Source organism: Diadema setosum, chromosome 6 (genome assembly GCF_964275005.1).
Source record: "Diadema setosum chromosome 6, eeDiaSeto1, whole genome shotgun sequence".
In the NCBI taxonomy this organism is placed as follows: Eukaryota; Metazoa; Echinodermata; class Echinoidea; order Diadematoida; family Diadematidae; genus Diadema; species Diadema setosum.
Genome location: NC_092690.1, coordinates 15374844 through 15446932, shown reverse-complemented (window position 1 = coordinate 15446932; position 72089 = coordinate 15374844). Strand labels below are relative to the sequence as shown.

Here is a 72089-nt window from a genome sequence, read left to right as displayed (position 1 = left end):
CGAATCGCCTGCGACGACCGGCTGCCTTTATAAAAAAAGGGTGATGAAACAAAAGTCGGCTATGGATTCTTGGTCTGGAATTGAATGCTTATCAATGCTCCATAACACATGTGTTCTTTTCCGGAGAGAAGCAATATGCAATCGAGGGCTTACAGATATAAAGGAGTTAACGTCACTGGTGACGAAAAAAAGGCGGCAAGCTTAACGAAATTCCTTTAATTACGAGATATGCTTTCCTTATGATTTACATTGATACAACAATTTTGTTAAAATTAGATGCGTTTCAATGTGCTTTAAGATGAATAACCTTCAAATGAATTGCTCTTTTGATTACAAAAGCTTTGCTTTCGATTGCTCAAATACTTATATTGCTCAAATACTTATATATTGCTCAATTATACGGGGTGATGAAATTTTTGCAGTCAACGACATCCCGAAATCAGTTATCCAACATAAGTGCGGAATATAATGCTTATCAATCCCTCATAAGACATGCGTTCTTTTCCGGTTAGATGCAATATGCAATCGAGGGCTTACACGCATAAACGAGTTAAACGTCAGTGGAGACGAAAAGAGGCTTGAAGGGTGACGAAATTGCTTAATTCTACGCATGTGCTTTCCTCATGATTTACATTGATACAACCATTCCGTTAAAATTAATGCATCTCAATGTGATTTGCGATGAACAACCTTCAAGTGACTTACTGTTTTGATTACAGAGCTGAAATCAATCAGACAGTTATGAAGAAATTTTGACGCGAAAAAGCGGCAGTTGACCAAAAAGCGTGATGACGTGTTAGTACGACATTGGTTATCAATGCTCCATAACACATGCGTTCTTTTCAGGAGAGAAGCAATATTGAATCAAGGGCTTACCTACTCATGAGGCGACGTTAATACTCTTGGCCAGAATTCGATCGTCAGGACAGGATGACACTTGTACACTGATATCCTCCATATCTATTATTTTTTTGCATGGATTACTTGTGAAATTTCTCTTTCGTTTTGTTGCTTGGATTTTCCAAAACAAAACTCGAGATGCAATCGAGAGCTTACATACATGAAAGATTTAAACGTTAACATTCTAACTTTAGTGTTAACTTTACGATGAATAACCTTCAAGTGACTTCCTGTTTTTATTACAGAACTGAAATCTATCACACAGTTGTAAAAAATGTTTACGCAAAAAACCGGCAGTTGCCTATAAAAGGTTGTCGAAGTGTTAACACGACACGTTTAGCTTAGCTTAGTTAAGGCCCGGTCCCACTGGCCGACGGACACAAAGCGTATGCAGAAAGGACACAGCGGACGAGCAAAATTTCGGGGATGGCTTCATCCGCTTTCATCCGCTCCAGAAATTGACAAAATTGGCGAAAATTGGCGGTAACAGAACGGAAATAGAACGGACGTGGGTAGTATGTAGCGGGGATGTTAAACGGATGTTCATCGGAAGCCTAGCGGATGAAAGCGGATGGAAGGGGATGACAGCTCCGAAGGGGTTACCGGAGATAATTGCGAAACGGACGCATAGCAGAAAAAGTTGATGCAGAGTGGATGCAGAGCAGATGCAGAGCAGATGCAGAGGGGATGGTTTCGAAATGCTTTATATACGAGATGCCTACGCTTACATCCTTTCTATTAACGTGCTATTAACGATGTAAAGACGTTCCACGTACCATATCTTTCCTCCCTCTTTCCGTTTTTAGCTGCAGCGGATGTGAGTTGCGAGGATGCCCAGAGGATGCAGAGAGGATGCAGCGGACGTTTAAGGGATGCCGCACGGACATACAACGTTTGTTGCTCGTATGTCGCGGATTTACATCGTACACAGCGGAAAGTTCATCCGTTCTAAAAGTTTTAAGCAGCTTAAAACTTTTTGCGCGGATGAAATCACAGTGGACGGATGCTCGATGGATAGAGCGGATGAAACACGTATGCAATGGGTACACAGCGGATTCGTAGCGTTTTCCAACGGATGGCAAGATTTTTTGTACGCTTTACATCCTCTTTGCATCCATAAGTGCAGTGGGACCGGGCCTTTAGGCGTCACTTTTTTATGACAGTATAAGTAATATATCAAACTCTCTTGATACCACTTTGCTCTGCTTTCAAGTTCCATGAGTTTCAATGCGTCCATACCAAAGAGTTTCGTTAATTGAGACGTGTTGCTTTGCATTTATCAGGTCTCAAATACTTAAACCATAAAGGGTGATAAAAAACAGTCGGAAGGGTGACAAAATTGATGCAGTCAACAATATCCCCCAAAAAGCTATCGATCTTTGGTTTGGACTTGACTGCTTATCAATGCTCCACAACACATGCGTTCTTTTTCCGGAGAGAAGCAATACGCAATCATACATAACAAAAATTGAACGTCAATGGTGACGAAAAAAAGGCGGCAAGGGTGACGAAATCGCTTGATTCCGTCATAGGCCCTTGTCATATTTTACATTTATAAATCAATTTCGTTAAAATTGAATGCACCCTTTATGTTTAAGTATTGGAGACCTCAAATGCAAAGCACATGTTTCAAGTTATGAAAATCTCTGGGGTGGACGCAGCAAAAGGCATGAAACTTGAAAGCACCACAAAGTCGTATTAATAGAGTTTTATATCTTATTAACTTTTACTGTTATACCAAAGTGATGCCCTAAGCTAACCAAATCGTGTCGTATTAACCTTTTATGTTCAACTGCCTGACATATGCTTTAATCACACTTGCGTGTTTTTTTTTAGTCAATCTTGATTTACAACTGTCCAATAGATTTGAGTTCTTTAATCAAAACAGCAAGCCCCTATTTGCAGCAAGCAACGATTTTTTACATTTGTGGTTGACGAAATCGCGGATCGAGAAGAGGACGCATCCCCTTCTGGTGCCCCCTCTCTATATTTTGTTAACGCAACAGGAATAAACATAAGAAAAGTGGGAGGGGGGGGGGTCTCGCCGGCCTTTGATTTAGTAAAGGCGACTCCCCTTTGCGGAAGTCCTGGATCCGCCCCTGTGGCGCGTTATTACAATTGCAGTAAATTTCTAAATTTTGACATTTGTCGTCGACGTGTTATGACATTAGTGGTTACTCCAATTTTGACATTTGTCGTCGACGTGTTATGACATTAGTGGTCATTATGACATTTGTCGTCGACGTGCTATCTTTTTTTTCCGTAAAGTGAGTAGGACTAAATCTATATAAGTCTTATTTATAAAGAAACTGCCGACAGCCATGAAAGACTCAGAAACCGATGACATTTACAATTGTATGCCAGTTGATATTAAAAAGAGGGACCTGCATTATATAAAATAAAACGTTTTCTGAAATGAGACTTTACAGTGGATGCGATATTGGAAAATAATGACAAGTTATGCCTTAGAGTACAATGTAGAGTCAGATGTAACTATGCAGAGTGCCTAACAGTGGCGCCACAGAACACTGTAGTGCCACTTAGGCTCGTTTGATAACCATTGGGAACCAATCGAGTGTACCTCCCACAGACAGACCAAATCCAGGTATACAAGGATGAGTGGAACAATTAAAAATAAAGGGTAAGAATTTTTCTGCGATTCACATGTATAGGCCGAGATCATCCTCGAGGGCCCCACCAAGACCATTTAACTACTGCAATACACATACATAAAATTGTGGCTTCAAAACTTCGGCACTCTGTATCATAATGCACGTTACAGTGACACTTTTAGAATGGCTGACATTTGAAATGCAGTCAATGAACTCACATCATTTTAATTACAATTAAGGAGATATTCTGGCTAAAGAAAATTTGTGAGAGTGTATGCGGGTGCATCATTGTGGGTCTACATAAATACTGTTGTGTGAATGACATGATTCCGGATAAGTGTTATACAAAACAGGGGACCTGGCATCCCTATTATATTGCTATTGAATAGGGGTGTGTGAATGAATTAAGTTAGTAAAGCCTAGGTCGCATATCCACCTGACCCGATACGAATTTGTGGATCGCCTTGGAGTCGGCACGTTGTGGTAATCGGCCAACCTTCATTGCTAATAACGTTTTTCGAATAAGATATCGGTTGGCTACTGTTAAAACACTCTCTGTACGGGCGCCGTACCAGCCCCGTGAATGATTTGTTAAGGCCCCTTCACCTGGGCAAGGTATGCAATATAACCACATACTTGGTGTAAAGGGGGAGTTCAGTATTTTTTGGGTGGAAGGGTGTTCTGGCTGAAAACAATATCAAATTGACACCCGAATTTCACTCCCAAACGCATTAGATTTGAAAATTAACGATTACTTATAAATTAATTGAAATTTTATTTTTTTTTTTATTTCTTTTTCTCTGATACATTCTACCCATGTATCGTCTAGATAGAACTTGGGAAGACCTACTAAAATTAGGAAGATGTCAGTATGAAAGACGGAAACTTGAAGCCACACATTGTTCTTGTCATTTTCCCCTTTCTCCTTTTTATGACATTTATGCAACATCCTGTACGGATATACAATTTACTTGACATATTGATGGTGCTGTTCATCCTGTCGGTCTCATGGGCCTTTTTTGCCTAGACCCCGTTTACAGTGCAGGGCTGGGCCGAGCCCGGGCTGAGCCCAGGCTGAGCTCGGCCTCAGTTGCGGTTCTCGGCCCCGCAATTCTGTCCGTTTACAGTGGAGGGCTCGGCCCGGGCTTTTAATTAAAACCTTTCGATATTTTATCGAAGTGGCGCTCAGCTTGTAAACAAACGATTATTACTAGGAGCGCGCCGGTCGCAATTTGGTACAGCATTTGGCCCAGTTTGCGTTTACAGTGAGAAAAGGCCAGGCCGAGCCCGGGCCGAGACTACCTCCAGAGCTTGGGCAAATGCACGGCCGCTTTTGGTACCGCATTTGGCCTTTTGTGCATTTACAGTGAAAGGAAGGCCGGGCTCGGCCCGGGCCGAGCCCCGCCTTTTCTCTCACTGTTAACGGGCACTAGTGTCGGTTTCGTGGGCTTTGTTTGTGTAGTGTAGTGTCTGTCTCGTGAGCATTCTTTGTCGGTCTCTTGAGCCTTTTTTTTTTTTTTGTGTAGTGTCGAGGTCATGGGCTTTGTTTGCCTATAGTGTCAAACTCATGGGCTGTATGACTCGTGGGCTAGCTGTATAACTCGTGGGCTGCATGACTCATGGACCTATTTTCAATGTCGGTCTCGTGGGCCGTATGACTCGTGGGTGTCAGTCTCGTGGGATGACCCCCACACATGTATATGAATACGAATATTATTATTATTATTATTTCACTAGATACCTCAAACTTTTTTTTTTATGCTGTCCACAAAATTGATTACAGATGGAAAGACGGACAGACAACCCGAAAACATAATGCTTCCGAAGACACTTCGTGGCGGGGCATAAAAATAACGCTTAAATTTGACGAATCTTCAACCCAGACATTTTAACTTGAGATTAGAGTAGATGTGTCAAGCTGTTCTCACATGTTATGACTGACTTTTGAGTGGTTTGTAAGCTCAAGGTTCGTGAATTTGTCAGAATTAGCGTCTTTCCAGCAGAAATGATATCCTAACCTTTGCCCACGTACTTCAAAAGTTGATACCAAAGACTGGAATTGGGTGCTTTCATTCCAAAGGAGAATAAATGATATATTATGCTATACTCAAGCTTGAGTATTTTCCTATAATCATTGACATATGGCAAGAACGTATTTCCAATGAAAGTAAGTAAAATTTAATGTAAAGCTATCAAATCCCTTTCAACTTTATTAGAGTATTAGATTTTGGCAGAATCATTGTCAAGTATTTTGAATCTTTTGAGGGGAACGTCGGAAAATTGCATCTTATTTAAAACATCTGGAAATGATACTGCACATAATAGCGATTTAACTGATATTTCGGCATCCTAATGGACTCATGTTGTGGCATATTAATATTATGTTATAGCATATTTAACAATATACAGAAGAAAACATAGATATCTATGTCTTCTTTTGTATATAGTTTTGCTATTCAATGTACATAATTATGTTCATCCATATCATTCAGGGCCCCATGGAAGACTACGACTTATCGGTGAATGGGCTACCCTGACAAAAGATTAGAAATAAATACATAGATTAGACAATGTCGGTTGCATTTAAGAGATTCAGGTTTTCCATAAAGTCTCGTTTTGACATATCAGTTACACTGCCTTTCTGAAAATGAGTTGTCCGTCTATTAGCTTCAATCATCAGACTGCTTTTGTTATCCTGGATTTACTAGAAGATGATGTAATTCGAGTTTGCAAATACGTAAGTTACTGACATACTGTGGAGTTCTGTCAAGCTAAAGGACTTAAAGCTAACACAACGTTCTCAGAAGGGCTCAAAATTCACCTTCCACCATTTGGAATTTGCTTGCAATACATCGAACGGGTATACCGAGAAACTTACTTATCTGACGTCATAAATGTTGATATGATATGTTCAACGATAAAAGCTCTCACATACACACCTCCACCAAGCGGTTCATTTCCAGGAATGAATATCGCGCTAAAGTCTCTACCTTACATTATTTCTCCGCCTTGAGAGCGCGCTCCATCCGGGTATGCGCATCCCAAATAAGCACAATGTCTGTTGGCACTGTTTCCCAATGATAAAGAAACCTCCAAGTATTGAAAGAAATTTAAAGACGCTTATCCGGATCACTACCCAAATTGTTATTTGTGCAATTTGTTGACAAACCTGTACTTTTCTTTTCTACAGATATTTTGCGACAGACAAACAAATAGACAGATGAATAAATCAATGCCGACAAATCCATACCCTGCGCGACGGAGGTAATCAACAGACAACAAATCTCCACTCACATTGTCCCCAACCGACCCTTGATCAAACCGTAGCCCACACAGTAAATAAAAAAACCACTACACACACACACACGTTTCTCAACCCCTGTGTTTGGATACTGATGTTAGTGAAACACAGTAATCTTATTCTATATTCCAAGATAGCATAGCACAGCCAATGATATGCTGTCAGGAAATAATAATAATATAAATAATAATGATATGAATATGAATAAATGACACTTATATAGCGCAAGAACACTACGTAATACTAAAGTAACAGGAAAGAGTTGATTTTTCTCTCTGTTTTAATTCAATTCAATATGCAGACAAACGTGTTTTGGAATTAAAACAATCATAGCAATTGCGATATAGTAAACAATGTACAGTACTACAGCATCTATGTATTCGTACTGGAAAAAAAAAAAAAGACCACACACACATAAAATACATGTTATGGCTACTTTCATACAAGACCTAACAATTTTTTTAAAGCTTTATATTTGTATTTTCCCAGCTCCTATCATCAACAGTGACATGGATACAGACTTGTTTTCCGTCAGCTACTTCAGTCGGGTCGTTTGATTGGATACACTGCATATATAAGTCATTGATAAAGTCTGAAAATCTCTAGATATATGGCTTAAACGAATAGAAATTTAATTTGGTGAATTCCTGCTGTGCTTTTGTGCGGCCAGACCAGATAGGAGCAACTTGAAATTCATAAGTAGTAGATGAATGTAGTAATTCTTTCACTTCTCCATTTTACAGACGAGTTTCTTCTTGCAGGGTAATTAGTTAGTCTGACTACTCAAATTCCTAAAAAGGAAACAAAAACCAAGAAACTAGTAACATATTGACATATGTTGCAAGTATGTACGCATGTGCAGGCTCATATACACAAAATAAATAAAAATCAAACTTCACATGCTTTACAAATGACTATTTGAAACTACAGCTTAAAAAAAAAACAAATTTTTTTTTATTTGCTTGTTAACTTGCATGTTTCGACGCAAGAATTGTTAATTTGCGTTAACATAGTACAATCAACAAAAACATTAAAACATGTAGAACATTTTGATGGAATCAACCGTATTGCGTTTACATGATAATGGAATAAATAATACATTGCACATGACACGTTTGGAAATTGTGAGAACAAAGTGATGTGATTGTGATGTCTGATTGAAATCAGACATGATAATGGAATTTACAAGATAATGGAATAAATAATACATTGCACATGACACGTTTGGAAATTGTGAGAACAAAGTGATGTGATTGTGATGTCTGATTGAAATATACTACTCATGTATTTTTGGAAGAGGCGACTCATTTCGTGTTTTTTAAATATTTGTACGGCCCTTATCTTGGATTTTGATAGGGCTATTGAAAAATGGAAATAGTGGACCAAACGGGGGGGGGGGGGGGAGAGAAGTTTGGGAGACGGATATCTGCCACCTCACACGAGGGAGCTTTCACATTTTTAGAATTGAAATTCAATTATCTGGTGCACACTTTGGGTGGAATATTTAAAAAAAATTTACAGCAAAATATTACATTGTCCTTTGTTTTGTTTCAGAAAGTGGAAAAAAAAAGAGGGAATATTTCATCACTGTTGCTTGATATTTTCATTTACAGAACAAGTGATTAGAAAGTGTAATATCAAAGCGAAGAAAGATGGATCCTCTCTCCAACGCGCGGGAGTTCTAGTATGGTATTCTTAAAATTTGAATAAAACGATAACAAACTGATTTCGTTAATTTTGAATGTGAAGAGGTTTGAAATACTATATCCGCCCCCTCCGTCTACCGTATTAAGCGGGGGAGGGGGAGGGGGAGGGTGGCGTTCGAACCCTCGAACCCCTCCCATTAGTAGTTGCAGGTCTGATTGCAGGAGATTTTCAAAGAAAATCCTCGCTCTTGGGTACACATATGGGTAATGAAAATCATGCTACTTTCATTGTGTGAAAACGTGCAAGTTGCGCTCAGTTCAGATTAAGGTACATTCTATGTATTAAGATAATCAAATTACTAGTGTAGCAGTGATTGACATGATAAGATGAAATCGACATGATCTTGGTTTTGAAAATTGTTGATTGCCATATCCAAGTAACCTAAAGAAAAACAGTAGAAAATTTACAAACATATTTTGGACATATTCATACATTCTCTTTTCCCAACATCAGGTGATTATAGGTCAACGCAATCCTCCAGTAGATCATCAGTGTCTTTAATTGTGAAAAAAAAAAATCATGTCACCACCAATTCCGACTTTGGTGTGATGGAAGCAACGCATGCCCCATCTCAATCTAATACTGCTACTGGAGTCACGATCAATCTCGTCCAAGATTTTGGAACATCTAGTGCTGACTTTAATTTGCGGAATTGTGAAACATCTAGTGCTGATCTTAATTTGCAGAATTTGAGTATCTGCAGCGACCCTTCAAATTTCATTCCACACATCATCTACATAAACTGACATAAACTATGTAAAGGAAAATAAGGCGCAATCGTATGTTTAGTGGCTCATAACAATTTGAAGAGACATAGAGTTGTCTCAACAGTTGCCACGGCCACTGCGAAAGAAAACTAGAAAGGTACTGAATATGTCGCTGCTGCATGAATGAAAAAAAAATCATGGAATACGAATAAGCAACAAGCAACAGTCAACAGTGTTAGAAGTAAAATAATTCATTACGGACAATATATACATTTCATTGTGGGGAGTATACATTGACTTGGTACTTGGCTTCTGCAAAGGTAATTAGTTAATTATTATCACTTGCTTCTTAAGACTGATTGATTCTAGAAAATCAATCCCGACTGTAAATTTTTTATAGAGTGTATGTTTTTATATATCTCATACATATTATATATATATAAACTCCTCAAAAAAGTTTGGAAATCTGACTTCAGTTGTAAATTTCTCCAGTTAGTAAGCACTATACAATACATGCTTGATGTCAATGGGAAGAATATTAAATTTTCTTTGAAATGATATCCTACTCATTATGATTACGCTGTCTGGTAAAGGGCTGTATTCAAAAGTGTCTGATAAGGTCTGCATTGAAAAGTTGCAAAATGAACAAGAACGGTCCTTGTGAATGAGAATGGTCGTGAAGAGTAAATAGAGAACATGTTCTTTTGTGTTATGTCTTTTGTTCTCAACTGGTCAGCCATGAAGGCAAGTTTCGATAGACATCTGCATTCAAGTTTTCAGTGGTGCCTTGCCAGGCAATTTTGATAGCTCATCAAGTTTTATGGTTGTATATCATGCCACGTGTAAGCAACGTTCAAAAAACCCGCGCCATAGGGCAAACTGAAGTCGGTATGCTTCAAAAAGATGTGGCAAAGAGACTAGGTGTGAGCCCTGGCACCATCACCAAATGGAAACAAAAATTTCGAGCAACAGGAGATGTCAAGGACAGACCGAGGAGTGGACGTCCGAAGATCGCAACGGAGCAGCAAGACCGTTACATCAGGGCACTTGCTTTTCTGGATCGCAGGCGAACGTCACAGCGTATCAACCGATGTTTTCTGAGAAGATAAAAATACAAGGTTGTCCGATCAAACTGTAGGAAACCGCATCCACGCTGCCCAGCTCCGAGCAAGAAAGCCTGCCAAGAAACCAACCATGACTGTCCAACAGAAGCAGGCGCGCCTTCGTTGGTGCCGCGATCATCTCCCCTGGAACAGACGTGAATGGCAGATGGTGATGTTCAGCGACGAGTCACGCTTCTGCCTGCGGAAAGTTGATGGGCGAACTAGGGTGTGGCGTAGACGGGGTGAACGTTTTGATGATCGCTGCTGCATCAAGCGCGTCACACCATTCGGAGGAGGGAGTGTGATGGCGTGGGGAGGGATATCCATCGCAGGAAGGACAGAGATTGTGGTCATCGACGGCAACCTCACCGCTAAGCGATATAGAGACGAAATTCTCCAGCCGACTGCTGTCCCGTATCTACGGAGTATGGGTGACGACGCAATCCTTCAAGATGACAACGCAAGACCACAGCGAAACTTGAGCGAAACTTTCTCGAGAGAGAAGACATCACTAGAATGAATTGGCCTGCATGCAGCCCCGACCTCAAACCCATAGAACATCTTCGGGATCAACTTTCCCGGGGGAAAGGGAAGAGGGTCACAAATGCAACGACATTGGCAGGACTCCGTCAAATACTGGTTGACGAGTGGAACGCCATTCCTCAGCAGCGAATCATGAAGCTAAAATCAACAGCATGAGGACACGGTGCCAGGTGGTGGTGCAAGCACTTGGGTCGTCCACCAGATACTGAGCCCCGATCATGTTCATCAACAATATAAAGACAAAGTAAACATAAAGTAAAGACAAAATCAAGACTATGCCATTTCACTTCTGTATGTCTTTGTTGTGGTTAATGTAGCGAGGTTCTGTGAGATGAAATGGTTTGAGTCATGATCGTTTGTGTGTGTGTGTGTATGTTTATCTGTTTTGTTGAACGCATACATGTTTCACTCCATAAAAATGCTGAGTTACAGTAAATGAACACTAAAGAAACAATGGGGAACTCACTCATCACGAGGAAACTGCATTAGGGACGTCAAAAATTGGGCCATTTTGCAGCTTTTAAATTCTGACTTTACCTCATATTTGTGAGCACTGCACCTCCATGTGAACGATAATAGCTGATAATCATAACAAGTATGGTATCATTTTAAAGAGAATTAAACAATCTTTTGTGGTACTAAGCACAAATAAATAATTTCTAAGGAAAAATGAGAAATGATCGATCAAACTCAGATTTCCAAACTTTTTTATGAGGAGTTTATGTGTATTAGATTTATTTGCCTTTAAAAAAATAAGAGGGCTTTTGTGAGATTGTACGGGATTCCTCGTCCCGTCCCATAGCATACTGATACGTGATGGATCATAACAAAAGTCATAATGTCGGGAAAATACATATTTTGATATTTTAAAAGACATAAATCTGTTTAGATTGGTATATAATTTGCCCTAATTTACAACATGGAAATATTTCTAAAAAGAAATTTAAAGTTAGACAAGGCAAGTGCCATAACGTGTCTCGTTTGTTGACCCTTGCTTGTGACCTTTGACCTTGTGGTGATCATCCACTTCCCAAGGGACATCTACCATCCAATTTTAGTCACAAATGGAGTCATGGATCAAAGATTATGACCCATAATAGAAACGTGCCATAAAAACTTAACATTGGACTCTAAAAGTTCGTTGACCCCTGACTGTGAGCTTTGACCTTGAGGTGACCTTCATATATGGTAAAATGTGAAACTTTGTATGACCCCTCTTCCCTCGAAGTTTGATTGCAATTGAAGCCCAGAGTAAAGAGTTATTGAAGTTTTTGTAGCGTTACGGACAGACGACGGACGGACGGACGGACGGACGGACAGACAGACCCGGCGGGTAATCCCTTAGTCTCCCCACACCTCCGGCGGGCTCGACAAAAACTGTAAATGTTATATTGGCTAGGTTGGCTTTACGTGCATTTTCGTCATTTGAAGACCTCCGACTTTCTACGGGAAACGTAATGACGTACCCACATTTCCATGGTGTGTTTCTTTCATTCCTGGCAACTTGGTTCAATGTTTTCTTGACGTAGTGAATTTTCCATTAATCCACCTTGTTGATGGCGATAGGCAAGCATATGTATTACCGAACTGAAGTGGAAGTCTCCCGTGTTCTCACGCTAGCAGTGTCTAGGAAGTGGTGTTTGAAGTTCTTCTTCCGTTTCATATTCCTACTACCGTGAAGAATATACGCACGACGATCACACTGCTGAACGCGAATAAAACCAATATTTTATGCCCTTTTGAAGCATCTCTTGGCCTGACTCTTGCTGAGCTAGGTCAAAGTCACAAATAGCTATGTCAGGATCAGACATTTGCACCAACTCGGCTTTAAGCAGCGTTGCTTATCTTCTGACCTTCAGAATGATTGCAGACAAGATAAGAGGGATGACCCACCATGCAGTTGTGATGACGTATCCAATCCATACCACGAAATGATCTACGCCCCAACCTGCGGATAAAATGTATGATAAGCTTCACGTCTCTCACAACACTGGACGAGTTTCATTCAATATTGGAATCTCTGTCATTGCAGGAACACTTGAAGAAGGTCCTACATGTTGGCTCCTATATAAATTCTGCAGTCTGATTTGATTTAAATGTCCGGTATGTACATCACTGTTTTTTTTTTCTTTTGTCCGGTAAATTAATGAGAATAGCTACTGAGAATTTGCGTAGGTATGAGGAAAGTTCCAATGGAAAAACGAATTTGTGTTGGATGTTTTAGAAATTATTGATTAAATACATTCTATCAAACTTTCTCGTTCTTGCAAATGAGCGGAATATAGAGGTTACCATGAAGCTTGTATTCATTTTAGAATAATCATCTACAATTGGAACGCAATAAAGATATAATAAAACTGCGGTGTTTTGGCCATTTTCGTATATTGCTCTTGTGTCACATCAATCAATCAATATTTTATAACGTATTTTTGCATGTCCTCAGTATCTGATATACGTTTCCACTAACTGCTCTTGTAACTGTTTAGACTCAGGCTTGTAGGTTCTTCACTAAAATGTGTGTAATGAAAAACAAAAAAGATATTTTTAAGATGTAATTTTCAGATTGACATTCATTCCGTGTCAGGGACCGCGCTATATTGTTTATGTTTTTACAATATCAGCTCTTAGTGGCAAAGTGTGAAAATTGACAAACTAACAACCCCGATTAGGAGAATCAGTATTAAGATTACGTTATGTGTAAGTGTTAAATTCTTGACTGTTCCGTAAAATTGCATATCCTTTAATGCCGCCCTCCGTCTCGCAAAGAAAAAAAAATCACATACACACACAAAAAAAAAAAAAACAGAAGCAGAAAGCAAAAAAAAAAAAAAAAATCCCGACACCACCAAAGATCCCATCCGCATCCCATGCCATCGCCTGCCAGCGATCATGCTCCCTTTTCCAATTGTCTACCATATTCAGAAGCAAAGGAAAGAAGAGGGCGGATCCTCACAGGTAAGAGTTTATCATGAGGCAGACTGAGGGTATGTTTATCATCTTATCTGTAAGTGATAAATTCTTACCTGTGTCTTTAAGTGACAGAATAGCACAGATCCCCACAGGTTGTTGAAAGAGTGTGGTGGCCTGAAACTGGCTGGAGCCGAACTCCAGCCAGAGATTGACGGGCCAGGCGGGAGGTTGCGGGACACAATACACATAGGGACGTGGAACCGAAAGAGGCTTAATGCGTACATCAGTCAAATAACATAAAATTAAAATGCCTGCTTGATTTGGCCTACTGATCTAATGAGTCCAAGAGGTACTATAAGGGACGTTGTGCACGTGAACGTTAAGCGTTTCTTTGCCGGCAGACTTGATACACTTCATTAACCACCTTGGGAAGGTGCCCTTGGAGGCAGCCTGGTGAGTTGCAATGCGGTTGCAATGCGGTGGTCAGAGTTCCCCAAAGAGTGCTGATAAAAATGGACGTGCTGCTTCAACGCCAGCACGGGGCACCAAACATTTTTCTCTTTACGCGTGAGGAGGAAAAATGGCCGGAAAACTTCGAGGGGCCCGAAGATTTTCTTTTTTAATGCCAGGAAGGCGGCCTTGGGCATCTTCCCAGCGCTAATGATTGGATCTAGTGACAAAGCACGTTGACCGAAGGAGGCAGCTTTGAGAAATACAGTCTTGACTATACGGGGGAGCGATCCTGAAAGCTGACATGCATAGAGGCAATTATGGCAGACCTATAATACCCTCGAATAGTTGACATAATGGCATCATATTGAACAGTGGTGATGAAGAACTCTGCTAGCCCCTATAGGGGCAGAACATGGACTAAGCGGAACGGGAGCACCATTCAAGGTAACCTGCGAGTGTAGAGCCAAAAGTATAAGTCTGTTCGATTCTCCGTGAAAACATGCTGCTGAACTGGCAGCTCTTTCAGAAACTCCTGTCGCCGGAAAGCGGCAAAATAGTGCGATGCATACGACTTGGATCTGTGTGTGGGAAAAGGGAGGTAGACTGATGTAGAAGATCCGGAAATACTTGGAGGAGTTTCAAGGGAATGCCTGTGCCTGATTCCCCGAGTCTAGCTGAGCAATGTGTGTGTAACCATACCATCCAATCTAATGGTGTAAGTTCTGATTCAGCCAGGTAACGTTTAATAAAGGTACAAAATTAAATCAATTCATCTGGACTTACTGTTTTAATTCCGTTTCACGTCCGATCCTGGACGCTTCATCAGCTTGTCCACTGACGAGGCAAAGGAGAAAGAGTAGGAACATCTCCGGGAAGCACTTCGCGCGTGTGGTTACCACAGATGGAGCATCGAGAAAGCGATCCGCCCACGCAAACATCAACATCGTGATTATCAAACACGCCCAACTGAGCAGCGCCGGAGGATGCCAGTGTCTCGGTGCCCTACGTCAGCGGACTTTCTGAAAAAAATCTAACGGATTCTTTCAGGCTACCGGATTCCTGTCTACTTCAAACCGGCTCACACACAGAAACTGGTCCATCCAAAGATAAGGTACCGAAGGAAAAGAATAGCAACGTGGTCTACGCCATACAGTGTCAAGGAGAGGGTTGCCAAGAGAACTATTATACGTCTGTTGAGAATGAGAAGGGCGTTAAGTTGTCTTGAACACTATGGGTTTTGTGACAACTTAACGCCCTTATCATTCTCAACAGACGTATATTGGCGAAACCAAGCAACCGCTACATAAGCGCTTATATCAACATCGAAGACCAGGTACACTGGGCAACGATTCGGCTGTCTTCTCCCACCTGAAGACCTTCAAACACAACTTCAACGACAAGATGTGCGCATTTTAGACAAGGAGCCTCGGTGGTTTGAGAGGGGGTCCGGGAAGCCGTCTATGTGAACTCCGAAAACCTCTCTCTTAATAAGGGTGGGGGGCTGCGACACAACCTCTCCCGGGTGGACAGCTCTGTCATCCGGAGAATTCCTCGTTGACACTTCGAACAATAACGTCGGTAGTGCGTCTGCGCCGATTGGCAACGACGCCTTCCCGCCACCAAATCAGACGAGCTGATGAAGCGTCCAGGATCGGACATGAAACCGTTCTCGAAATTAAAACAGTAAGTCCAGATGAATTGATTTAATTTTGTACCTTTACCGTCGTATCTAGTAAGAGGCAAAACACTCAGCCCCTCAGATAGTACATAAAATGGAGGTCCCTTGTGTGAGAGAGTCACAACTCATGTACGTAAAAGATCCCGCTCCATTCAATCAGAAAAGAACAGCTAGGGTGCATAGCGAAGTGAAATGGTCTCTCATGGTCTGACATCCAACTGGACCAGCTAGTGCAGGTGAATGTACGCTATCCAGCCATCTCATATATAAAATAATAATAATAATAATAATGATTTTTAAAAAGCTTTGTCTACCTGTTAGGGCAGAGAAGAGCACAGATAGAGCTACGCAGAACACGGGACGTTAAGTGACGGTCGCAAAAGGAGAGAGCAAGCATTACCGCTAAGAGGTAACAGTGGTTGGGTAGGTCCACTGGGGTGGTACTGGGGTGTAGGACACGTCAGTGGGCTTTTTCTTTCTTTGTTTCGCGAGACAGAGTGCGGCATTAAAAGACAATACTATTTGAAGGATGCTGATCACATGCAAAACTGACGAGGGTAGATTTAAAATGACTTACCTTTGCTCATTATTGCACGAAGTCCCTCCGCAGCGTATGTTTGTGGTAGTGCAATAGATATCCAGTAGAGTGGATAAGGAATGGCTTGAACAGGCCAGATTATTCCTGCAAGAAATGTAAACAGTGTTTACATAATTAAGACATAAACACCAACACTATTCCCGCCTACTATGCATGCAAGTATGCCCTACTTACTTGCCTTCTAAGTTATCTTCTACCCGTGAACCTGTAACAGGTTTCCAGAGTCTTACTCACATAATTTCCTTCGTGCTAGTTACAAGAAGTCAACAACACCAGGCAAGTAATCACTACAGTTTCAGCTACTACGGTTGGGAAGCGATGTGAATCACAAATTATTTACCACTAAGAAGCATGATGGGGTAAAAAGAACCCAAGGCAGCCTGCACAGCTCCTGCCTCCGTGTCACAGATAGACGAGATGAGTAGGCCGAATGACATACCACACAATCCTTGTAGAATACACATCAGCACGATCAAGAAAACATTACCTTCGTTGGGAATCTGGAACGATAGTAGAGGAAAAAAAGATCGAACATTGGCTAACGTGACGTTTACAGATCGTCAGCAAATCATTTATTTAGAATAAAACATTCTGGAGAAATCCAAAGGAATAAAGGAAGTATATAACACAAACATCTTTGATCAGATGACAAGCACGTTAACTGTTAACTGTATACAGGCATTACGGTATGTGGGTCTCCAGTAGTCGCACCCGGTGCATCAAAAGATGTGTGAAAATGTTGACTGATTAAAAAAGGTTATTATTCCTGCCGACTTTGTATCTTATTTATCATAGAAATTTCCCGTCCGCACAGCAACAATTGATACATTTCATTGATGCATTTCAGCACGATTTACAGAATCGGGGAAAAACGATGATATGAAATTTGAATCGAAATTATCGTGGTACTCACAAGCCCGCCAGTACTCCATACTGTCGTAATGCAACGAGGCACAACCCAAAAGTAACGAGGGGATATTTTCGAGAAATGACAGCTAGTACATACCAGACGACTTCATAAATACTATGAAAGTGCTTTTGTTTTGTTTTTTATCTTACTCCATTGTCTTTGCAAGCATAAAAGTATGATTTTTATATCAAATTAACCATTTTTACACAACACGCATAGATTAATCATTTGATTCTCTTTTAAGTGTGAGATAATTTTTTCTTTGTTTTCATTGTCAAATTACTATACATCCCCATACGATAGAAAAATGTACACATGTACTGCCAATTAGACAAAGTTCAGCATTTCAGCTTTCAAGACCAGCAGTATTGCTATACACGTGCATATTTGCATAGAATGAAGATGAAAGAGTATCTGTAGCCAATTTGTCATTAAAATGTACCATTTGTCATTAAAATGTATCTTCTAAAAAACTGTTACTCATTTATGCTCTTCAATATTTCATATAGGTGGTTTCTATTTATCTCGCAAAAAAGTTACAAATCTGAAACCCCATCTCAACTAAAAGTATACCATTCCTTTTACATTGAGCATTGAGCATAATTACCATGGTATGTATTATTTTCGAAAGTTAAATATTCATATAGTCAGCCATCGATACCATTTTCATACCAAATATTACAACAGAGTATGTCTGAAATTACACTGATTTTTTTCTTTTTAATAAAGAATAATTATTGCATTCCACATTACCAACAAAAGGTCAATGTGGGTTGATATCCTTCCATTCAAAATTTGATTAGCCTTGAAATTTATTAATTTCTCTCGCATATTTCAAATATTATATGAAAATGATCTCTGCAAATATTTGTTGTACTTTACAGTGTCTTTTATACCGACATTCCTAGAGAACTACATTTTAAAAAATCTATTTCTCTTGCTTTGCACACGCGCACAATGTACACTGTATTTTAAGACGAAGACTAATCACCGAATTAAATAGAACCAGAATAATGATACCAGATAGAACTACCTTGAAGATAAACATGGTGAATAAGAGCACGACTGTGATTTGGACTGCGATGACCAGAAATTGCATGGATACATGAGCGATGGTCACCTCGCCAGTGCCAACACCTGTGATTTGACAGAAAAAAAAAATGTTTGTTAGCAGTATGGTTCTGAAATTTTCAATCTATCTTCAACACAGCAACCTAATGCATTATTGACATAGCATTGGTTACATAGCAGAAAATGGAATCTGTTCATCCACAGATATGTTTATGTACATATGAAACACATTGGCATAAGGCATGGATTCATGTATCTGTAATCAAAAACATGGAAACACGGTTCATTTACAACTATTTTCATGTGCAAGGGAAATATTCTGAGGTGTTAAAATTTTCCATTCCTTCTGTAACAGTTAAAACGACAGTATCAATATTATTGTTATATAAACTATAGCTTCACAAGGGAAATTTCGTCAACAGTCACATTAGGTCGTGAGTGACAGATATAAGGAGAGAGAGAGAGAGGGGGGGGGGTGTAGAAGATCCAGTCTGTTTAACATATCATTAGCGAAAATCATCACCTATTCTTTGTGTTGTCAAAATCTTCCTCTCTTTTTTTATTAGGTGACACGCTACATAGCGTATCACCTATTGTATCTGTACGGAGTCTTCCTTTCTTTTTTTTTTCTTCTTGATTTCTGCCACATTTTGCGGACCCTATATCTTAAACGATCGCCCCGTCACTGTACAGGCATGCCAACCTCGAAACATTGAACTGCACATTACTTGACGATAAGACCATTCTGAAGCAAATAATTTTCACAATAGATATATAATGTACTCTTAAATGAATCTCACAAGGATTGGAACAATCATCCCCCAGCTTTCCAACTGATTCCCACTGGTTAATTACTAGCCATCCCCTTAAACAATGACTTCACTAAATAACATGAAAATTTTCCATCGTCTTATCTTCATATCAATATCTACTGACGATAAGCTTTTTATGATGCTAACTTATATCTCTGACGTCATTTAGGCGCCATTTTGTGTTTTTGAGATAATGTTAAATAATTGATTATATTTTCATATAATGTCACTTCCTTATCATTTTCAGTAGACATAAAAGTTCAGGTCACGTCTTATCTCCTTACGCTATGCTAATCGGACAGGTCATCATGCTCAAAATGCTCAAAATGTTTAAGATAAAAGTTGGTTTGCGTATTGGATTCCTCCAAGTGTGAGTTGATATCCCACGAATGTTCCGTTGCCGGTGTTATAGTATACGGTTTTGCAGACACATGCTGTCCGAGAGTCTGACGATCGGGCAATGTATTTTTTGAGTCATTATCAAGGGTAAAAGTCGGTCATAGCCACAGTACAGCCATTAGAAAACGTAAATATGACGTGAATAACAAATTGGACTATTCAGGGATGACAGAATTATAAATATTGTATCTCTATATCAAAAACGCTGCTGTTATATATCCATCATGACGTCGACATTATCAATATCACACTATTGAAATGAATGTCTACTTCGGGAATGTATATCCTCTTTACTCTTTCAAGACGATTTTGGCTAATTTTGGTGCTCTTTATTCATGATTGGTACCTTCTAAGAGAGGACAGTTAGAAATCAAACAGTGCATTTAACAAAGTATGCTATTATTGATTTAGAAGTAATCACACCCTGTCTATTCCTCAATTTGTGACCCTCTTTTCCACGACCAAGGACAAAATCAAACATGACTCTAAAGTGTTATAAGGGTCATCTTGTCCTTAAATAGTCCTTTTGAGTATGAACCTGGACCCTAATTTACATGACGAGGATGGCTATGTATAAACTTTCCGTTGTTGCAAAATGATCAGTTGGTCAAATTCCACGAGCCTACAAAATTTTACAAAACAAAGGGAAATTGTATGTGTGTGCGTGTGGGTGTGTAATGCTTTACAAACTGATTTCATCATGATTAATATCGGAGTTTAGCCCAACTTGAAATAAAAAAAAGAAACAGTTGTCCTGCCGAATACCTACACGCAATTTCTGTTTGTTTTGTATTGGAGGTTGCAGTGCTGTAAAGTTTTGTAGGCTCGAAGAGTTAAACCATCTGATCATATCATAATTATACTAAGAGTAAGTTGATACATAGGCTCTTGGTTATGCAAAGTGGGGTCAAAGTTCATGCTTAATAAAAAGGCCTATTTTAAGACCAAGATTACCCTTATAACACTTTAGAGTTCTGTTTAATTTGTTTGTGTAGGAATCTCTCCCTTGGTCGCAAAAATGAGAGTTAAAATATTGAGAAATGAAAGGGTGAGATTACTTTTGAATTAATGACACCATACGCTGTTAGCGTGTCACCTACTGAAAAAGAAAGGAAGATTTCGTACGAATACATTAGGTGATGCGCCCATATAGCGTTTCACCTAATAATCGCAGACACCAAACACATATCACTCTACAGTTACCCGTTAGGTACATCCGTTTTGTCAGTTTGTCGTTTTACCATGCGCTTACTGACCTGCTACCCACGTACGGTCCATTAAACCTTCCTTACGCTCCACCACAAAGGTCACGGAAGTCAAACCCACCGCCAAGAAGAAAATAACACTGCATGACATAATCGAAGAACAACAGAAAGCTTGAAATGTGATTCATTCCATAATATCATAATCACACGTTATCATAATTTACATGTTTTTGGCACACTGTACTAAGCCACTTCGTGATTTGTTCATGTGCATTTTCTCAAATGACATGTTTTTTTTTTTCTGTTGGTTATGGCACTTTATTTATTTTCAAAGTTTTAAAATCTCAAGCTTCAAATATGGAACAAGCAACAATTCATGAAACTCTTTGTAAACTTAAAGGTAGTATTCACCTCCGAATGAAACTATTAGAATATACTAAGCATAGGTTCCACGCCCGTATGGTTGGGCGTTCGAAAAATCTTCCTCCCCCACCGAGCAGGGTCTGGTTGAAGAATAAAAAATGATATATAAAAGTGAAAACGTTTTCCAAAAGCTTAAATTAAAGCTTAAAATGTTCATATCAAATTTCTACAAAATCTAAATCCATATATACAAATAACATTGAGAGGTCGATCCCATCCCCCCCCCCCCCTCCCCGCTTCGTTAGAGTCGTGACTCCGAACATGGACCTAATAACGAATGAACTTTCAACAAATCAAACCACTTTGAAGTGCGAGATTCGCCGCCACCTGACTAAGCGCACCTCAGTACAGGTGTCTCGAAAATTATGCTTGCATTGCATGCATCGTCACTGACAAAATAATTCATTCCGGTCTTATTTGGCTGATGCGCCTTTTCAATCGGAAACGTCTTTGAATAAACGCCAATGATGAGCTGGTAGCCAGCGTCACAACATGACTAATTTTGCTAATTTCGTGTCATTCGCTTGGAAATCACAGACTCGCTCACTATCGCTGACACATACGACCTTGCCTTATAGTGAGAGAAACATATCCGCTTCCCTTACTGTCTCTTTTTTACTCTAGAAAATGTGCGGTAAAGATGGAAAATGAGATTACAAATCATCATCAATAGCTAAAAAGTTAGCTTTTTCTTTAAAAGTATCTGCATTTCGCTAATGAAGATATCTGAGCGATGATATACTGATACATACCACAACTGCACATGCATTTTTCTTGATTTACGACAGTTATTTTTGATAACTGCATTTGGTTTATAGTTTGGTTTATAGTTTTCAAAGCTGTCTCCTGTTTTGCTCTGGCTTGTCGTCGGCGTAGATCATAAGATCAAAGCAGGGAAGAATGACTGAAATGTTTTCGTGACACTTTTGACATAGACAGAGGCATGCATAAATTAACGACATGATGAATGTCCATGTATGGTAGGTCCATGCTCCGAATGAAAGGCAGAACGAGATATCTCGAGAGCCAGTTAAAACTCGACCACGACCGTTAGGAGGCTAGGAGGAATTTTTGACCCCTTTTTCTTTATACTCGGATGTTAGAGATTTTCAAATAATTTAATCTGTATATAAGAAAATCACCTAACAATTACATTTCATTTTTGTTTTTTTTTTTTTTTTTTGTGGTAATTACAATAGTTGTTATCGTTTCTCATGATATCTGTCACCACTCAATTCACTTCCATTTTCTTTGTCATGACTGGTGAGCATTATCCAGCTCCATATAGTGCATATCAAGAAAAGTCTATGTTAGGAGGGCTACTGTTTCATAATTGTCAGTAATGGAATGCAATGTTGGTCGTGAGGAAAGGGGATCTCTTCCTCTGTCCATTTATGCATAATTACATTGACAAATGTCATGCATGACTGAGCACATGGACTCTAATGACAACAAGGACAAAATGCACTTTTTCCAAGTTTGAGTGTTATCGCTAAAAGAACACTGAATGGACGAGATCTGTCAATTAAAATGGTCAAATTAACAGGTCAGCCTGCACGACAGCAGGTTTGTGTTTTTAGGGTTTCTTCTAGCTTTTTATTGTCCATAACCTCAACATGGCCACGCTGTTGATAACTTGGTCACTCCCACAAAGGCTTACCCATTATCCGCTTTTCTTTCTTCATATCTAAGCTATGTGTTGAATAAGAACACAGAAAACGGACTTTGTGGGTTGGCCTTTGTGGGAGTGACCAAGTTATTGGACAGGTGGCCATGTGAAAGGTTATGGACCACAAAAGAAACCTAAACACAAACCCTTTACACAAACCTGCAGTCATTCAAGCTGGCCTATTTATTGAGCCACTTTCACTGACAGATCCTATCCATTCAGTGAGACATTCATTGTTCCTTCATGTGACACTCAAACATGGAAAAAGTGCAATTTTTCGTTGTTGTATCTTTAAAGTTCATGTGCTCAGTCATGCATGACATTTGTTAACATCTAACACTGCGCTCTCTATAGCTGACAATCATGAAATAGCAGCCCTAGGAAGTTGGATTACTTTTTTTATACGCACTGTAGACCTAGTACATAGCGAAGACGAACATTCGGAATAAAAGGTGGCAGATATAAAAGGATTTACCCTCTCACACCCTGAATATTTATTTCTTCAGTTTCTTGATTGACAGTTTCAACATTTTCCGTCAAGAGTTTGTACGAGATCATTGAATTGCAATTCTAAAAATGGAAAAGTTCCCCTCCTACCTACCACACCCTCCCCTCGCTTGTGTGCTCCCCCAAATATTGAACATAATCTGCACCCCCATGAAAATATCTCTGCGTGCACAGCAATAAACTCGACCGAGATGTCTGGCACTCCTCTTCATTCATTACTACGAAGCGATCAACCTGAAAGAGGAAATCCACCCAAGATAAAGAAACTCCAAAAGAAAGCGAGAAAAAATGTCTACAGAAGGTTCCAAAAATGACAAAAATCAGATTAGATATAAGGAAGATATGACTTTTTAAAATTTCACATATAAAGTAAAAAGATCATGTCTTGACCAGTCCTTAGGAATATTAAAATGAGCGAGTTGATGATATCATGCCCTCACAAATTTTCATGTAATAATGTAATAACATGAAATTGTTGTTTTCACCTAATACAGGTAAAAGCATATTCCCATAACAAAATATATCAGAGTTAATCTTGTTCTTTTTATATTTTGGGTAGTTTAAGGCAAGTTTTATATTCATACAGCTGAAATATTAGATTCTTATCATTTTTGTAGTTGAAATAAATAAGAAATTGTGAGAACACGACATCATCAACTGATTTTGAATATTCATAACGACTGGTTAAGAAGTGTTTTCCGAAAAACTTTGAAATTCCAGAATGTCATAACTTTCTCATTTCTCATCCAATTTTGATCATTTTGCACTGTTCTGCAGGAACTGTTATCATGTTTTTATGAAAATGATGACATTAAGGAGTGGATTTCCTTTTAAAGAATACACATATCCAAGAAGGAATATGGTTAACTTGGCATATAATATGTACTATCAAGTTCAAAGAGATCCGATATATTTTTTTTTTTGTCTTGGCTGATAAGCTACACACGTGAAGCCAAGCTGTTATAGATAACAAAACTAACTTATTTAACAGTGTTCCCCTCCAAGATCGTACCCTGCTTAAGGAGGGGGTGGGGTGGAGTAGGGAGTGGTATTTTCTTTTCAGTAGAAAGGTCCATTATTTTCAATTTGACCCACCCATAAAAATCCCTGAAATAGGTCTAGCTTGTGTCACAACATCCATACCATGCTTGATCATATCATGATAGCAGAAGTGACCAACTCCTCATAGAACAGAGGGGAGTGCAAATTTTGCAGGATGTTGTTGAGGCATAATATGAATCCCAATCAACTGCATCATCGTTTGTGAGTTCTGTTTCTAGAGGCGGCATACAGTGTATGCTCTAGCAAATTTCTTCTGTCCTGGCCTTATGCAGAGGTTGGGAACATCCCCCCTCCACACACACACACATTTGTTTTGTTTTTCTCTTCCAAAAGAAAATGATAAAATAATGTAACAAACGCAAAAAATCGAACGCAAGAAATCGAAAACAGGCAGAACACAAAATCAGGTAGGGTCGATCGTACTTGTGAATGAAAACTTCTCGTTAAAAACTGTCAAGATAATGTGAAGACCCCCTATACTACTCTCTGTACTGTAATACTCCATAGTATACCCTACTACTTTGTTAACCCTGCTAGCGCTGTATAAAGGCAGACGGGCCATATGTGTGTGTGTGTGTGTTTGTTTGTTTGTTTGTTTTTCTAATTCTGTGAGAATTCGTCGCTTTTTGTATTTTGTGTACTTTTATGGTGTACAGCGTAAATGTCATGACAATATTTTTTTTTCTTTTCATTTGACGCCGTTAATAAATGTTAACAAAGATTGTGCCAATTTCAGCATATCTTACCTTATGATGACACCAGCAGCCATAAAGTCTGTGAAGGTTCTTTCGATATCACCATAGACTGCAGTGAACTGTTGGCAAATTTAGTCAGTTTGGCAATCAGAGAAAAAAAAATGTAGGCCTAGCTATAGTGACGAACAACAACGTTCATAAAATGGTTAACTTTTAAATGCTATTAAGTCTTAGGAAATCCAGTAAAAGAAGCAATGATCTTAGCCTTCCAGACATCACTACTGAGGGGTATGCAAAATATATTCTCTGTGATCACGCAATACTGTAACTGATCATAAATTACATGTGTATCATAAATGTAAAGTACTTTGTAAATTACATACATTATACATATAGGCAAATAGGTGATACATTAAAGTCGTGTTGTACGTAGTTCCTCCATTTGTTATTTCGTATTGTACCACAGACATAATGCTCTTTCGTTCTGCTTACACGTCTTGCAGAACGCTCTGTAAGACCAGGGAGGAGTGGTTTAGAGCCCCCAACCTCCTCCCCAATACAAACACATACACTTTTAACGTATTAATATAAAGGAGGAAACGGAGCTTTAATAGCTGGCAAACTGTGCTCATAATTCAGATGTCAAACTAAGTTAATATAATCAGCAACAAAAGAAGCAGGACCATACGTCGAGATTTTTAGATCCCTCCTGTTGGAATGGTTACTGGTCTTTCGTGTGGTTTTAGGGGGTCTATTGCCACTTGGTCTTCGATCAGATGGTCTACTTCACAGTTCGTCTAACACCACTAACGTTACAGCGAAACTCAATTTCGTCTACTGCCTATTTGGTCTAATCCTCACTTGGTCTAATGCCCAGTTTGTCTAAATATCATTTCGTCTAATGACCAGATGGTCTAATTCTTGCTTCATCTAATATAATTTGGTCTACTGTCAGTTCTTCTAGATTCCATTTAGTCAATATTTATAATTTGGTCTTTGGACATTCCGGCTAATCATTGCGTGGTCCACTGCCCGCTTGGTCTATATTTCACCAAGTCCAATAGGCAGTTAGTCTACTTCCATTTCGTCTAATATCCGGTTAGTCCACCAGCCATTTCGTCCAATTAGCATTTCGTCTAATCACCGTTTAGTCTAATTTTCATTTGGTCTAATTTCCAATGGGACTACTCTCGTTTCGTTTACAGGCAAGATGCAAATGTCACAAAAACGAACCTTGGGAATAACGAATCCTATTCTTTATTTTTAACAAACTTTATTTCATTCGCTGAGAGCAGAACCCTTTAAAGGGGAAGGCTAGTAACTGATCAATGGGAATCAGTGGAAATGCTGGGAGATGATTGTTCCAATCCTTATGGGATTCATTCAAGAGTTCATTGTATATCTATTGTTGTGTGAAAATGATTTGCTTCAGAACGGTCTCATATTCAAGTAATGTGCAGATTAATGCTCTGTCACTGACCAGGGACGCTAACCTGGAAGCATTAAACTGCACATTACTTGAATATGAGACCATTCTGAAGCAAATCATTTTCACACAACAATAGATATACAATGAACTCTTGAATGAATCCCATAAGGATTGGAACAATCATCTCCCAGCATTTCCACTGATTCCCACTGATCAGTTACTAGCCTTCCCCTTTAAATAGCAAACCTTACCTTATTTTTGGATTAACAAACCTGAAGAATGATAAATACTGTAACTATCAAATGCACAAACACGCGCTTGTAGGCCTTTTTTTTTTCTTGCGTCTTCTTACTCTTATAGCTAAAGGTCAATGAAATGCTAAAAAAGCGGGTATTCATATTACATGTCTTTCTGGGACTAAAAATAATAATAATTTGGATAGAGAGAACAAATGGGCTAAGAATTCCATCATGAACTGGCTACAGTCAAATCGACAGTGCAGCGTATTTTGTACCTTTGTCATGTCGATGGAAACTGAAATATGTGACCTGCTGCAGGTTTATTTTATCCAAATGAATGATTTCCACACAGCAGCGCAACACGTTGAAAAGGAGTCATAAATATGCTACGGATGTCATAAACCAAGAAGGTATATGGAAGGCTAGCTCGCCTCGTACCACGTTGCTTAAACAATATCGTTCACTAAGTCCACTTGTCCATTTGTGTATACCATCAATCATGTCAATAGGGTATAGAGATATAGACACTTACATCTACTGGTACTTCTGCAACTGCTGGGTTGATCCCGTTGTCAAGAAGGAGAGAAGAAACAAATTTCTGCAAAGAGGTAGACAAGTAGTTGAATGTGAAGAATACTTGCATTTGTAACAAAAAGTGAATTAAGCTACTTTTCTTGAATGCTCCTGTTTTGAATGTGACTTATATATCTTTAAGACATTTGTCTTCATGATGTGACATATTTGCATACATTGTACATTGCAGATCTTATTACTCACATACAAAATAACATTAAGTGACAGCTACAATCACAGACTATCTGATCTGATCTGACAGGTGTATAACATGTGACATTGTAAAATATATATTGAATTAGTTCCCTACATTATTCATATCCAAATTGACATTGTTCTCCTTGGTGTACACATTATGTATGATTGGAATTGCAGTGGCTCCTGAGCAGAGGTTACCACTGTGAGCTGTTTGGTGTGTTCTGTTGATATGAGACAACCTTTATCACAGAGAACATCTGACCAATCAGGTGATGGCCATGGAAGCACATGTCAAAATGAATGGAAACAAATTACAAAGTAATCAATCTAATGTCACATTAAAATCTAAGAAAACTTTTTAAATCACAAAATGACAAAGACGCATCTGAAAACGACGAAACACACTGGCTGACGCTTGCTTATTTGAAGTTTGAAATTTGAATAGAGATGCATTCATATCGTATATCGATGTTAGACTCACCTCGTAAGCTTCCAAAATTGCTTGCTGTAGTGATAGCGCGATCTGCTGATCTGTATTTGGAGAAGAATGCAAAAGGTAAGTCAAATAATCATACCCTCCGTAATACTCCTGAACTCAGCATGATTCCAAAGATAATCCATGATGGATGTACTGCTTATAAAACTGGTATTAGTATCATAACTGCCACTGCTTTTTAAGTTTGTCCATGTTCTTCTTTCCCCTTTCCTCTTTCTCAGGTTTGTATTTCCGGTTCCTTCCTCTTCCCTTCCATTTTTTTTTTTTAAATCTGCCCGTGCACATTGCTGGTGCCAGAAGATGCTACAATATCATGATCAAAGTTACATTCAAAGTTACATTCTATCCTTGCAAGGGTCGCGCGCTATTCAATCAATCTGAACATACTATCCTCATTCTTAGACGTTTTCACATCAGCCCGATGTTTCGAAATACCGTGCTATTTTCTGCCTTGGGAAATTAACCCGATCACGAAATAGTGCGATATTTGATAATGTGAATACAAATTAGCGTGCTAATTTTATCGCTCTGATCAAGGAGCTTCAAAGCTCCTTGCCCTGGTCGAGGAAATTTCTCGAGTCTAACTCGGGAAATTTCCGAAATAGCGGGATAATCTGCGAACTAGCGCGCTAGTTGATAATGTGAAATCGCCTCTAGGAATTAGCGCGATGTATCCCATCATGCCTAGCGTGTGTGATGGCGATCACGCGGGTAATTTTTTTGAAAGCACGCGCTCTACTGGTATACCCGACACTGTTTTACATGCACATTTCATTAGTTGCAGTTAATTATGACGAGAATTTTTAGGAGCCACTGACATTGACATGATGGAGAGGAAACCAGAATCTCATCTTTGTTTACCCATGCTCGGTGCACTTTCTGTCCCAAAGAAAGGTCGGTGTTGCGGGATAAGCGGAGGACGCACAGTGCATATCCTATTCATCACTTATGTGATACCTGCCAAATCAGACAAGCCCTTGAAGCGCAAGCTCAAACATAAGAACAGAATACTTATCGGAAGCCTCAATGCTTTGTGAATAATTTTCCTTATTCAGTGTTTATTTGATGCCTGTTAAGTAAGGCATGTCCCGAGCACAAGTTCAAGAGGACAAAAACTGCAAGGCTATCATTCTTTGGGAACAAAGGAGGAAACCACTGATTATTCCTCTCTCACTAGAACTGACCCGGAAAGGGGCCGTTGGGGTCACACTAGGTTCCGGGTCAGAAATGACTTGGAATTTGGTCATGAAGAACCGGAATGGGGTCACCCTGACCCAATTCATGACTCTGAATGGGGTCATATCTGACCCAATTCCTTGTCATTTCTCACCCGGAACGGAGTGTGACCCCAACAGACCCTTTCCGGGTCAGTTCTACCCGGATGCTTTTAGAGTGAATTGTTTTGAGGTGCATGACTATGTAGTGTTTCTGGTTACCTTCCAACCAAATCATTACGTCATGAACATTACTGTAAAATCGCAAATTTTTACATCTAATATGAAATTGGATTAAATTCAATTTTAATGTCATGATAAAAGTTCGGTGCATGCATTAACATCATAATGAATTGTTTCTCCTAAAGGACTTGCTTACTCTACATATTAATGCACTGTGACTGTGTATGTGTGTGTGTGTGCGTGTGCGTGTCAGTCTTTGCTTATGCACAAAAGGCATGTATGCAATGCATCTTATTTGATGCATTCAATTCATTTTCTCACCTTATGTATCTGCGCAAGTCGAATTTTGCACTCTCGCAAATAATGCCTCCTCGTCATCCAAGCGTGAATATGATAACATTTCGTTCATGTTTTCGAAAGTGTTAACTTTTTAATGTCGCGCTGTAGATTATGGCATATTGTGAAAAATCTGTGGTTCCAGTGGTCATTGCAGACTCGAGCTTAACTGTGAACTGGTTTATGCACACCAAGACACGCAGAAAAAAAAAATACGAAAAATTGTACCGTTCAAATGACTAAAGCATGGAGTAAAAGCTATTTCGTCCGAAAAATTTAACATTAGTGCCAAACCCGGAGAACACAGTTATACGTTAATGTGCTGAAGATTTTAGATTATCTCTTAAGATAGAGATACTTACATACTTTTTCAGTACTTAAGCATCACTAAAAATGATATTTTCAGAAAACTTAAAGGAAATGCTCCGTACAATATCACCAATCTTTCTTTGATAATTATGTTTCAGACAGTTTTAACTCATCGCCGCAAGAATTAGATTATAATTTTGGGAAGGCCTTGGAGTGGGTCAGGAGCTACCTCATGAACAGGAAGCTATATCTCTACATGATTGTACTTCACAAATGTTAAACATCAAATGTGGGGTTCCACAGGGAAGTTTATTTGGTCCACTCTTTTTTACTGTTTATATAAATGATTTTTGTAGATCATCAAATGTTCTCTCTTTTATTCTTTTTGCGGAGGACTCAAATTGTTGTTTTTTTTTTTCGCACAATAATCCTCTTACCCTTGGAAATACAATAAACTCAGAATTAGAAAAATGTCGCCCAGTGGATAAAAGCAAATAAATCATCTCTCAATCTTCAAAAACAAAATATATGCCTTTAGCAACTCTACTGAGGCACTACCCGTTGATATTGTTTTTGATGGTACTCCACTGGAAAATGTTTCCCATGTTAAATTTCTTGGAATAATAGTCGATAATAAGCTTTCGTGAAGATGTGGCATTGATAGTATATGTAAAACTATTTTACACAATATTGGTACGACTAATAAGCTTGAATTTTTGTTTTCCTCTATCGTCCCTGCTTACATTATATTAATTCCTCATATTGTCATATTCAAATATTGGTATTTTTGATTGGGGAAATACACATCAAACAAAACTACTTCTATTACTAAAGAAATCATTCCGTATCATGTCATACTGCATTTTTGTCTCATACTGTCCCGTTATTTTTTGAACACAAAATATTGAAAATCAGAGATTTGTCTTTGTTCAGTCTAGGACAATTTAGGTATAGTTATAATAAAAAAAATCTTCCTAATATTTGAAACGATGTTCGAAGACTTCATAACAATATAAAAACAGTTCAAACGTTGAACTCTTTCAAAAACAAATTAATGTTGTTTCTATTGAAATCTCATAACATACAACAGAATTAGATTCGTTTTATCATCTCAATTAAGTCATCATTTCTTTAAACATTAAAAATGTATGAATTATTTTTTTCTTATTAGAGAAAAAGAATCCGTCAAACACAAGTCCTCCTCAGATGTTCCTGTTATTGTACCGTATATACCACTGTGTCTAGTCTCTCCTTCTTTTATGTCCGCTCTTCTGCATTCTTATCGGTATAATTGTGTACACAAGTCCTTGCCATATATTCAATCCAGGTTGTATTTTATCATTACTCTTACATCATGGAATCCAGTCTGCTTGCGTCCATGATTGCACGTGCTGTAGTTTTTTTTTTTTGGCTCATATCGGTTTGTAGCTGCGCTAATTCATCATTCGCTGTCTTATGTATTTTCTGACGGTCCTATATCGTACAAGCTTTGCTTTTTCGTGGAAACCTCCATTTCCGTTTCCATCCTTAATTAACTTGTACTATATGCAAATGGATACGTACTATATGCATTTGTATATATCTTTAAAAAAAATATAAATCTAAAACTATTTTTCTTCATTTGTTACTCATTTTCACATGTACTGTGTTAATTTACGGTGTTTTTTGTTATTACAAATTCTGTATGTTCTGCCTATACATTGTATATAGTTTCTGTTTATTTGATGAAAATGAAATAAATTTGAATCTTGAATCTTGAAAACAACAACTTTTATACAGGATTTGCAAAGACATTCCCCTCCTTGGTGAGCTTCATGCAAGCTATCCGTCTGCCAGAAACAACCTTTGTCACAAAGATATGTGTTACATTTTAATATGCAGATAAAGGTTTAGTTCTCTAAAATAAATGTAAATGTATATATAAATCAAATCTAGAAACATATTCATGATTTCAATTTTAGATTACTTTTTGACCTTGTATATTTAGTGATACGGTATACTAATAATAAATCGCCCACTTACTTGTCGCGTCCAGGCCAACTTTGATGGTGCTGCCCTGTAGTGTTGTATTATCCACCAAGCCAAAAAACAACCTGTTCAGATAAAAGAATCAAATACAGTGCGGTGTTGAAGTTGTACGCCACAGAATGTCCTTTGCGCATGAATCATGCTGGCTTGTGGTAGGTCTATGCACAGTAGATAAGGTCAAACCAATTTAACCATTTCGTGTAGCGGGTATTTTGTATTGCATACCCATTACATGATATGCATTTCTTTCTTTTAATTGATTAATTTATTAATTCATTCATCTGTTAGTGGATTAAAAGACAACTGCCATGGCAGCCAAGACCAGTTGAATTGAGATAGTTTTCACACAACATAGCATTAACAATATCACATACAAATTGCTTATAAAAAAAAAACCAACTTACAATACATATCTGAACCGCTCGTGTATGCTCGTGCAAACACTCTGAATCGGTCGTGTATTCTGAATATCGGATTTCTACTATTACTTTTAACATGTGGGTCTATGGAGGTCTATCTACAGGTGCGCGACTTTTAAACATACCCCGAATATGACCTTCATTTCCGGGTGGAACTGCATAGTACAGTATTACTGAACAGAAGCCGATTTCACTTTTAGATCTAAAATTCAGCATTATAAATTCAACTTCAAATTGCTTGAACGTTGTTTTGAAACCTGTTTTGAATTGTGATTCATAACAAACTCCCAGGCCTAAAAAAATAACAGTGAACAAGCCCTGGAGTAACTATCCCATGAGGTTAAAGATTTTTGGGGAGTAAGTGGGAAAACAACGGTGTCTTAGGGATGTAGCAGTCCATGTGGGTGAGCAGTACGAGCTGTCATACTGGCATCCTTTTTGGATTGTGAACACTAGAATCACAGTAGTCACATCATATCAAGGTAGAAATACAGTGTAGAAATATCTTGAATGGTGACTTGCACAAATTAATAAAAATTAAATTCGATATCATGATCCTCTTGATTTGACACTGGCATAGCTACAGCTCAGAAACATTTTGATTGGAAACGGATCTTTCACAAGTTGATTTCGCTTGTGGATCCTGAGCTACGTATGTAATAAATAACTTTTGTGACATTATGCGTTGAGTTGATGTGACATTATGCGTGCGAAATCTGTTGACATTATGCGCAGATGTGACAGTATGCGTAAGAAGAGTATGGCGATATGCGTTCTGTGGTGGATAGTCAACGCATAATGTCCCTCTCTGCGACATTATGCGTCGGTATGACATGCGCCTGTCTTTGTGGACGCAGCCGTAGCGACATGATCACTGATTGGCTGGCTGCTCACTCGTGCCCAACATCGGGACCGGACGCTATTTTGGCTGAGAACCTCAGGTCTTCCCCAGGACGGGAAGTTTTTCGGATTTGAGTATGCGCAGAAGCAAATTTTGCAGGCGGTACGCTCAACCAGCGAAAGTTCCCTGTTATCGCTTGTAACAAGCCCTCTGTTGCTCTAAATCACACCCAGCTCAAAGTGAACCGTCGACGATCAGATAAATTACCAGAATGCGATCTAAATATTGTCAAATTTATGATATGGAGACGCTGTGGAGACAGCATAAAGATATCGAGAAAACTACATGTACTACTTCTGAAGTGTGTAGGTGTAGTTAAAGAGGGGGTGGAAGTGACGCCAATTACATAATCGTGTAGTAGGCCTACATGATTGTTCGTCATCTGTTTAATAAGTGCTTACGGTGGAAATAATCCTGCAATTAAACAAACTGCCTAATCAGCACCGCCATAGTGATTCTGAAGCTAACTGGCGTATTTATAATAGTTGCAATTAGCGTAATATCATACCATCAACTCACCGTTGCTGCAAGTAATGACTGTAGTTGCTTGGAATTTCAATGATTCCCCAATACGCTCCTTCTCCAATGTTCTTGTAAGCTTCTTCCACAGTGTTAACATGTTTCTGACAATTGAAGAAAATTGTATTGAAACTCAACCATTGTCTGTCTTGTGAGGTACAAAGATTATTATTAACATGGAGCAATGTTACAGTGAAGTAACTATTCCGAAGGCGACTTTAAGTACTAGTACACACATTATCTACATACACTCAGCAAAAAAGGGGAAAAACAGAGAAACTAAACATTTTTTCCAGTGCATATTTTACATAGAAGATTTTGATAAAAAATGTTGTGTCTTATATACCATATTAAAGTTTATGTAATTGGCTATCATCAACATCCAACCCAGTGCAGCAGCTAAACCCAACACACATCCAAAGTATGCAGCCTGGCGCCAACCTAGAACACGTGTCCTTCTCAGGACAGGCATGGAAAGATGTTACACGGGTTGGCGTTACTATACTGAACCTGAATGTGAGCTTACACTCACTACAAACCCATAAACTTACAATCCTCCTTCTTCAAGAAACCCACATGGGCGATAACTCCCGACTGAAAATCCGCTGTTACACCTTGATCGCTTATAAGGAGTGTGACATCTATAGAACAGCCACTTTCAACAGGACTCGACTACCTCCCCTCCAGGCGCGGTGGAGCACCCCAATTATCTCGCAGAAATCCATCGGCAGCCGAGCCTCATTTGCATAAAGTAAACAACATGTACTCGCGTAGTTGAGAAAAAGTAAACAACTTCTCAAGCTAATAACAATTTAAGGAAACCTATTTTGGGATTAAAATTGAGTTAGTTTGAATTTGAAAACATGTCCGAATATGCACATATAACATATTAAAGGATTTGACAATAATAAAATGTGAAATTTTAGCGAAAACCTGGCGAGCAAAATTACCAAAAATATGCCTCGAAAATCATCCTAAAATTCACGAAGTGTGATTGCGGAACCAAAGCGCCATTCGAACAAAGTACACCAAAATTTATTTATCTGCTTGCGTTTTAAATGTCATACCGTAATATTCCCGGCCATGGTTGTGTCGGAAAAAAACAGAAGGTGATATCAAAAATGACACGAACGCAAAGCGTACAGGTCGGTCCCATGTATGTATAATCGCGCGACTGTAGCGTTGCATGTCACAGCACACACAACGCTTTGCTGCATGCAACGCGCGCGGCAGCAGCTCAGCAGTCACAGCTAGCGGGTTAACCCGCTCTGAGCAGTCACCGCCGTGCGACACTCGGCAAAATTGACTGCGTCACATGCAAACCAACAATGAGCACGAAATCCTGAATCTCACGTACTGTAACACCACTGATCTCCCCCCTAGAGGGGAGATCAGTGTGTACCACGCATGCCCAATATTACGGGAAAAGAAATGACGTCATTTTCAATTGTTTCGCTGACTACAATTTTCTATTCCAAACCCTGTAGAAACAAGTTGATTTCTCAAAAAGTACAGGTGGAACCAAGCGAAAACTTTCACCATAAATGGATTGAGGCCTGATAAACTTATGTTGCCAATTTCGGACACATTGGAGCCCGGCCATAGTCCAGTCGGAAAAAAACAGAGAGCATGTTTTGCGAGAGGCGATTTTCAAAACGCTTTAATATCTCAAGTTCTAGTGCAGCAAATTTCATAATTTTTTCATCAAAAGGAAGGTTTTTAAAAACTTAGATAGTGTGGGAAGTTTGAGTTTACTAGCGGCACGCATAGCGGCACAAGGAGAAGGTAAAGATTTGACTTTTTCATGCACACAGTTTCGGGCAGCCGTGGATGCCCGTTGGAAATTCAAATAGAACGGGGCGATAATGAGATGCAAATTGGAGTGCTCCACCGCGCCTGCCTCCAGACTCTATTGTGGAATTGGTGTCCATCATCAACGTACTAGTATAGGTGCCTACAAGCTCCCTAAAGCCCGGCTCCTTGTAGATACTATCCCTGCTTTCGACTCAACCGGTATCTTCGCTCCTGCCTTCAACTGTCGTAGCAACAAGACAGTTTTCACTGCGGTTATAGTCTGGAAGGTGGAACCCCCCCCCAAAAAAAAAAAAAAAAACCTCCGATCTTGCATTCGCATTACTCAATGGTAGTAAGTATTGAGTGAGTACCATTGAGTAGTTTGCGATGGGCTGAAGAGCTTACGTCACTATCCTGAATCCTTGAACCATTTGTGCAAGTTCGTGACTCGGGACACGAATTTCATGACCCGGGACACGAACTTGACAACCGAGGACGCAAAATTCGCGTCCTGTGGTCGCAAACTTCGCGACCCAAGTTGCGAATTTCGTGACCACAGGACGCGAATTTTGCGTCCCCGGTCGCCAAATTCGTGTCCCCGGTGGCCAAGTTTGTGTCCCGGGTAATGAAATTCGCGTCCCGGGTCACGAACTTGGCGTCCCAAATCGAGAATTTCGCGACCTGATCGCAAAATTGACGGCGCACATGACCTGTCGTCGAGCGTACTTCGGGCCACCATATGGAACCACCTACCATACAATGCCGTCACTGCACCCCTACCGTTGATACCTTCTAGTTTGCTGCCCTACCAAGTATCAGAAGGCTGCAGCATCCTGTAGGGTCCAAACTGCTGTAAGCCTGACAACTTGATTTTACTTGCATGCATTTGCCATTTTACTGTGGAAAATAGTGACAGCACTTTAAAGCACCGTTAGCCAGTGTCGCCGTCGCACAATCCATCCTAGTTTAGCTTGCTGCAAACTGCTGCAGGGATTATCCATTCAAGGTGTGGTCCATTCTTGGAGTGGTTCAAGACTTATTTAGCTAACAGAAAACAGTTTGTTTCAATTAAAGATAATCATTCAGTTATAAGAGATGTTAAGTGTGGCGTTCCACAGGGAAGTCTTTTAGGGTCGCTGTTATTCATAATTTATATCAATGATTTCTCCTCTGTTTCAGAGCTACTTTCTTTTATACATTTTGCTGATGATACCAGTGTTTTTCTTGCCCATAACGATATCGATGTTCTTGTTCAACAAGTAAATACGGAATTGAAAAAAGTAACCAACTGGGTCAGAGCTAACAAGTTATCTTTGAATGTTCAAAAAACAAAATACATGCTTTTCAGCAATACTGTTGATTCTTTGAATTCAGAAATAGTTCTGAATGATTGTAATTTAGAAAGTGTGTCATATTTTAAATTTCTTGGTATTTTTGTAGATAATAAACTTTCTTGGAAAATACATATTGATCATATCTGCAAAATTATTTCTCGCAATATAGGTGTTATGAATAGACTGAAATTCTATATTCCTGAAAAGACCCTATTAGTGTTATACTCCTCTTTGATACTCCCTTACCTTAATTATGGAATTTTAGCTTGGGGCAATACTCATCAGACACTGCTGAATAGAGTGTTATTATTGCAAAAGAAAGCCCTCCGTATTATTTCTAATTCTCCTACATGTTCACATACACATGCATTGTTTGACTGTTATAAGCTATTAAAAATCAACGAATTATTCTTATTTAACTTAGGTAAATTCATGTATATGTATGATAACAATTTACTCCCACCTATCTTTGGTTCTATGTTTCAAAAAAAAAAAAAATCAGTCATTCCATAATTACCCCATCCGGCGTTCTAACGAGTTTCATTTACCACTTCTTCGAACGATTTTAGCAAAGAATACACTTATTTACTCTGGACCAAATTATTGGAATTCCCTGAATCATGATCTAAAATCTGCTCCATCTACATACTCCTTTAAAAGGAGATTAAAGTCTTTTCTTTTACAATCTTATAATGACGACTCGCAGAATCAGATTAGTTAATAGGCTTACTTTGTTACTCATCCGCAATATCGGCATTGCCGTTCTCTTTATTATTGTAGCTATTGCTCAAGCCTTGATTATAAGATTTTCTTTAACCTATACTTCGCAGTTGAAGGGTTTGTTCTATATTCTTTTTTCTTCTTCTCTTTCTTCCTCAAACCTCCGAGGATCGTTGTCTGTGTTGCATATTCCTGTCTATTCTGTTACCTCTTTATCACGCTATAGTCTTGTTTCCTCTTGTGTCGTCAAGTCTGTTTGCTTCTTGTTTTTCCTCCTACAAGTAGTCTTGTTGCTGTCCCAGTCCTGTTACATGTTCATAACTCTGTTTGTTGTTGTTTTATGTATAACTGTTTGTTCGTCTGTCTCTTAGTGGGCTCCCAAACGTTTTTGTGACGAACTTTTTGTGTGGATTTTTTGCTGTTTTCAATTCAATTTTTACATCGGGCTTCTAATACAAGAGGGGCCCACACTCTACAAGCTCTGTCTTTTTAGTGGGTCCCTCCGTTTTTTTTTTTTCACACAATGCATATATTGAAAACTATTTCACTTTCGTTATCTTAGCACCTATTGCAATGTATCGCTACTGTTAGTTTTTTTCCTATTATTGTTGTCTTCTTTGTACAATTGTATGCATTGTTTTTGTCACTTAAGAAAGTGAGATTTATGTTTGTATATTGTGGAAAAAACGAATAAATATGAACTTGAACTTGAACTTGAAGGTTCAAGGAAGAATCATGTCAAAACAAATTGACGTACAACTACTTGACTGATACTTAATACCTGAATGATAGTTTCATTGTCGAGTTGATCTAGGAAGCATTTGCTGTACTGAGGTGGGTCTTCCAGGTTGACGACTCCAACCGCAAGGTTTTTAGGAGGAGCGCCGATAGCGAGGAAGAAAAGACTGATCTCCAAGATTGGAACCAAAAAGTAGAATGCTGCAAGTCTGAGGGGAAGTAGGCATAAAGTATGAATAGCCCGATCGCAAGAAGACTGATAGTGTCTTTACTACTTGTATGCAATGTTTGTCTTCTCAGTGACATTTGTTCGCCACAGTCAATATGTACATAATACAATAATATATAGCTAGCAAAGCATTGACACATCAAAAGCAATAGCACAGAATGATGGAATTAAATCATAAAATCAACACTGCCTCTTCTAGCACATGGCACAATTGTTCAGAAAGCAAGGGGAATGATATAACCTTCAACATAATCAGTAACAAATAGAGGGAATGTGTACTTTTCATGAAAATGGACTTTCTATGAGACTCTTTTCATTCTTCTTTACGTTTTTACCAATACGTCACGTTAAGAATTGTAGTAGCCTACTAATTCTGCTATGGCGGCACCAAAATTTTAAAAGTTCATAACTTTTCAATAGGTCGTCCGATTTTCCTCAAACTTTACTGTGTTTTACTAATATTGCTGCATTTCCTAAATTAACATACATATTAAGGTTTCATTGTCCTTTTAGTATATTCAACTATTTGATAGCGTGAAATCACCTGGCTGGTTCGAGATTACTTTAGTAAAGGTGCATGTAACCTTTTTTTCTTTTTTTTTTGCAGGTGAATTACGGCAATGTATCAAAGTCTCATAAAGCAACTCTTTATTCTTATCCAACAGTTCCTCAAAATATTTTTATGGTAATGGTACATGAATCAAACACAATTTTTTCATACCCAGGGTTCCGAACAAGTTTGATCCAGTCTTTGATGAAAAGAGCCCACATGCTCATGATGCTGGGTAGGAGATCTGTGCATTTCAGACGAGGCTTATCTGAGAAAGAAGAGACGAAAACATAAATATTGGATTTCTGTGTTTGTCAGCATGTTTAGATGCGGGAGGTTTTACAAATGGAGTGGCAACTCTTCGTAGTCCATGTAAACATATGGTAGGGTTCTAGAGCATTACAATAAGATTTTAACATTCCTATACGCCATACTCAGCTCAACTCTAGCTCTCAAAACCCTGTTTTAACAGACCTGTCGCGACAATGTCCGGAGAACAAAGTCCTCGTCTCGGGTAATAAAACCGCAAGAGAGAGTAAAGGTGGGGTACCGTTTTAACAGATGGGGTACCGTTTTAACAGACAAACACCAAAAAACCTCCGTGTAGGTTTCCACGATTGTGCAAATTTAGGTAGGCAATCGTGTTAGTAAATAAAACATAGTTTATCATTAAACACTATCTCAACTACATACACATCCGTGGCTACAATCCATGCACGTGTTCGACGCGCGGTGTGTCAATCATTCTCTGTCTGGAATGTTGCGCATGCGTGTTGAGTATAAACGAAATGATTTTTATTCATATATTCCACATATTCCATATATCTTGACATTTTTGCATATAATTAAAACTTTGCAGGGGACTACTATGAAGCAGTGTTTGTAAAATATAGACCCCCACGGAGTAGACAAATGCATAGCTGAACAATTTCAAAGAAAAAAGCAGTGTTATAACGAAAAAGCCACATACATAACGTTGTAATAATGATAATAATAATAATAATAATAATAATAATAATGATAATGTCTTATTTACCTAGGGTAGTCTCTTCAGTGTTACCACTGCTCTACCAGAGGGCCCTGCCATTATCATTACCCTAACGTTGCCAGGTAGCCATTTATACACCTGGGTTGAGAGGGACGTAAGTACTGGGCGGGATGCGCGCGGGCGGGATTCGAACTCGAGTCTTCCGATCGGTAGTCGAAAGTCTTATCCACTATGCCACAGCGCCCCCGCAAAACGTATAAGGACTCTGGCGACTGGTAAGCCTCCGCCATAATGCATGGTTCTCCTAATAGGTCTATACTTCTTGACAATGTACGATGACAGTTTCACATAATTGGCAAATTATTAGAATGACACATTTGCCACAAATTTGTTGAATGTTCACTTTTCTTGGATTAGGTTTAATTGGATGAATGGCTATATTGTCTAAGAGAGTAGGTCTTGGAGATAGTACTTGGAGATTGGAGGATTTTTACTTGACGTTGACTCTTTTATAATTTGATTATTGGAGTAATTTCCAAGGTGTGGAGAAATAGTGTAATTTCAGTATTTATTAAATAGTAAACCTTTAGCATTTTAAACTGGTCTTTGACCCCTGGCCTTTGACCCTAAAATTCCCAAGAGAATCACTGTGAGGCAGAATATGCATAAATGTGTATTAAGCTTCATGACTGAAGTTTTTCTTAAAGTAGAGCCATATTTCCAGGCGTGGATTTACGACACAATACGTGCTTTCGAATTGTACTTAAGTTCTTTGGTCCACTTGTAAAATGACAAAATATCAAGAAATGGTATAATATATCGCTCACCACGATCCCTGATTTTGGGAAAGGCTGAAGGTTAGCAAAAATATTATCACAAGAGATAGCGGAATGAATAGTAATTCTTAATTAATAGTAATAGTAAATACTAGTAAATAGTATATAATAGTAAAACGAAGCTTCAGAAACGAAACAGTAGATTTATATTGAAAAGGAATGTTACTGCCGCGCTGTTGCACTTTGATAGAAGAGTCGTCGGGGTACTATCACGGTAATGTCAGGGTATTGTCAGGATAATAAACAGAGAGCGAACTGCTGCAGTGGGTGACTTTTTTTTTTTTTTTTTTTTTTGCTGTAAGACTGTAAGATCTTGGTGACGGCTTCTCTCTATTGTCAAAGCATATGGATAAGACCTTCAGATGAGCGCATAATTTATCGACGGCACGAGCATGACTTCAAATGTGATAACTTTTATCTCCATCTTTGATACCTCCTTGGCAAAATCTTACCGAAATATGCTCAACTATCTTGACAGTTCAGCAAGAGTAATAATATATGTGAGGAAACATGACTGAGACTAAGTAAATAAAAGACATAGATGTTAGGCTTTGTTTGAGAACCGGGTAGAATAAAACATTGCTTTTATAGGTGATATGGTACAGAATGATTCTATGTATGTCAGAACTTGAAAAAAAAGTTAAATTACATACTAGTAATATTTTTTTTCTAATTGAGCTAAATGTCGAATTACAATGGCGATTATGGCTTCTTGGCAACCTTGAGCAATATTGAAAGCGAGTTTTCATCCATCCCTGTAGACTTTCTCAATCCAAGTGATCACACATATTTTCCTTGCTGTGTGCTTGTCTTCCGATCGCTGAACAGAAGATCGGTGATACAGTATAAAATCAAGTCATGTTCAACGTGTGATTAATTGTCTTCTTCCACATGGACTCTACCGCTTTGCTGAACCAAATGTTCCATCAAAAGGCTAGCAATGAGGCATTACGTCACCCAGTGTTGTTTCCTGTGCTACGAGCGTGATCGGCTAAAGCTGAATGTGATTCTTCAGTCGATCATTGAGGGTTTTGTTTCACCAGCATTATAGTTGAGACAAATGTTGAATTTCAGCAAAGAGGGAGAAGTTGAAACCTCTTTGTATTCGGACAGTGATGCGCTTCAGAGTAAATTTCAACACACTGACAAGGTGCTAACATCATGTGGATACCCAGCATTGATGAGACAAAGACCCCTAAAATGATGAGCAAGAACCAAACATCCGCGTTGATTTTTCCCTTTCGTCAACAGTGTAGCCTCTTCTTCTAAAATGAACATTCCAAGACAAGGGTATTAAGAGTTCCAACACACTAAAATCCGGATAATATTATACATAAGGTTACCTTCTCAGATTGTCCAAACTATGATGCTCGGCAAACAAGCAGAGCCCTCAATGATGGACTATAGGAACACGAAAGAGCCCTTAGATTTTTCGCTTTAGCCGAACACGTCCTTGACATAAGACATAACACATTGGGTGGCATGAAGTCACAATGCTAGTCTTTTAAGAAATTTGTGGTTTGGAAAGATGGAAGGGTGCATCTGGATAAAGAGAATTAACCCAACGCTCAACAAAAGTTTAGTCTACACTTTATCATCGATCTGCTATTCAGCAATCGGAAGGCAAGCACTCAGTAAAGGAGAAACGGTGTGATCACTTTGCTTGAGAAAGTCCACAGGAGTGAATGAAATGTCGCTCACAAAATTGCTTCTTCTGATGTATATTCATCCCAAACCGATGGGAACCAATGATGATTTTCTGTAAAATGCAGAGTTGTCTTACCAGGGCAGATAAGTATAATATTCAGGCATTTAATAAATTTAGAGCAGAGATTGAAACAGAAAAACGATATAGCCCTTTTGAAAATAATAAGATATTATCATTCTCTCTCAAAAAATATGCAGAGATGCAAAACTGAAATTCGGACAAATCAAGAGCCATACAATTTGGGAAGAAAGCATGGGAAATGCTAAACAATGTTAATTGGTGTGATATCTGACTCTGTTTTGGAAATGTATAAAAAATGTTATTGTACGATACTCGGTTAAATTAAGCTCGGTGATGGATCCACAAATTGTTATATTATGTGGATGTCATTTCCCAAATTTAAGTGTAGTATAGTCACTTATCAATCATGTACAGAATGATGTTACTAGTTATTCTCAACACAGGCTCGGCAGTACAGCATTAGACTTATAGGAATTAGGTTAGCAATCAGAAAGAAATTCTTGATAAAAAAAGCAACAACTTTGAACCACAAATATTTGTCAGCCAGACCGAATGGATAAAATTATTTCAGGCATTTTAACTTTTAGATATAGCTGTACCATACAATTGATTGTATTCAGTTTATTTTGTTACATGTTATCAGTTTTGCAATTTGTGAATAAAAGAGACCCAGTGTGATATAAATGAACTAAAATTTTGATCGGGATAATATTACGTGCAATGAAACGAAGAGATTTATAAAACTCATTCAATTAATTTGGTTTTCTTCACTGCCGTTTAATCTCCAGCAAGACAACTGACAGTAGAATCACCGTAATGGTAGTCAGGAACATGTGACACAAGATTGGATCTTGCCCGAAGTCTCTTGGTCGGCTGACAATGCTGCTCATCGAATGTTGGGTTCGTGTACGATTTCGTGCTTTCCTGCTGCGTCGTGGAAGAAAGGAGCTTTGTCCGCTCTGTAGGAGCGCTCTCGTTTGCAATTGTCACTGAATCGTCTGAAGTGCACGCCTGTATGTTAGAAATGCATACAAATATCAATATATTTAGTAGTCCTACAATATCGTCGTGATTGGTATCAAACAGTTATTCTGATGGCTGGATGATTGGTTAATTCGAAAATCAAATATCGTTCGTTATTCTGTAGGTTTATTATTCCGCAACACACATATTCCATGTACCTCGATGTTCGTTAATCCAAAAATAGTACAAAAGGGCACATACAAACGAACCATCGGAATTACGAACCTTATTTCGTTTTCGCATTAACGAACCTTTGGAAAAACGAACCTTAATTCATTTTCGGATTAGCAAACCATCAGAACAACGAACGGTAACCCAAGCGGCGTATATCAAGTTATTATCATATGCTAGATGATACTTTCTGAGTGATTACCACAGAGATGCAATTTGTACTTCATGTCACCACTAAACCTGAAATTATACTTAAACCGGTTTCAATTATATCATTTATCCTTCTTTTGTGAGTACCCGCTACAATCAGTGGTAGGTGCGTGTCCTCTTTATTGTTAATGATGATTACGGTGATTTTCAGTGGAATATATGCATAGGTTTTACCACTCACTGTAATGATTCCATGCCAAAAAAAAAAGGAAAAAGATATAGTATATACCAACCTGTGCATCATCTGGTCTCACATCGGCCATACACAGCTGCAGAAATACTGACTCAAGTGTCTGCACACAGGAAAAGTATAGATATTGTTGCAAATGAACATGAAACTGCATGACAAAATAATTGAACACATTCAGAGTTCAAGCAAGAAAGCATCATTCTGCAATATATCTGAAGCCATCGATTTGTCAAAGCGATTTACTTTGCACTGCAAAAATATCTAAGAGAGTAATAACTCAGTTAACCAAGGTGACACTCGAGTGTTACTACTTCTTTGCCGTCAAGAAGACAATATCAGTGTCCAACTGACGACGAACAAAACAATTTGATTTTGAAAAAACAAAAATATCTCGTGATCATGTAAATCGAAGCACGCCGATGCCGAAAATGGATAAAATGATTGTCTTCAATAACAAAATAAATCCTGCATCTTGCTCTTTAAATTCCAGTGTTAAGTATCCTTGATAATGTTTATAGATGATTACAGTTGCCTAACACATAACTCCTACTAAGTGACATCTCGATGTGAGCCCTAAACCATTTTTTTTTTTTTACCGAGGGCAAAACGCGTAAGCAACGATGAGAGCACACTCACTAATGAACACTATATTTACTCAAAGCTTTTCATGGGTTTTAGAAGACTTAAGGTGAATTTCTCACCAAGTTTAATGATATTTCGAGTAATGAGGTTTGCGAAATATTTGTCACATGAGAGTCTTGCATGTGATCATTAGCACTTCCGACGGACGACGGGAAGACGCCGTTTGGAAAGCTTGGTTCCGCCAAGGAGGTTTAAGAGGTGGAGTTCCAACTGGCTGTAATTATTCAAACAGCTGCCAATTTTTCTATTGATGCACAAAAGAATTCCACAGGTGCATTTGTGCCTTTGATGATCAGGGTTCCATGCCGCCGTCTTTTTCAGCAATCTGAAGATTCATTTTAGACTCTATGACCCCGTTTACAGTGCGAGGCTCGGCCGCGGCCGAGCCGCGGCCGAGCCCAGCCCCGCTTCAGTGTAAACGCGCAAAAGGCCAAATGCGAGGCCAAAATTGGCCTCGCATTTGGCCTCGCTCTGGAGGTGGTCTCGGCCGCGGCCGAGCCGCGGCCGAGCCCGGCCTCTTCTTGGTGTAAACGCAAACTGGGCCAAATGCGCGGCCAATTGCGCGGCCAATTTTAGTCTGGCTTCCAAACCCTCTGCCTGTATCTTTCGCTATTCAGGATATTAACCCCCTCAACGTGGAAAACTAGTATAGTTTAAGGTGGTTTTGTCCTGCAAAGGATTTTTTCCTTCGGCAAAGGCCTTTGCCCGAACGGCGGCTTCGTCGCCACGGAATTCATTTGGCAAAGGGTCTGAAAACCAGACAATACCAAATTGCGTTTGTTTACAAGCAGAGCGCCACTACGACAAAATATTGAAAGGTTTGAATCAAAAGCGCGGCCGAGCCCAGCAGTGTAAACAGACAAAATTGCGAGGCTCGGCCGCGCAATTGAGGCCGGACTCGGCCGCGGCCGAGCCGCGGCCGAGCCCGGCCCCGCACTGTAAACGGGGTCTTAGACCCCGTTTACAGTGCGAGGCTCGGCCGCGGCCGAGCCCAGCCCCGCTTCAGTGTAAACGCGCAAAAGGCCAAATGCGAGGCCAAAATTGGCCTCGCATTTGGCCTCGCTCTGGAGGTGGTCTCGGCCGCGGCCGAGCCGCGGCCGAGCCCGGCCTTTCCTTGGTGTAAACGCAAACTGGGCCAATTGCGCGGCCAATTGCGCGGCCAGTTTTAGTCTGGCTTCCAAACCCTCTGCCTGTATCTTTCGCTGTTCAGGAAATTAACCCCCTCAACGTCGAAAACTAGTATAGTTTAAGGTGGTTTTGTCCTGCAAAGCATTTTTTCCTTCGGCAAAGGCCTTTGCCCGAACGGCGACTTCGTCGCCACGGAATTCAGTTGGCAAAGGGTCTGAAAACCAGACAATACCAAATTGCGTTAGTTTACAAGCAGAGCGCCACTACGACCAAATAATGAAAGGTTTGAATCGAAAGCGCGGCCGAGCCCAGCAGTGTAAACGGACAAAATTGCGAGGCTCGGCCTCGCACTGTAAACGGGGTCTTAGACCCCGTTTACAGCCCGGCCTCAATTGCGCGGCCGAGCCTCGCAATTTTGTCCGTTTACACAGCTGGGCTCGGCCGCGCTTTTGATTCAAACCTTTCAATATTTTGTCGTAGTGGCGCTCTGCTTGTAAACAAATGCAATTTGGTATTGTCTGGTTTTCAGACCCTTTGCCAAATGAATTCCGTGGCGACGAAGTCGCCGTTCGGGCAAAGGCCTTTGCCGAAGGAAAAAAAAATCCTTTGCAGGACAAAACCACCTTAAACTATACTAGTTTTCGACGTTGAGGGGGTTAATATCCTGAATAGCGAAAGATACAGGCAGAGGGTTTGGAAGCCAGACTAAAATTGGCCGCGCAATTGGCCGCGCATTTGGCCCAGTTTGCGTTTACACCAGGCAAGAAGAGGCAGGGCTCGGCCGCGGCCGAGCCGCGGCCGAGACCACCTCCAGAGCGAGTGGCCTCGCATTTGGCCTTTTGCGCGTTTACACTGAAGCGGGGCTGGGCTCGGCCGCGGCTCGGCCGCGGCCGAGCCTCGCACTGTAAACGGGGTCCTACATCATATCGTCTATATTCTGCTTGTTTCTTTGTCAAATATAATGAATGTTCTCTTAATGATAAAGCACATGAAACAAAAGTAAATCCCGTCCTAGATTATGTGCAAAAAAAGTAAACCTGAGCTGTATGTCGTGAAAATGTTTGAAACAGCACTCTCACTACAAAGCCGATTTCATCATCTGTCCGATCACTTGCGACAAATGAAACTGATATGGTATAATTTTCGAGTATAGTTCTTTATTCATTTATATGTTAGATTAGTGTAAAGTCATGTAAAAACGAGTTATTCTGATTTTCATTTCATCAATTTTTGTACAATTTTTATTCGCACATCCCCGTGCCTGTACTATTAATGTGACGCTTGTTTTCTAAGAAGGGACGGTGAAGAGCAATTACCATCATAAAGACATATCTTCCTTTGGGAGTGACGAGTCATGATGCAATGCCACATGAATCAATTGTCTTTCTATCTGCGAGGCAGCTCCAGTTTAGCACATACTTCAAATATTTCTGAGTGGCGGCATGGAACATGGGATCAAAGGGAATGAGACTGTTGTTACTCCATTTCTCAAACCTCCTTGGTTCCGCGTCCACTTTTAATGGAAGAGTAGAAATGGCAGAAATCTTGAAGCTAATATTCATGAATAGGTTTAGTCTGGACAACGGAGGTCAAAAAGGACGGGGAGGAGGAGGAACTGGGAGAAATCTTACAAACAAAATTATGAGAGAAAGGAGAAAGATGAACAAGAAGAGAACGTATTTTTTTTTTCTGTTATGAAATCAAGTGTGGAAAACTGTATCGGTAAAGGAAATGAGATAATGGTGAATATGACACAAAGCTCAACCTGCTCAGTCAACCCGTGTTGCTCTTACCGGTAAATTGTGTCTCTCCAATAAGACCTTTGGGCTGTCTTCTGAAAGGATCTTTCCATTACGCATCAAACCAACCTTTATAGAAGAAAGACAGAATCTTAACTATATATACCTGCTGCTGTCGGCTTCCAATGTACTTCATAGGGATTTAGGATGGTTTGAAGAAGAACACTAACTGTGCTATGTGTTAGGATACCTGGTATCACACGCTAGCAAAAGATCACATTTAGAGGGAGAAAAACAATAATAATAATACTTATTAGAACTTATGACCGGAGTATCAACAAAAGTTACTCTTATCTGTCTATGAGGAATTGCACGACCTGCCTATTTTCTGTAGAAAAAAATGTAGATTATAATACGAGAATTTTTTTGTGTGTGCATTAACCCCCAAAAGAAATAACGTTATTCATTATAATGGTCATAACAACATAACCGAATACGACACAACTCACTTTCTTGACTTTTGTTCAACACCCCTGTGCAGACCATGGCCGGAATATATCGCATGTGTACAACATCCTCATCACGAGAGAAACTTGCCAGGCAAATATCATTAGAATAACTGATGATCGACGAGTGTTGGGATAGTATGGGAAGACACAAAGTTGTACAGTGACTTGCCTTTTGAGCAATGAAATATTAGAAATTGCTAATCGGTGATTGATTACAACTGAAGATCCGTTTACCATGTCAGCGCTGCGAGCTTCTTCGATGTAGTGCGTCGTGATGATAATGGTGGTGCGCCCTTCAGAGGCAAACTTCAAAAGGTAGTCCCAAATCCTATCGGATGAAAACAAAGCGAGAATAATATCCTGATAAACGACGGCAAGATATGACTCCCCGGATATTTCTCTCATTATGTGAATCGGGAATGGAGTTCACAAAAATCAAAACATGATTTTGTACATTGTGTGTACTGAGTTTAGAGTTAAATATCTTTATCACTAAAGGAGTACTATGAGACCAAACTGTGTTACTTTTGGATAAAATTTTGACCTACACGTTGTATCCCTATTGACAATAGCATAGATGTTAGCAACTTTCCGGACAATCAAAGTTTGTATCAAAGTTTTAAATGCAGATTGACCTACCTTTCTCTTAGCAGCGGGTCCACACCAACTGTCGGTTCATCCAGGATCAAGAATTCTGGAGACTGGATGAGAGCGGCGGCGAAAGAAACTCGTCTTTTTTGACCTCCACTGACGGACGGGCAGTGTGACAAGAGAAACAAGGGTGGGGCGTTGCGCAAGGAGGAAGAAATGAAACATTGCTAACATTAAATGGAAGAAGTTGTTACCATAAAAAAAAAAAATCTGTCAGAGCTCCACATTACAGTCAAAATGACTGGATGAATTAGGCCAGAGAGGAAGTGACATACGTTATGCCATGTTTACCTGGCCATGTTTAAATATTCTTTGATGAAATTCCTAATATCATCTGTACATCAGCCGCGTCATTGTCGTACTGACTCTCCTTGGGTCGCCTGGTAATTTAATACAAATTGTATACTTGCAAAGAAATGATATTTTGCTGTCGGCCAAAATAGAAGGGGTGTAACTGCAACAGCTTTGTTTGTTTGTTTGTTTGTTTTTTACCTCAAGTGAGCAACTATGCGGCTTTTTTCAGGTAGGTTAAGCAAATCGACGAGAAAGTCTAGTCGGACTTTGGTCTCCTTCCGGCTCATCTTGTGGATAGTGGCAAAGTAAACCAACATCTCCTTGATGGTAAATTCGTTGTACAGGGCCACCTCCTGGGTTAAATGAAAAAAAAAAGATGAAATGTAATAAGAACTCCGACAAGTCTATTATCACAGTTTTAAATGTCTCCAGCAGCCTTTTGAAGTGGACGGCATGAATTCCGTTCTCAGCAATAACAGCTCATTGCAACCTACATGTAGGTACTCTCCGCTAATATCTCTCGTGTCTTTGAAAGGTAAACATAGTTTACTGATTTATAGTACAGGAATGTCTTGTAATCTTAAGTTCAAAATTTAGTAGTACTGTATACGGCTCTGTTTAGCATCCGACGCGAATTTGTGAGATATGTTACAAGTTATGACAAAAGGAAAGACATTTTCGCTCTTTAAGTTTTCATTTGAAAGTACTGCGAATATTCATCTATTTGAAGGGGATGGCTAGTTACTGATCAGTGGGAATCAGTGGGAATGCTGGGGGATGATTGTTCCAATTCTTGTGGGATTCATTTAAGAGTACATTATATATCTATTGTTGTGTGAAAATTATTAGCTTCAGAACGGTCTCATATTCAAGTAATGCTAACCTGGAAACATTAATCTGCACATTACTTGAAGATGAGACCATTCTGAAGCAAATAATTTTCACGCAACAATAGATATAATTATAATGTACTCTTGAATGAATCCCACAAGGACTGGAACAATCATCCCCCAGCGTTCCCACTGAGCAGTTACTAGCCATCCCCTTTAAGGTAGGAATTTCAAAAGTGCGAAGAAGTGCAAAGGCTTTCTTCCTAGAAATACAAGTTTAATAATGATAATAATAGTGAGACTCTATTAGAAGTTTAGATCAATAATAAGTTATGAACTTAAATGAAATTCACAGATTGCGGCTTCAGATAGTAAAATGGCTTAATAATACTCAGTCATTGCTGAATTTGTTTTAAAACAGGTTTCAAAATGTTATACTATCGGAATGTCAAAGAACATTTGATGAAATTGCATTCACGCTTATATCTAGAGCATAAAGGAATGTCCAAAGAGGTGTGGGTAATCTGAAGGATATTTTTGTTGTTGTTGCGATGTTTGATAATTTCATTAATGAGCACACCGAGCGAACGGGCGTCCAGTACTAAAGTTTCTGATGAATATCATGCTTGCCTTGCACTGTGTGATAAATTCTGGGAAGAGGGAGAGGATGGAAAAGAAATCAATACTGCCCATGGCTGCACCATCCGATAAGGTCTGTTCTCCCTCAAGTTTGTCGACAACTTACTCGCTCATGACAGCTTACCTGAGGCATGTATCCTACACGATTTCCAGGTATTCCGTGACCCCGGGTCAGCGGTGGTCGTCCGAAAGTGAGGATTAAACCTTCGTCGTAACTTAACATGCCTAGGACGCATCGTAACAACGTGGTTTTTCCACATCCGCTTGGACCCAGCAGGCCGTAGCTAAAAAAAAAAAAAAAAAAAAAAAAAAAGTTCAGGCAAGACAATGTTGCACGTATTTTGAACAGGGTGAAGCATATAAAAAGTATATAAACTTGTGAGAACAATTATTTTGGTTTGACCCATTCATACTTTCCAAATTCCGTACTCGAATTTGTGCAATGTCGTCCTTTGCCACAGTCTACATGGTACCATGTTTATAATCTTCCGTATTGATTGGATTTGCCTACAAATAAATGGGAACATGGGTTGCTCGTCATAATGTGCCGCCATGGTCTCACAAGAACCTACACATAAATTTAAACCTTGTTTTTATTTTTTCTTGCTACCAATTGTGACTTATTGAGGGCGTGATACTATCGCTTCTTTATCAAAACATGCTTCGTGAACACAAGTTTTTAGTTACAATTGTTTAATCTTGCGCAAAATTAGAAGGTTGTGAGATGATGACATCACCTACACTAACTTGCACACTACAACTGATTAACAAATTGACCTACATCGACGAAAATAAGCACTGAATTGATCAGTGTTTAAGTAGTAGCCATGACAAACAAAATCATTTGCATAAATACTCGAACAGGATTTGAACCTACGACCTCCTGATCTCCGGACAGGCGTCTTATCCACTAAACCACCGAGCTTCCGCCCGACAGCCAGTGCTGCTTCTGATCATTGTACTTGCAGTGGGTCCTTCGTAAATATTCAAATTCATGAAATTTTTACCCGAGTATGAAATACTGCCCGAGTATTAATTAGAATTTATGAAATTCAAGTCGAGTACATTTATGCCCATGATCTCCTTTGCCATGGTTACTACTAAAACACTGATCAATTCAGTGCTTATTTACGTCGATGTAGGGCAATTTGTTAATCAGCTGCAATAAGAAAAAACATTGTACATTGGTTTAGACCAACATCATTATGATAATAATGATGATAATAATAATAATTTTAATAATAACTACAATGATAATAAGATCTTATTTACCCAGGGTAGCTTCTTCAGTTTTGCCACTGCTCTACCAGAGGGCCCTGCCATTGTCATTACCCTAGCGTTGCCAGGTACCCATTTATACACCTGGGTCGAGAGGGGCATTGTGGGTAAAAACATCTTGTCCAAGGACGTAAGCACTGGGCGGGATTCGAACTCGGGTCCTCCGATCGGGAGTCGGGAGTCTTATCCACTATGCCACAGCGCCCCATATGCAACGCAAATGCATGCTGATTTGTGATGATAATATGTATGAACAGATGCAAGTGATGCTCAGTCTCTAGAGGGCATGCATTCCAATGTCGTTTGTTAATCAGATTAGTGATTCAGCCGAAACAACATTATGTCATCGACACAATCTTGGTTTGGAAGATTTTATATGGGTGTAAATATCCAAGTAGTCTGAAGATTATTACAAAAAATATTACTAAAGATATCATGGCACACACTTAGAAATTCATTTATCCATATACGTGTATATGATTAGGATATTACAAATCATCACAAGTTGACATGCATTACATTGCACAGGTCTTTTGATGTATATTCCACCTTTATGTTCGTCCGACATTATAATCTACTTGTTCTACTGCAGTAATGCACTATAGAAAGCGTTTAAAGGTGATCTTTAATAGGCCATAAAGAATGATTAATTGTTATCTCTCTTTCCTATGAAAGACCTTTTGCCGAGAACCAAAATATCATGACAATTGCACAATTTTGTTCAACACTTACATTTTTCCTTTGGGTACCTTCATTCCGAGCTTTTGCAGGACTTGTACTCGAGATTTCCCCCGACCGTAGTGCTTAGAAAGCTCGTAGCATTCTAAGGCGTGCCTGCCCACGTCTCCATGAGCTTCTATGTCCATTGACATATTGAGGTGACTTGTTTTGACGCAGTGTTTTGCCTTCTTTCGGTCTGTGGGAATATAACAAGATGATATGAGTTTACAACGGAGCTGCTGGACATTTTGGAACATTTTCACAGATAAGGGCATGTACACACGCTGATCGTGAATTGATCTGCACTCCTTTTAGTAGCGACCCTGCAGTTTATTCACTATGATTGTTAATGGATACCAAGGTATGACATTGGGTTATCTATATTGGCCTCGTACGACTTTCAAACCTTTTTGGGAGCACTGAAATAGTGGACAAGGTCCTGAATTTCTGAACGGTAGATCCTGGCTTCGATCCACAAAATGGCATTGAAGAGTACACTAACGTAATCACCTCACGGCGCGATATCACATTCGCGGATTGTCATGGAGAAACATACAATGCTTCCTGTTACTGCAAATTCGACGCTTTTTTTCATGCCGGTAAATCGCAAATATTCGCGGGTTTTTTGTTGTTGTAAATAATGATAATAATAATTAGAGTTATTACGATGTATGATACATTATTATTACAATTATTATTACTAGTAATACTAATTGTAGAAACAGTGCATGATTGTGATATCTGTTACGCGCTTACTATATTTCTCAGCGCAAGGGGGGGGGGACGAAAGGAAAGGACAAATTAACAAGTGAGAGATGACAAACATGTAAAAAATCCAAAATCACATAGAATAGAAAAACTAAGAATGCAACCTTCAACGCACATAACCTCAGATCCTCCACTTAAAAAGGAATGCCAATGTTTGCAACTGATACAAGTCATCTACGTGTTAAAGGACACAATTGCGTAGAGCATACATGCTATGTAAAGGCAGGTAGATAGTCTCATCAGAGTTGTGTTGTTTGAAAGTAAGCATTGTGATGTAAATAATGGAGACAGGTTTGCCGTAACACTATGTGTATAGTCCTTGAGGACTGCTGTTTGGCGAAAGAAGACCCCGGTTTCGTCAACCTTCATTCCCCCCTTTTTTGGGGCTTCACTCGCCGAACAACAGTCCTTTCAAAGACTTTGCATACACATGTTACCGCAAACTTCTCTCCTTAGTCCCAGAGCTGGCAAAGACATACTAACGTTTGTTTGATTTTCTTCTTGGCTATCACCCCATTGACCACACTGTACATTGCACGTTGCACTTGTCACATGATCGCAAGTTGTTTGTTTGTTTTTTTCTTAATTTTGTCATGGTCGGAGAAACATGCGTTTAATGATTAAATGACCTTGCCACCCATTCGATGCTTTATTTCCTCTTGTAATCTCGTGTGAGTAACCATTTACATTAATTTTCATGCGTATAGTACAATCACTGTATCCTCATACTAGAGCCTTATGGTTGTTCAACAAACACTTTGGTCTGACTTAAAGATGATGATGATGATGATTATTTTATTATTATTACTACGATTAGTAATGTTATCATTATTAGCAATATTACTATGATCATTTATTTGTTTATTTATTTGGTATTTGAAAGACAGTACCAGTGAATGATCAAACAACAGATAAACAAATAAAACAAGCGAAATACCAGGGAACGAGATGCCAGGTTTTCACTGATGAAAATAATGGCATCGCAAGCTGTGTAGGGCTAACGGCCGGGCATGTAGAAATTGCGGAAGAGGTGACTGTAAAAAACCCCTAATTCGTGTTTTACACCTCCGATTTTACACCCGTTGGTACGACTCGGTCTATTTGTTGGCTGGTGACGACGACGCAATTGTAAGCCTATATACACGTGCCACGTGAATACAGTCATGTTCTCTGTAGCGTCCATCTACACGTGCTTACAACGGGGAGGTGCTAGAGAAGGAGAGACAACTACTGCTCTCCTTTGAAGTCATGCGCGGCACCGCCGAGAAGTTATGCGTTCAACTACATATGTGTTAACCATGTGCTTTGACAAAAGAGAGCATCAATAATCGGGACTAGCGCTCTATCATCTAGAAATACTTGCTCCTGCTGCAATTCGGTCTCTCTTTCAATGTGATGGCAACAATGAATTCGTGTACCTTGAATTGGAGCAGCGAATCAAAATGCAGTGTAAAACTCACAATTTTAACAGCAAATAGTTTAAAAACACGCTGGAACACGCTTTAGCGGAGTACTTTATTTGAAAGATCAAAATATCCCTTATTAAAAGATTAACATGCGGAAATGTGCGCATTATAGAAAAATATTAGGTTTTTAAGAGGGCCTAATTTTCATTTCATTCGATTTGCGAATTACGAAGAAAGTAGAAATACATGTTTATAATATTGAATTCTTTCCTAAACTATTCTAAATCAATTCGAGTATTTCATGTAAAATCTTGCGGTGAAATAAAGCTTGTAATTCAACGAAAGGTGAAATGCGTTCTTCGTCTCCGAACTTCGTCTTGCAACTAGAGCGGTGCCGAGCATGACTTCAAAGCGTAGTGGAATGCTAGACATCCCATTGTAACGCCTTGAACCCAAACATGTGTTTACATGAATTACGAAGAGTTGCCACTTCATCTCTGTAACACCTCCCTGATTTCTGTGTAAAATGGTGTAGCAAGACGTAATGCAAAAGCTTCCTTTGATTCAAAGGATAATATCAAAATTTTGTTTTTATGCTACGACTTAGTGTTGCGGTATTTTTCAGATTTGTGCTTACCATCAATTTAATTGTTAATACTTAACTCGTGGAATTTGATTAATTGCATTTTTGCGGTTTTAAACCCCTCGCACATAATGACCCAAATCTCATCGGCACTGTTTAACTGCGACGAAGTATCTTCTTTTCGCATGTGATACCATTATGTCTAGATCTAATTGATCCTTGATAAAAATATAAAAAGGGTGTTCTTCGCAGTAAATTACAATGACCATACCATCAGTATAGATATTATAAGATTGTATTATCATAATGGATATGTAATCAAGAATATGGCACTGATGCCTTTACGAATTATAAGTATAAATAGGAAAATTGGCAGGAAAAAAACAACTATTCGTTTGGGTTCGTGGGATAAGAGCGTGCAATAGGATTACGATAAAGTGCGGTAAGACTAAACCAGTTTTTATTAACAAACTACAAGTAGGCCTATACGTAGTTGCACTAATCATAATGGCACACATTCGTTACTAAATAATGTTTGCCGTACAAGGTGTGGTCATCCGAGCATTGGTGTAATACACCTGTGCTGGGGACTTTGGAATTATGACTAATTGACCTGCCCATGACAAATATGCCATGTGGGTCAATCCAAGCTAGGAGAAGTTCGCTTATTTAACCTATATAAAACTTAAACGTACCGACAGTTTTATACCAGCGTTTTCCTCAATTATTATGCGTTGGTGTTTTAGATATTATTCTTCCTTCTGCTTTGACAACACCCCTCTTCTCTCATCATTTTAAGATCTGTCAAAATCCATTTTTTTAAACTGAAGGTTGGAAGTCAAATTACCACTTGGTTAGAGGTTAAATGGTGAAGAAAGAAGAACTTCAGGTTCTATATACCACGAACAATATCATATCAAATTTGAATAGGGAAGGTGTGATAATTACCAACTCAGAATTGTATTTCCAGACATGCCAATCATGTCTTGAAATCTCATGAAAGTTTATTTAAGATCATGACAAGAAGGATAATCATATCTTACAGGGCAGCAGGCCAACCTAATTACAAATATCAATTGTGTGATCGATGGATCTTTATTTGTTTAAGCTGAAACCTTTGAGATACTGTTTGCCTCGAACTGTTTACTTATTTCTAAATTCTAGACAATTCCGACATCAAAACTCACAACTAAATATAACAAAACTGATTATCGAATTACATTGATAAAATAAAACATGGGATATAGCAATGTGTTGAATCGATGCCAAATTGTCGGTCATCGCTGTGTATCAAGGTCCATCACAATGTTGATGCAAGTAAAGTTCTGTTGACAAATGTAATCTGTATATCACAAGTACGTGATGGTTTAATTCCCTTTTTTCTCCATTTGAAAAAGTATGTACATGTATCTCAATTTAAAATGTATTTCTTTGCAAGATAAATGGCTTCGAGAGTTGAAAGCAGTTGCTTACAGTAGGGTTATAATAATGTTTTTATAATTCAGAGTCATTTCACAACTGAACTTTTTTAATGATTAAAGTGGTATGCTGTTGCAGCAGGCCCGTACACGTACACGTGACAAGTTATCCTTTCAGTCATATCAATGGATTGGGTCTTAAGGTCAATAAAATTCTGCTGCCCTCGATTATGTTTTGTATGTTCTTGACCACGAAAGACCTCTATATAGCTCAACCTAATCAATGTAATTTGCTTGCTTTAAAAAGCGCCATTTCAGTCCTCACTATAAATCATGGAATAAGTCACTATATGTCTCTGTCGGGAAAAAAAAAAAGAAATGGGGGGGGGGGGGGACCCGCATTAAACAGATCCCCATTCTATATGCACCGTCTCGGTTTGATAGCCAATAAAGACTGGTTCTGTATTTAGTCTAGCTTTGATTACAGTGCCATTTCTCAGGAAGGAAACATTCTATTTAAGTACTTAGTTTCACTTAGAAATAGATATAGGCGCAGATCTTGTACTAATCAGAAGTATGATATATATGTATACCATTCAAAGTTGGTGTTGCTTGATTACGTCATACCGATTCATATTTAACATATAATTGCTATCACTGATGAAGAATAAAAATGTTATTAGTAGCAAATACTCTCCAAGCTACAACAAATTTATCAAAGAATCTAGTCACTTCTATATTAGTTCTTTTTCAATTAATGAATAAGAACTTTTCAACTAAACCATTAATAACACATCGTCACGTGTCAAATCAAAGGTATATTGATGTGAAAAGCAAAAACGAAAAACATAACAATAAAAGGAAAAGGAACAATATTTACCTTTAGCCAAGGAGGACTGGTTGCAATTTTCGTTCCTTAGTAAGAAGGTGTCTCTTCTTCGGTCAAGTCATCCAAGAAAATCGTGCCTCCAGTCCAATCCAGCAGGGACTAGGAGCTTTTCTTTCAGGGTGTGTTACCTTACCCCTCCCGCCGTAGGAATTAAGAATGCCTTCTGCAGTTCTATAGCAAATGGTATTTGATCACGCACGGCTTTCGCACTTGTTCTCGAGAGTTTGTTCACCCCTGTCGATGCTTGCTAGTACCAACAAGAGCACACCGCTTACCGTACACTTGCTGCGTCATACATTATTCATTATTTATTTGCGGTCTATGGTGTCCTACCTCTTTGACTTTGAAAAAAAAAATAAACATAAAAAGTTTGTTCACCTTAACTTGATCACCCAAAGTTTGTTCACCTGCGTGGAATAAGCATGTAATTTGTACAATCTGATGGAAAGTAAGACCCCTTACTTCTCTTCATAAGTTCATATTGCAATTTGGATGATGATGAAGTAAATTAATATCAAACTCTTCGCAAAAAAGAAAGAAAGAAAATGCTTTCAAATTCAACTCCTATCAATACTATTTTACGAGTTCACCACTATCACTGAATATCTAGTCATATGCTTGAAAATGCTCTATACGTTGGACTTTTGGATGACGTTTTCGATGATGTTCGAACACAATCATGAATGTAACAGTTTTGAAGATTTTCATGGCAGTATGCCCGTAGACGTGCAAGAACTCTCTAATTCCTCGGTTAGTCGTTAATACAAGGGAGTTTTCGCTACACGACGGGAAGACCGAGAATACGCGGAAGCAATCACCTGTGACAGCCCCCGTACTCGGACTCCCGTCCCCCATATCTAAGCAGTTTAGCTTTCCTGTTAGGACGGAGGCGTGGGGACAAGATCGCTGATTGGCTGGCTGGCTGGCTGGCTCACTCCTGCCCAGCTGCATCGGGACCGTGTGGAGCCGGGAAATGTGCAAACGCCGGGAAATGTGCAAACACCGGGAAATGTGCAAACGTCTCGCCGGGAATTGTGCAAACGCCCTGTCGGCAAATGTGCAAACGTCCTGTCGGCAAATGTGCAAACGGCGGGAAATGTGCAAATGTCTCGCCGGGAAATGTGCAAATTTCATCGACGGGAAATGTGCAAACATGACGCCGGGAAACGTGCAAAAGTTAGATTTTGCCGGGAAATGTGCAAACCATTTACTTTAGCAATGCTGTGTGTAAAGATGATACATAGACTCCATGACAAAACTACGCATGAACCTCCACCATTAATATTTCCTTAATAAGATCCTTGACAGATTTTCAACAAAATTGGCAGGTAGCACCATTATGGCAATGGGATCTCAATTTGTTTAGATTAGTCATACCGCCCACCCCCCCCCCCCCCGAAAAAAGGGGGGATCTCAAAGTCCCAGAACTACGGTTTTATCAAAAACCAAATAAGATAGAGCTTGGTTGGTGCTATAAAGACATTGGTGACAGTGTAGTTCAAGTTTAATGGCAAATCCAGGGATGCAGGGCACGAGGCCATGTGTGTGTGATGTGTGTGTGGGGGGAAGGGGGGGGGGGGCTTCAACTCCCCTCCCTAGCCCCTTTTGGGGAGGGGGTTGAAGCTTAAGACTCCTAATCTCTGGAATTTTTAATCTTCTTCTTTCGAACCGAAAAAGATAGAACTACGTTAAAGTATGGTGAACGAGACATTAAAATCAAGAAAATCATATAAAAGAAGGTGTCAAAGCAGAGGGAAATGTCTCCTAAAACAGATTGTTAGTGAGATATATTAAAAGATACTCGCGCGAATGAGAAATCGCGAGTTAAAACTGACTGATTTGCTTCACCGATATTCGCTCCGGAACAGCCGTCTTTTTCGGGCCCTAAAATATGACGTCACGAAATGAACAAAACCCTTTACGAGTGCAGCGGGACATCGAGGCCGCCATTCATAAAGCATGTACTTCTTGGTAAGTGGATGCAATATTTGGCCTGTCTTTAGTCGCATCTACTTTCTCGGCTGAGACATTAAAACGTCAAATTTTTACCTTATATTGTACGGAAAGACTTTGAGTTTGACATCGAGAGTGAATTGAGTGATGACAGTGACAATAACACTGATATTGACAGTGGCAAAGTCAGAGTTGTAAAAGAAGCGAGGGAGAGGCGACGAATATGGAAGGCCGCTGTGGACATAACTCGTTTGGGGCATACATGGAAACAGGCATACGTATGCAACTGCCTCTCCCTGCGTATGCCCCAAACGAACCACGTCCGCAACGGCCCTCCATAGACGGAGCTCACTGTGTTGGATGGAGTGCGTAGCACAGCGCACATTTCGTGACGTCATAATTTTGGTCACCAAAATTTTGCCGTCAGAGCGGGTTCAGGTGGTCTAAAAAGGGTCTCAAAACACCATCTCTCCATCGTTCTGGAGATGTTTTTACCTTCTGAAAAATAGTTATTCATATTCCTAGAGACTTAAGCTTTTAAGAAATGTATAAATTACCTTGTTTATGAATATCGTCCTTTTTTTCTCGTTCACCATACTTTAAGGTCAAAGGTCACGGGTCAAATGCTCAAAATTTCATGATTTCCCTCATATCTATGCAATGCCTAAAGGTATTTTCTTGAAACTTAGTGTATACAATTATGGCATTCTATGAAAATTTTCAATAAAAAAAAGTAACAAAAAATCAAGATAGAGGGGAATAAAAACGGCTAAATCCGGGTACCAGTCACGTCTCGTTCAGCGTGTGTGCCTTTACTGTTTACTAAGTCTATGGAGGTGCATAGCACTCATCGGTAACGACAAAATAAATGGCATTGAAGAAGAGGTGACAGATATCACACGCAATAGACTTTTTTTTAGTTGTTTTGTGCTTTTCTTAATTACTAATTATTTGAAAATCGTAATATTCTAGTGTGGAGAAAGTGGAGCTTTAAAGGCACATGGTCCCGGTGGTTTAGTCAAATAGAGACCTACGCTAGCCGGGTTCACACGTACAGAATAGCGGGATGACGATCGCGCTCCATATCTCGAGATTTTTTGCAAGCGTCCACACGTACAGAATTATCCCGCTAATTGCCGATCGAGATAACAGCAAAGCCTGGTAAACTGGGTCACACAGCGCCCTTCTCTATCACTGCATGCTCGCACTTCCCTTTGTCCATTGTTTGTTGTTGTTTTTTTTTTGCGCGTCAGTGGTGTGGTTCGCGCGCTGTTGTTGTGGTGCGCCAAAAGGGGGTTCACACGTACACCAATTAGCGGGATACAAATCTCGAGATTTGCATCGCGATCGGTATCTCGAGTTTTTTTGCACGTGTGGACAGAAAAACCCGAAAATTAGCGCGATAAGCACCGCGATGCTAATCCCAAGAAATCTTGCGCTAGTTCCTCAGTTAGCGGGATAATTTGCCCCGCACCGGTACATGTGAACGGTCGGGATTAGAATCTCAAGTTTAGATCCCATCATACTTCACCTCTTTCACCTCTTTGGGCACCACAACAACTGCGCGCGAACCACACTACTGACGCGCAAAAAACAATGGACAAAGGGAAGTGCGCGCAGGCAGTGAGAGAGAAGGGCGCTGTGTGAGCAAGTTTGCAGGTTTGGCTGTTATCTCGATCGGCAATTAGCGGGATAATATTGTACAAGTACGTGTGAACGGTTGCAAAAAACTCGAGATTCCGAGCGCGATCGCTATCCCGCTAATTTGGAGTATGTGAACGGTTGCAAAAAAAACTCGAGATTCCGAGCGCGATCGCTATCCCGCTAATTTGGACCATGTGAACGGTTACAAAAAATCTCGAGATATGGAGCGCGATCGTCATCCCGCTATTTTGTACGTGTGAACCCGGCTAAAGAGGTGAAGGACCTCTTCGCAGAGGCCTCGCTGTTGTGATATGCGCATTGTATGATGGGATATAAAAACTCGAGATTCTAATCCCAACCGTTCACACGTAGGCCTACTGGTGCGGGGCGAATTAATAATAGTGAGACTCTTATAAAGCGCACATTTCTACCTAAAAAAGTTACTCAAGGCGCTATAGAACAGAGTACATATTGTGTCACTTTACAACAGTAACGTAATTATCCCGCTAATTGAGGAACTAGCGCAAGATTTCTTGGGATTAGCATCGCGATGCTTGAAATCGCGCTAATTTTCGGGTTTTTTCTGTCCACACGTGCAAAAAAAAATCGAGATACCGATCGCGATTGCAAATCTCGAGATTTGTATCCCGCTAATTGGTGTACGTGTGAACCCCCCTGCTGTGACCCACTTCCGCGAGTCCGAAGAAGTCCGAAGCACTGTGATGATGATGATGATGATGATGATGATGTTCGTCCTTCGCTGGCGAAGACGACCACAACTTCTAGTAACACCATATTCTGTGAGTGAAATGAGGGAAGCTGTGACTTGCGCGTGAATTGGATTAAAGTGAGGAAGAGTTGCGCAGGGTCGTCAACCTCACACTCTCGTCCTAGCCCATCTATTTCCAGCGGCAAAACTTAATCAAGACGGCTGGAGTTAAGTCAGGATGCAGTGGATGGCCATAAGTGTCTTACGTGTCTCACTGTGCCCTTGTTGCGCTCCACAACGCATCTCTGTATCCGCCTTCCAGCCCGTTGAACCAATCTGGTAGTTTCCTCCGCGTGGTTAGCCAGATTCAGTCTTCGCATGCTTAGGTTGACAAGCCCTATCGAGTATTTCTCCGCGAGATTGAGACCCATCGGTATCCCTCACGTGCTTACTGTTGCATGCAAACAGCACTGTAGTCTATGGCAAGCCGTTTGTGTAAAAAGTCGATAAACTCTGTTTATCAGTGAAAAAAAAAGTGTTTATCAACTGATAAACAAAGTTCTTCTTTGATAAACTGAGTTTATCAACTGATAAACACAGTTTTTCTGATAAACTGTGTTTATCAGCGATAAACTCTGTTTATCAATTGATAAACAGAGTTTATCAATTTGATAAACTGAGTTTATCACTTGATAAACTGAATTTATCAGAAAAACAGTGTTTATCAGTTGATAAACACAGTTTATCAAAGAAAAACAGTGTTTATCAGTTGATAAACACAGTTTATCAAAGAAAAACAGTGTTTATCAGTTGATAAACACAGTTTATCAAAGAAAAACTGTGTTTATCAGTTGATAAACACTGTTTATCAGTGAAAAACAGTGTTTGTCAACTGATAAACAGAGTTTTTCTTTGATAAACTGAGTTTATCAACTGATAAACACAGTTTTTCTGATAAACTGTGCTTATCAGCGATAAACTCTGTTTATCAATTGATAAACAGAGTTTATCAATATGATAAACTGAGTTTATCAGAAAAACAGTGTTTATCAGTTGATAAACACGGTTTATCAAAGAAAAACTCTGTTTATCAGTTGATAAACACTGTTTTTCACTGATAAACAGTGTTTATCAACTGATAAAAACAGTTTTTCTCTGATAAACTGTGTTTATCAACTGATAAACACTGTTTTTCTGATAAACTCAGTTTATCAGTCGATAAACAGAGTTTATCACTTTTGATAAGCAGAGTTATTTATCTCTCCACAAGATAGGGCGTTTTCACCGTTTGATATGCTCTGCTCGGTGATAATAATCGCAGCGCTAGAGCTTGCAATGTATCGCTGTGCTAGTTAGCTAGCTATTCACAAACTGGGCCGGGCGCGCGTTGTGTCTGTAATTCTGGCAACGTTTTCGGTAATCGGTATCTGGTAAATAGCACCTCATCGGAGGGGGCAGGAAACACAAGAGCAAGAACATACATGTGCAATAAGTTGGCCTGCGACGTAAGGCCATCACTCGTCACACTCGCGTCATATACCTGTCCACTTTTTTTTTTTTTTTATTCAAGTTCCATATTCCACATTCCATATTCAGGTTTCATATTTCATTTGATTTCGGAGTAAAATATGTATAACACAACATTCAATTTTAGAAATAATTTCACAAATGTATAAGGACAGTAATATAATGATGTGTAATTATGAGGAACCTACTAAAAAGCAATGCTTGTAGGGTGTAGGTTCCAAAGAAATAATATAAATGTTTAGTACAACATGCTAATTACGAAAAATGACGAAACACAAGCGAAAATCGGTATGTCGAGATTATAATAAACTCTATACGGAATGTACAAATAGTTTATGATGTTCAAGGTAAAACTCAGGGATTCAATGCTCCATAAAATTCCACTATTGGTCAAAGAAATGTGGTCAAATGAAGTCACCCGAGCGAGGCATCATTGCGAATAAGAACAGATATATCAAATGGTCACGGCAAGTAAAGGATTTTTAAAAATTGGCTTTCAGATTTTGCTTATTTAAAAGGAACTTAGGGAACTTGATTGCAGCCGAACAGAATCTAACTCATTCCAGAAAGAAGGACCGGTAGAAGTACATGGGCTAAAACTGTACGAACGGGGGAAAAGTGATATGATCCACTGTGTCTTGTAGGGTAATTATGAATTTCACTGTTTTTACTTCCCGGCAGCTGCTCTCTTCCCGGCTGGCCCCGCGTACATATACAGTGCCGTATATATATATATATATATATATATATATATATCACTAGCTGTAGATCTACGTACATGTACGTATTAACAGAGCAGACGGCTCTGCGTATTAAATGCTGCTAGCGCCCACTACCGAGAAGGTTTGAATAACTCTGCTTTTCTCTGATAAACTGAGTTTATCAAGTGATAAACTGTGTTTATCAGTTGATAAACTCAGTTTATCAAGTGATAAACAGAGTTTATCAGAAAAACTGTGTTTATCAGTTGATAAACTCAGTTTATCATTGATAAACAGAGTTTATCGGAAAAACTGTGTTTATCAGTTGATAAACAGAGTTTTTCTGATAAACTCTGTTTTTCTCTGATAAACAGAGTTTTTCTTGAAAAACAATGTTTATCAGTTGATAAACAAAGTTTTTCTGATAAACTGTGTTTATCACTTGATAAACAGTGTTTATCAACTGATAAACAGTGTTTATCAACTGATAAACACAGTTTTTCTGATAAACTCTGTTTATCACTTGATAAACTCAGTTTTTCTTGAAAAAAAGTTTATCAGTTGATAAACACAGTTTTTCTGATAAACTGTGTTTATCAGTTGATAAACTCAGTTTATCAAGTGATAAACAGAGTTTATCAGTGAAAACAGAGTTTATCGACTTTTTACACAAACGGCTTGCCATAGTAGTCAGTGATGCGCTCACAGTTCGGCTCATGATTCGGCTGAGGGGGATGACAGCTTTAGCAAACTTCTTTTGTGATGTCATAAGAAGCACATACGCACGCACCCTGGCATTACTACAGAATGCGTGATGCCCAGAGAAGACAAAGGAGGTAACGTTACCTAGCAACACCTACGCGCTTTGAACCCTCCCGTACGCGTACAGTCAGACCGCAACGTCCTTCTTCTTGCTTATGAGGCAGCAGCATCTAAGTAATGTCCCTCAATTGTTGTAGCCAAGTTACAGTCTGTGGAGTAGGGTGTGTCAGGTCCATGTTGTCAGGAGGTCGGAGATCAGGGCACTCACTCAAGATGTGTTGAGCAGTCTGTTCTGGTGCACCACACTGGCAAGCTGCTGATGGGCGTAGCCCCCAACGATGCATGGCTGCATTGAAACGCCCAACTCCCGTTCGGATCCGATTTAGAGACACCCACTCACTCCTTGGGAGGTTTGCTCCTGGGGGGACAGATGTATCGGGCGTGACAACGAGTTGGGCAGGTCGTTGGGTGTCTTCCCAGCTTGTTCTCCATGTCTGACAGATGTTGAAGTCTGATCCTCTCAGCGTTGCTGCATGGCGGGAGAAAGGGCGGCGAGACTTCAGTCGCTGATGCCGCTGACCCAGAGTTACAGAGCCCTCAACTACGTCGTGGAGGAGGTCGTCCGGGTTGCTGGAGGCCTTGCTTACCAGCCTATGTGTGTGATGTTCTCGGCGCATGGGGGCAGGAGCGATGCCTGAGAGAACAGGTAGGAATTCTGTTGGTGTAGGCCGGAGACATCCTGTTATTAATCTCATGGTGTCATTCAGAACTGAGTCAAGTTTCTTGGTGTGAGAGCTCCTACACCACGCAGGGGAGGCGTATTCCGCGGCACTGTATACCAGTGCTAGCGCACTAGTGCGGAGAGTGGTTGCACTGGCACCCCATTTTGAGCCTGCAAGTCGGTGAAGGAGGTTGTTCCTTGAAGACACTTTTGCACTTATGGCCTTGAGTTGTTCCTTGTAGGTCAGCTGCCTATCCAACTTCACTCCAAGGTAGGTTGGTGTAGCATTGTATGGAAGAGGTGTTCCATCAAGAATGACACTGAGTTGCCGGTTAGCCTCCTTGGTGTTCAGGTGGAAGGCTGTTACCGTTGTCTTGGACATGCTAATCTTGAGTCTCCAGATCCTGAAGTACTTCGCGATTTGCGACATATCTGCAGTGAGGGTATTCTCTACATTTGACCAGGCTCTGTCAGAGTGAAGAAGGGCAAGGTCATCTGCATAGCCATACTGTCGTGAGGTTGTGAAGGGGATGTCACTGATGTATATGTTGAAGAGCAAGGGGGATAGTACAGAGCCTTGAGGAACTCCATTCCGCAGTTGGCGTGGTCTGCTGGACTGTCCATCACTAGTCTTCAGAACGAACCTCCTGTTGGCTAGAATCGCAACGTCCTGAAAAGCCTTCGCATTTATCGTACGCGTATGCATGGACCTCGCGGACATGAATACGTAATGAGCTGGGAGACCACCTTTTTAGAGTGTCTGTAAATCTAAACGACATTATCAATCTTCATGATTTTTACATCGATGAAAAGCTGAAGAGTTGTACTTTGATGAAATTCGACCATTTTAAAGGTTATGACATATAAAATATACTGAACAAGGAAATTATAAAACACAAAATTTGCATATTTTTCATTTTTTTAAGGGGTACACTAGACCAACGAAATTAAGGTTGACCAAAATGGAAGAGGTATAAAATGAAAGAGGAAATATCATTCTATGAAAACATAATGACTTTATGTGGACTGATCCTATGAACGGGTCAGGTTGGCGAATAAATCATTGCGTTGTACAGTTAATTTTTGACGAGATTTCAGTTCTCCGAGAATACGCGTTTCTGATTGGTTAATTCCCTCTGAGTGGAGAGTTGAACGAACCTCGCGGAATGACAGTAAACGTGTACTCTACATAACAGTAATACACTGTGTGTAGATGACAGTGTACTACCCTATGGTGTGTGTGTGCGCGCCCGCATAATGTATGTATACGTGCTCAGGTTCAGGCAACTGCAGCTAAGATCTCCACGTAAACAACAAGAACAACACTCCACTCTGATCGACAGCTCAACTTTGGCTTGAACTTTGCACAACTAGATAGAGTAGCGTGCACTAATGAATAGCACACAAATCAATAATAAAAGATCTAGCACTAAGTTTGCGCACATGAGTTCTTTGGGGCTCTCTATTTGGTATTAGAATAATTATTCCTTATTAATCCACTGTATACATCGCTGAGTAATTTATCTAATGATACCCTGGGAGCGCATGATCATTCATGTACAGTTGTATCTCAAATTGCCACACTGTGATTTTTACTCGACGAGACTTTCAATTTTTATTGTTTTCTAAGCGAGGGACCAATTCAGTTCTTACTGTGCTATTATAACAAGTATATCTAAAACGTTGACTATCATTCATGTGGTGATGCAACCTATGAACGGGTCGGGTTGGCAATAAATAGAAAGCCTTGTTCTAATTTGTCTCAGGGTCGTTTGGAAAATATTGATATATTGCAGAGATATGAACAATGGTATCATAAGCTCATTTTATATAATGCAAGCATTAAAAGGTGTGATTTATTTCAAATATTCACAAACCATGTCAATTAGTCGCGGATAGTAGATCTTCATGTCGTCAATAAGTGAATCTCGTAGACCATGCATTTTGTCTCTGAATTATCTCGCAAAATCTCGGGTGCTGAGAAGGACATGCGCAAAGACCTGCGCGTACGATAAATTTTTTTGATTTGAGCTCATTAACAGCAGCGTTGCGGACTGACTACGTAGAACTGCAATCTTTCCAATCAATTTTATATCTAAATTTTAAGTTGATATTACTATCTGTTGTGTCCACATTTATTATTTTCATATGTCCCTAAATATATGTGAACACACATTGATTTTCTCCAACAGTTATTGTCCAATAGTATAGAAGATAATTTTTGAGCTCTTCCAAACACTATGTTTTAGCTCTAATCTGACGGTCGACAGCAAACAGGAGCACCTCGACAGACGACAAAATCAATATTCAAAAAGGGGACCAACCCGTACATCAAGTTGTATGTATTGTATTGTATACATTTATTGATACTCTAGTTATATAAATTGCGACATCTTCCATTATATCCCTGGATAATTTTATATTCATTGACAAGATTTTAATCAAAGAGGGGTGGAAGATCGACAAAAAGATCATGAACAAAAAGTGTTGATTTGTCCCTGAATTTGAGGACAAGCTGATAAATGTATAAAATGGTGGTGTTATGAAAAACGCTTATAACTCTAATCCTGTCGTATTTCATGACTTAATCAGTTAGATTTATTGACATATTCTTCTCACACTGTAACTGTTGGCTTCCTGATCATTACGTATGAACATAACGTTTCATGACTGAAAACATTTACTGCACAATGTACAATACACCTTCATCAGTAACTATTCGTCGAAATTATACAATATGAAAGCAGTGCCTATAAAGGTATCATGAAATTGATTATTCCAGTCTTAAAACTTTGTCTAAAACTGTCCAAAATATATATATATTTTTTTTTTCCAGGTAAAATAATGATTTTCCAAATATCAAACGATTCAGCATGGACGCGCATTTCGCACTGTCATAAGAGTGAACGTCATAAGAGTGAACATGAGTTCTTTGGGGCTCTCTATTTGGTATTAGAATAATTATTCCTTTTTAATCCACTGTATACATCGCTGAATAATTTATCTAATGATACCCTGGGAGCGCATGATCATTCATGTACAGTTGTATCTCAAATTGCCACACTGTGATTTTTACTCGACGAGACTTTCAATTTTTATTGTTTTCTAAGCGAGGGACCAATTCAGTTCTTACTGTGCTATTATAACAAGTATATCTAAAACGTTGACTATCATTCATGTGGTGATGCAACCTATGAACGGGTCGGGTTGGCAATAAATAGAAAGCCTTGTTCTAATTTGTCTCAGGGTCGTTTGGAAAATATTGATATATTGCAGAGATATGAACAATGGTATCATAAGCTCATTTTATATAATGCAAGCAACTATTCGTCGAAATTATAAAATATGAAAGCAGTGCCTATAAAGGTATCATGAAATTGATTATTCCAGTCTTAAAACCTTGTCTAAAACTGTCCAAAATATATATATTTATTTTTTTTCCAGGTAAAATAATGATTTTCCAAATATCAAACGATTCAGCATGGACGCGCATTTTGCATTGTCATAAGAGTGAACGTAATATGTACAAAAAACATGGAAATTGTGAATGGAATATTAAAATAAGAAAGTATGTCTCAATTTGTCTTAATGCATAAACAAATATCGGAAATCCTTAAAAAATTACTCCTTGCTTATGTGACGAAGTCATGACAACAGATGCCATTCATCAGTAAAGTCACCTGATGACTTTGATGCATGTTTAATTTCCAAATTAAGAAGGAATGCACTTAAGTCTCTATTATCATTGCAATATTTTGTGGACTTCAGGGGCTTGCAACAAAATGAATGGCAAATTCCAGTCCACATGCCAACTTCAACTATGCTTGTGAGGGGGTGGTTATCGCTAATGTTTGAATAAAGGTGGCAACGACTAATCTGTGTTTAATATTGATTTTCTATCATAATCGGTGAACGAGCAATGACTGGATGGAATAACTTGAAATTACATAGAAACTGTTAATTAGTATCATAATAATCAGTACGTATAGTAGCATCTAACAGACTTCAATAAAGTCAAATTAATTCATATATTTTTTTAATATGATAAGAAATTACCACAAGTCTGGTTTCCTATTCCAATATGGAATACCCTAAAAGTAAAATATCTAATGATACATCGTAACCATGCTATGGCTATTTAAAAATCGAATATTTTACTATTTTCAAATAAAAGGTTACATTTTTGAGCGGAAAGATTTTATACCACATATTATATCTCGCCAATTATGTTTCAGATGTTATTCTTTGAACCCTTAAATTATATGGGGTGAAAGGCTGTCAATTATTTTACTTTCACAGATCTACTGAATCATTATAACAGTTTTGACTCTTTAACTCATCTAAAGAATGTGACTAAAACCATAAATGTAAAACAAAGACTCTCTCGATATAAAGCCAGCAGGACGCGAGAAAAGCATTATCATTAGAGAACAGATCACGGGTGAATGATTATCATACACTTCATTAAAAGGTTGTTCTTTCTGTTAATCTTGTCCATGCCAATGATGACATCCACCTCTCCTCGATCCATCTTTTTTGACATCTTTGCTCTTAATGCCATGAAAGATAATCATTATCATACTTATTGGCCCGAATTTACGAAGGTGGTACAATTGAAACCATGGTTTAAACCATATGAAATGATCATTTCGTCGACGAAATGACTGATTTCGTAACAAAAAAGGCCATGCGACACGTGGCGTTCCATAGAAATTGTCCATAGTTTAAACCATGGTTTCAATTGTACCACCTTTGTGAATTCGGGCCATTGTCTCTATCCTTATCGTTTACACATTTTGACCCGATTTAACGTTGCGATTTCCTTTCGCAGCCACATGGAACCATGATATTTACTGTACACTGTAGAGAAAACAGAAAGATTAAATACATAGGTTATAAAATTATCGCACGGTGAATATCCGAAGCGATCTGCGAGTAAATAAATGGCAATTAACAAATGCATTTTTGTCAAGTTTTACAAATAAACTAAAAGCAACTTCGTGTCAATGATAATAATAAAGCCTCGGGTTCTTTTTTTTCCCGCTATATTACATTCATTAATTCGAATGATGTTATCTGGTTGGATATATTTCTGTACTGCCAATTTATTTTAAAAACAGAAGGCTGCAAAGTCTGTTGTAGATAAGATATTATGAAGACGGAGATGAAAGCACATTTAGACATATAATATGAGAGGGAAACGCTGTCATGGCATAAAATAACGAGTCAATTGAATTCTACCTCCGAGGATAATAGTCTGCTTTTTTGTTTCCTTTACATAGATAATTGTGGATGAATGATTTACCCCTTCTTGCGACACCTTGGTTTGTATTTCTAGAATACGAAATACAAAATAGTGTTATGATTGAGAATAATTTTCTGTGGACAATGTTAAAGGAAATTGGGACAAAGCGAAACAGAACAACTTATCTTCACCTTTTTTCGCAGACGGCGTGAGGTCCTGCAAACGTACAATACCAATCATGAAGGTTTTTCGCGTTGACAACGTACACCACACAATTCTCGGCTCCGTATTGATTCGGTTGGCCAGGTGCCCACCAAGCTATATGAAGAGTTAGGAAATAAAGCAGACAAACTTATTTACAGCGATGATTATATAAGCGGTCTACCTGAAAACACTTTTGATGTGGACTAGCTGGACCACCCCCAAAACAAACAACCAAAAACAAACAAACAAACAAACAAACGAGAGCTGGAGATGAAAGGAAAGAAAGCTGTTGTCTTACGGCTTGACTCCAATATCTGTGTACCCCCGAAGCAGTCGAATGTCCGTTCTATTTCTTCGTCATCACACCCCATCCACACGTAAGTCAGTCCTCCCTGCCTTGTGAGGAAGCGCCCGACATCCGTGTATTCACTTTGCGTCGAGGCTACGTAGGGCGTCGCCTCCTCCATGGCGCAGAGCTCCTGACATTCAGAGTAGCTCACTCCTCCCG

The 72089-nt window shown here is 39.3% G+C and overlaps 1 protein-coding gene across 1 annotated transcript; it reads right to left on the bottom strand.

Moving 5' to 3' along the window:
• Positions 1–12714: 12714 nt before the first annotated feature.
• LOC140229563 (ABC transporter G family member 23-like) lies at positions 12715–62852 on the bottom strand. Its single transcript, XM_072309811.1, has 22 exons — positions 62697–62852; positions 58934–59060; positions 53064–53247; positions 51178–51337; positions 49783–49937; positions 49279–49386; positions 48874–48967; positions 48185–48259; positions 44665–44724; positions 43840–44038; positions 39646–39742; positions 38739–38904; positions 34110–34213; positions 32265–32335; positions 28186–28235; positions 27466–27531; positions 25317–25384; positions 20961–21049; positions 18456–18559; positions 16853–17012; positions 16492–16596; positions 12715–12821 (listed from the first exon to the last, which is right to left on the bottom strand). Exons 1-22 carry the CDS (start codon positions 62850–62852, stop codon positions 12715–12717), a joined length of 2505 nt encoding a protein of 834 aa, XP_072165912.1.
• Between the last annotated feature and the right edge of the window lie 9237 nt (positions 62853–72089).

Bases quoted from the DNA above. Each gene is read 5' to 3' on its own strand.
- LOC140229563 (XM_072309811.1), bottom strand. From the start codon at position 62,852: ATGGGTCTCAATCTCGCGGAGAAATACTCGATAGGGCTTGTCAACCTA. The intron at 53,248-58,933 runs GTGATTGCTTCC...ATATTCCCACAG, and splicing joins GAGTACGGGGGCTGTCACAG to ACCGAAAGAAGGCAAAACAC. The intron at 12,822-16,491 runs GTAAGTCATTTT...TTTTATCCGCAG, and splicing joins TCGTGCAATAATGAGCAAAG to GTTGGGGCGTAGATCATTTC.